General features: G+C 40.3%; 1 protein-coding gene across 1 annotated transcript; it reads left to right on the top strand.

The window, feature by feature from the left end:
- Window positions 1-48,495: 48,495 nt before the first annotated feature.
- Window positions 48,496-54,482, top strand: LOC131899266 (homeobox protein Rhox13-like). Its single transcript, XM_059250687.1, has 3 exons — window positions 48,496-49,099; window positions 49,783-49,828; window positions 54,249-54,482. Exons 1-3 carry the CDS (start codon window positions 48,708-48,710, stop codon window positions 54,366-54,368), a joined length of 558 nt encoding a protein of 185 aa, XP_059106670.1. The 5' UTR covers window positions 48,496-48,707; the 3' UTR covers window positions 54,369-54,482.
- The last annotated feature ends 17,607 nt before the right edge of the window (window positions 54,483-72,089 follow it).

The following is a 72,089-nucleotide window of genomic DNA, read 5'->3' as shown; positions in this document are numbered from 1 at the left end:
AAAGAGTTGGTTCTTTGAGAAAATCAACAAGATAGACAAGCCCTTATCCAAACTAACCAAAAGACAGAGAGAGAGCATCCAAATCAACAAAATCAGAAACGAAAAGGGGGACATAACAACAGACATTGAGGAAATCCAGAGAATCATCAGGTCATACTTCAAAAACCTCTATTCCACAAAACTGGAAAACCTAAAAGAAATGGATAATTTTCTGGATAGGTAACACATACCTAAATTAAATCAAGACCAGATAAACTATTTAAATAGTCCAATAACCCCTAACGAAATAGAAACAGTCATTAAAAGTCTCCCAACCAAAAAAAGCCCAGGACCAGATGGTTTCAGTGCAGAATTCTACCAGATCTTCAAAAAAGAGTTAATACCAATACTCTCTAAATTGTTCCACACAATAGAAACAGAAGGAACATTACCAAACTCCTTCTATGAGGCTACAATTACCCTGATTCCTAAACCAAACAAGGATACAACAAAGAAAGAGAACTACAGACCGATCTCCCTCATGAACATTGATGCAAAAATACTCAATAAAATACTGGCAAATAGACTCCAAGAACACATCAAAACAATTATCCACCATGATCAAGTAGGCTTCATCCCAGGGATGCAAGGGTGGTTCAACATACAAAAGTCTGTCAATGTAATACACCATATAAACAAACTCAAAGAAAAAAACCACATGATCATCTCACTAGATGCAGAAAAGTCATTTGACAAAATCCAACACCCCTTTATGGTAAAGGTCTTGGAGTGATCAGGAATACAGGGAACATACCTAAACATAATAAAGGCAATTTTCAGCAAGCCAACAGCCAACATCAAATTAAATGGAGAGAAACTCAAAGCAATTCCACTAAAATCAGGAACGAGGCAAGGCTGTCCGCTCTCCCCATACTTATTCAATATAGTACTTGAAGTTCTAGCCAGAGCAATAGGACAACATAAGGAGATTAAGGGGATACAAATTGGAAAGGAAGAAATCAAGCTTTCCCTATTTGCAGATGACATGAGAGTATACATGAGTGATCCCAAAAATTCAACCAAGGAACTGATACAGCTTATAAACACCTTCAGCAACATAGCAGGATACAAGATCAATTCAAAAAAATCAGTAGACCTCCTATATACAGTTGACAAACAGGCTGAGAAGGAAATCAGAGATACATCACCCTTTACAATAGCCACAAATGATATAAAATGCCTTGGGATGACTCTAACTAAGCAAGTGAAGGACCTATATGACAAGAACTTTAAGTCCCTGAAAAAAGAAATTGAAGAAGATGTTAGAAAATGGAAAGATCTCCCATGCTCATGGATAGGCAGGATTGACATAGTAAAAATGGCAATCTGACCGAAAGCAACCTACAGATTCAATGCAATCCCCATCAACATACCAACACAATTCTTCACAGACCTGGAAAGAATAATACTCAACTTCATATGGAAAAACAAAAAACCCAGGACAGCCAAAAGAATCCTGTACAATAAAACAGCCTCTGGAGGCATCACTATCCCTGACCTCAAGCTCTACTATAGAGCTACAGTAATAAAAACAGCTTGGTACTGGCATAAAAACCAACATGTGGACCAATGGAATTGAATTGAAGACCCTGACATTAATCCGCACACCTATGAATATATAATTTTTGACAAAGGAGCCAAAACTGTACAATGCAAAAAGAAAGCATCTTCAAAAATTGGTGCTAACACAACTGGATGCCAACGTGTAGAAGATTGCAAATAGATCCATATCTGTCACTATGCATAAAACTTAAGTCCAAGTGAATCAAAGACCTCAACATAAATCCAGTTACTCTGAATCTGACAGAAGAGAAAGTAGGAAGTAGTATTGAACGCATCAGCATAGGAGATCACTTCCTAAATATAACACCAGTAACACAGACACTGAGAGAAACAATCAATCAATGGGACCACTTGAAACTGAGAAGCTTTTGTAGAGCCAAGGATACAGTCAACAAGACAAAGTGACAGCCTACAGAATGGGAAAAGTTCTTCACCAACCCCTCATCTGCCAGAGGGCTGATATCCAGAATATATAAAGAACTCAAGAAATTAGACATCAAAATGCCCAACAGTCCAATTAAGAAATGAGCTATATGGGGGAGTGGGAGATCCCAGCTGGATCAACAACAGAGAGGGAGAACAAGGAATAGGAGACCATGGTAAATGAAGACCACATGAGAATAGGAAGAAGCAAAGTGCTAGAGAGGCCCACAGAAATCCACATAGATACCCCCACAACAGACTGCTGGCAATGGTCGAGAGACAGCCTGAACTGACCTACTCTGGTGATGGGATGGCCAAACACCCTAATTGTTGTGCTAGAAACCTCATCCAACTACTGAAGGATCTGGATGCAGAGATCCATGACTAGGCCCCGGGTGGATCTCTGGGAGTCCAATTAGTGAGAATGAGGAGGGTTTATATGAGCGAGAATTGTTGAGACCAAGGTTGGATAAAGCACAGAGACAAATAGCCAAAAGAACAGAAACACATGAAATATGAACTAATGGCTGAGGGGTCACCAGTTGGATCAGGCCCTCTGAGTGGGTGAGACAGTTGATTGGCCTGATCTGTTTGGGAGGCATCCAGGCAGTGGGACCAGGTCCTGTGCTCATTGCATGAGTCAGCTGTTTGAAACCTGGGGCCTCTGCAGGGTCGCTTGGCTCGGCCTGGGAGGAGGGGACTGGACCTACCTGGACTGAGTCTACCAGGTTGATCTCAGTCTGCGGGGAAGGCTTTGCCCTGGAGGAGATGGGAATTGGGGGCGGGCTGGGGGGAAGGTGAGGGGGGCAGGAGGGGGGAGAACAAGGGAATCCGTGGCTGATATGTAGAACTGAATTGTATTGCAAAATAAAAATTTAAAAAAAAAGAAGTGAGCTATAGAGCTAAGCAGAGAATTCTCAACAGAGGAAGCTCAAATGGCCAAAAGACATTTAAGGAATTTCTCAACATCCCTAATCATCAGGGAAATGCAAATCAAAATGACTCTGAGATACCACCTTACACCTGTCAGAATGGCTAAGATCAAAAACCCTGAAGACAGCTTATGCTGGAGAGGATGTGGAGCAAGGGGAACTCTCCTCCACTGCTGGTGGGAATGCAAGCTTGTACAGCCACTTTAGAAATCAATATGGCATTTTCTTAAAAAATTGGGAATCAATCTCCCCCAAGACCCAGCTATACCACTCTTGGGCATATACCTAAGGAATGCTCAATCATACCACAAGGGCACTTGCTCAGCTATGTTCATATCAGCATTGCTTGTAATAGCCAGAACTTGGAAACAACCTAGATACCCTTCAACTGAAGAATGGATAAATAAAATGTGGTACATATACACAATGGAATACTACTCAGCAGAGAAAAACAGTGACATCATGAGGTTTGTAGGTAAATAGATAGACCTAGAAAAAAATCATCCTGAGTGAGGTAACCCAGACTCAGAAAGACAAACATGGTATGTACTCACTCATAAGAGGATACTAGATGTAAAACAAAGATGGCTAGACTGCCACTCACATCCCTGAGGAGGCTACCTAGAAAACAGGACCCTAAGAAAGACACAGGGATCGCTCAATGACAGAGAAATGGATGAGATCTACATGAACAACCTGGACATGAGTGGGGGTATTGAAGGACAAAGTTTGAGGGAAAGAGAGCTTAGGGGAGTAGGAGATCCCAGAGAGGGAGAACAAGGAAAAAGAGACCGTGATAAATGAAGACCCCATGGGAGTAGGAAAAAGCAAAGTGCTAGAGAGGTCCACAGAAATCCACAAAGATACCTCCACAATAGACTACTGGCAATGGTCAAGAGAAAGCCCGAACTGACCTACTCTGGTGATAGGATGGCCAAACACCCTAAATGTTGTGCTAGAAATCTCATCCAATGACTGAGGGAAGCAGATGCAAAGATCCACCACCAGGCCCCAGGTGGAGCTCTGGGAGTTCAATTGGCGAGAAAGAGGAGGGATTGTATGAATGAGAATTGTTGAGACCAAGGTTGGAAAAAGCACAGGGACAAATAGCCAAACTAATGGAAACACATGAACTATGAATCAATAGCTGAGGAGCCCCCAACTGGATCAGGCCCTCTGGATAAGTGAGACAGTTGATTTGCTTGAACTGTTTGGGAGGCACCCAGGCAGTGGGACTGGGACCTGTCCTTCGTGCATGAGCTGGCTGTTTGGAACCTGGGGCTTATGCAGGGATACTTTGCTCAGCCTGGGAGGAGGGGACTGGACCTGCCTGGACTGCATCTACCAGGTTGAACTGAATGCCTAGGGGAGTCTTTGCCTTGGAGGAGATGGGAATGGGGGTTGGGCTGGGGGGGAGGCGGGGACGGGGGGGGGAAAGGAGGGGAAATGACATGGGAATCCATAGCTGATATGTAAAATTAAATTAAATTATAAAATAAAAAAACACTAACAAATAAGAAATAAAAGAGTATCAACCACCATAATAAGGGCAATACATGATAAACCAAGAGTATTCAGAAGTGAAAGGCTAAAATAGGGTTTGTTTGTTTGTTTGTTTCTAAAATAAAGTCTAAGCTATTTACTTCTGGTTTTACCCCTCTTATTCAATATGATATTGGTATTCTATACAAAGCAATCAATCATGAAAAAGAAACAAGACATGTAAATTGGAAAGAAAAAGGAAACAATTCTATTTCTGTCTTACAAATGATAACACAATTGACATGCCAGTGCACATGGGGGGGATTCTTGTAGGGCTTCACCCCTAGAGGAGGAGGTGTAGGAGTTACATTTCATACAGAATCTCTAGACATCTTGATTAGGGAAGACTATCTTTGGGAAATAAGGACAAAATCCAAGACTGAAACTTTGGATTCCAAAACTTAGTGAAAGATGCGATAATCAGAATAGAATGGTACTGGCATACAGACAGAAATACAGTACAATGGAATAAAATAGAGAAATCAACTTTCACATATCTGATTGAATTATTTTTGTAAAGGTAACTCTAATTATCTAATGAAGAAATGATAGTCTTTTCAGCAAACAGTAATGAATAAAATTCACACCTAACAAGCAAAGAATGTGGTTGGGCTTCTACCTATTGATCCCTGCAAAAATAATTCAAAACATAAAGGCCAAAGTTTTCAAATTCTTGAACGGAAACTTTAAGGCACTTAGAGAACATTTAATGATACTGAATTTGGCAATGGCATCTTGAGTTGGGGAAAAAACTAAACAAATAAAAATAGATAGGCTGTTTTCTCCTACTGCATTTTCAAATTAGATATCTATGATATCTTTATTATTTATTCAATATAAACTTCATGAAGGCAGAAACTATGCCTGTTTTTCGCTGCTATCTACGGGGTACTTTTACAGCCTTGTCACTAAGTAAGCTTTTGATACATACATTTGAACAAATAAAAGGGTAAGTGTATTGCCCTGTTCTTCTAATGGTCTTGGTTTGATATAAGCTAGATGTTTATCTCCTTTTCTTTTCTTGAGGATAGATACTCTAGGTCATCACCTCTATTAGACTGGTCTTATTAGTCCAGTCTCAAATTTTCCTGGAAGTGGAAAAACAAAAAGTATAAATTCAACAAAAATGAAGTTCTGTGTCAAACATCATACTACACTAATAATGCTAAAAAACAATCTGCTTAAAAAACACAAGGACTGCCCATTGCTGAAGACATCAGGCTTTTCAGATACAGGGCCCAGAAGGTGCTGATCTGGAACTGACCTGAAAGCCCCTCCCTGGGGACTAGCTTACATGGTACCAGAAGGCATCATACAAGTTTCCAAAGGAGGAAATCAACCAATAGTCCTACAGAGCTATGATGCCTATGAACCGCAACAATGACCATCATGGCACAATAACCCTACAGGTGCAGTAGTACCATGCATGCCTTGGCAGTAACCAACAGCTCTCTAATTGAACTTAAGAGCTACTCAACAAAAGAGAAACCATACTTGGTACTGGGAACCCAGCCAACCACTCAGGGCTAGTGAAGGTATGGATCTTGGAGAACCTACAACCACCATTTTATTAAACCAGCATAATTCCTAACAACAATCTATAAACTTTTGTCCTTATACCCACAGATAAGTGTAGTCTTCACTACTTATCAAGGAAAGTCCTTTTTGTTACATACCAAAGCCATAACAGAAAACCACAGCCACTTAAAATGCAGACTTGTGGAGCTCAGTCCCAGTGGATACATCTACAAAATAACTACTGCATCTAAGGCCGAGGGAACATTGTCAAAGAGGTATTAGATGGATTGTAAGAACCAGAGGATTAGGAAGTTTGCTGTAGGATTGTGTCTCCTCGTAATGTCAGAAGCTACACACATAAAGACTCACCAACATGACTATCTAAACGTTCGATGACCAAGGATAGATAACACCAATAGACATGCCAAAGTGGATGGGGGAGAGATCTCGAGGCCTCAACCCTACACAAAGAACTATAGGCAGCAAAGCAAACCTGGGAGTGATAGATGTGCTCCTCCCCAGGGAAGAGCAAACCAATTGGTTATCTAGTGCCAAACAGTCAGCCCTGTAAGGATACATATGAGTAACACTATCCAGACCAAGCAGGATATCTTTAGGAATTTATTCATGTAACAACAATCAATAAAGTAAGAGGCCATATATTTGACAAGAAGCAAAGAGGGGTATATGGAGGACTTTGGAGGGAGGAAGGAAAAAGGAGAAATGATCTAATTATATTATAAACTCGAAAAGAAAAGAACAAAAGCCTTTTTCTAGTAGTTTAGCTATGAGGCCTTTTTCAGGGATGGTTTCCATTGCACTATTTATTTTGCACAGGTACAGTGCATTCTTTCCTGCTTCTTATTATGACTGTGGTTTTGTTGTTGTTGATTAATGACAACTGGATGACAGTGATGTCTAATAAATATGATAATTGGAAAAAATATAGAGAATGCACACACCTTTAATCCCAGCATGCAGGAGGCAGAGACAGGAGGAGCTCAGTGAGTTCAAGGCCAGCCTGGCCTACATAGAAAGTTCCAGGACATCCAGGTTTACACAATGAGGTCCTGTTTCCAAAAACAAACAATCTAAATATATGTGTGAAAAGACATCTATTGAAAAACATAGTGAAGTCATATGGGGAAGGACAATCATACATAAACTTATTGACAGAAAGGAATAGAAAAATCAGTCACCTTTATTGAAAAAAGAGCCTATGAATTCGAAAAAGAGCAAGGAGGGGATATGGAAGGGTTTGAAAGGAGGAAATGGAAGGGAAGGGAAAAAAGAATGTAATTGTATTAAAATTTCAAAAAGAAAAAGAAAAAAATGATAGATCAATTAAAACATTTTAAAGCTAATTATAATAATAAAACCCAGTCCTCCCTAGGACTCACTAACGTAGTAGATATGTATCCCAAATTAACAAAGTATAATAAAAAGTACAGATTCAAAGAAGTCAGCAAATCAAGATAAACTTTAAAGTAGAAAGGGTTAATAAATATCAAACTACTTTGTAGCCCATAGATAAATATATACATAAATATAACTTTCAAAAAAAGAGTAAAGCTAGTCAGAAAGACTATAAAAAGATGACAAGAGTGAAGGCAAATGCAAACAATCTACAAATAATTGATATGGACTAAAATGTCTTGTAAAGCTACTTTTTTGACATTTTTTAAAAGATATCTATGTACTGTTATAAAACACACATCTGACATGTGAGTGCAGAGAAATGCTAAAAGTAAATATATGGAAATATCCTAGACACATGGAAACTCAAAGAACATACCATATTTCTAGTAGTAGCCAAAAATAGAGAATAAAGCATTCTTGAGGAAAAGCAGGATGTTCCATTATAATAAAATATTCCATTTACCAGAAGAATAAAGCTTTCAATATTTTCATTCAGTAGACTATGTATAAATAACTAATGAAACAATCAGTAAATCTGTAACTAGAATCTGAAATATATGTAAACATATTGTGACATTCTGACATCCTTCTCTCAGGGTTTCCTAGATCAAGAATATAAAAAATAATAAAGTGAATAATATAAGATTTACTTAAATAATTAACAAACTAGACTTAATGGATGCAAATAAAATGTTGCACTTAATACCCAAAAAGCAAAGCGAGTCCACATTCCTCACAAGCACATAAAAAATATGAAATTTGATCAAACTTTGGGCCATAAAGTAATTAAAAATATTTATTTTGAATATAAAACAGATCAACTTTCCTAAGTTACAGAAAAACTGAAAACATGAAAATGTAAAATTAACAAAGGTTAGGTCTACAAATTGTAATTTAAAAAGTTTAAAAATATCTTGGTAATTAAATAATTAAAACGAAGCATTTGTAACATTAGATATGAGAAATTCTAGTCATGACTGACTGGCATTTTTCTCTGACCAAATTTTTCCTGGAAAACCAGAAATTCAGACTAAACTAAGAAGAGGTATGTTTGAATTGCCACAGAATTTAGGACCTGTGGGTCCAAGATTTCAAAGTGAGAATCAAACAGTTCAAGGCAATCCAACAAGTTATGCTACTTGTTCCCTTTCTGTGTTGGTCAACTCGTAAACAATGGGAGCAGAGTTGCTGGTGAAGTGTAAAAAGTGTTCTTAAGACCAATGAAATAGTCCTGATTTTTTGTCTTTTAGCTACATAGCTTTGAAACCTGGTTTAGGGGCTGGAGAGGTAGCTCAGGAGTTAAAAGCACCTACATGGTTGTTCACAACCATTTGGAACTCCTGTCCGAGGAGATCCATCACCCTCTTCTGGCGTCTGTGAGCACTGCACACACATCGTGCAGAGACAGACATGCAGGCAAATCACCCATACACATAAAATAATAATTTAAATTGTGTTTATTTATGGCATTGTCACACATCATGCTCTACTTTTCTTTCTCCCTCTCCCATGGACCCCTTTCTCCTTCCCAAATGGCTTACATTCTACTTTCAGGATGTGTATTTGTGCATATACATATTTAAATCTAGATTCTACATATGAGACCACTTGCTGCTTTTCTTTGAGTCAAAAATATTTCCCATAAAATAACAATCTTTATTTCCATCTATTTTCCTACAAATAACTTCAGTTTGTTCTCCTCTATTGTTGCATAATAGCCTCAGGTGATGAGGAATTGAGTCAGGCTGTAGCTTCTAGCCATAAATTATTATTTGGCCCCAGCCTGACCAGTCAGCTACACCTGCAGAAACAATATGCCCAGGTATGAAAATTACCTACCCTGCTTCCAGTAAAATCCCAAAAAAAGGCTGTACATTTCTGGCAGTGTCCTATGTATACATACATGTCCCCCAACCCCTCTAAATGCATTTGACCTTCATCCCCCGGAAAGGTTGGGGCTCATCACTTTTCCAATGAAACAGTCTCAGTCTTTGAGGTCAAGTCTGTATGCTTCCCTGCCTCTTTTTTTCTTACATCTATGGCTGACTCCAACTTCACTGTGATTACATACCCCACATGCAATATTGTTCTTAAGAATAGAAAGAAGAAGCCGGGCGGTGGTGGCACAGGCCTTTAATGCCAGCACTCGGGAGGCAGAGCCAGGCGGATCTTTGTGAGTTCAAGGCCAGCCTGGTCTACAGAGCGAGATCCAGGAAAGGCGCAAAGCTACACAGAGAAACCCTGTCTTGAAAACAAACAAACAAACAAACAAAAGGATAGAAAGAGGACAGATGTAAGTAGTTCAGCAGAGCTAAGAAGCTAAAAGTTAGGGCTTCAATCAACTGAACTAGGCTTTGCCAGATCAAAATCAGCAAGAGAAATAAAGCAAAAGATAGTGAGCCAGTTCATGTGAGCTCCTTTATGCCCCTTGAGCATTAAACAATTTATAAATCGCATAGATCAAGGTTGAAAGAAAAGCTGTCTGCACCTGTTCTACAGAATTTTGCTCTGGACCTTACTCAAAACTAACAGCTGTTGGGGTTATATGGTAAATGAATGAAAGCAACACATTCAAATGAGGACTATTTTGTCATCACTATCTAAATAGGCTCTAAATGTATTGTATGCATTTGTTGACTGTAAGAAGAAGCCAGAAACACCTAACTACCTGTCGTCTTAGAAGGGATATCTTGACATGATCCATATCACTGGGCCTCTAAAACTTTATTCAAGGTACTAAATTTAGTTATATTAATTTTGCAACATCTGAGAAGCTGGTGTCTCACCAACCGTACTAGATTAGTTGCTATGTCACTCTCACTACCCAATAGCAAATACCATTATTATAATGGACTAGTTTGATAGCTAGTAGAAAATGAAGGTGCTCAGTATCCATCAGTGAAAGTATTGCTGGCCTTGCCAGCATAAAGAAAATTGCTTCTAAAGGCCCTTATGGACACATACGGAGAAAAAAAATGTGTTTGTAAGATAAGGCAGGTATCAAAAGGTATGTTGATTTGCTTGAACAGTGAAATTCCATCTAGTACAGTAGCTATGATTGGAGATACCTGTAGGTTGAGTTCTCCAATTGAGTGGTTATATTTGCTACCTTAAGGTCTACACTACAGAGAAATGTGTGCCTTCTGGTGTAGCAGAATATTTTAAGGTGTGTTAATGTGTTAATGTTACTTTTGTTTATGTTGCATTTGTTTAACTTTGTGAAACTGTGTTACTGTGCCTATGTAGAACACCTGATGGTCTAATAAAGAACTGGCCAATAGCAAGGCAGGAGAAATGATAGGTGGGGCTCGCAGGCAGAGAGGAGAAGTAAAGGGAGAAATCTGGGAGAAAGGGATCTAGAAGGAGCCAGAGAAGGGGAAGACATCAGCGGCCAGCCATCCAGCTACACAACCAGCAAGCCAGCCCAGAGGCAAAAGGTAGACAGGATAAGTTAAGATAAGAAAAGCTGGCTAGAAACTAAGCCAAGCTAAAGCTGGGCATTCATAAGTAATAATAAGACTCTGTATGTGAGTTTATCTGGGAGCTTGGTGGCGGGCCCCCCAGAAAAGAGTAAAAACCCCCAACAACATTCTGCTCTGTCCTAGGATGCATGTAAAGTTTTTCTATCATTCTTGTAGGGCCATTTTTTCAACCTAGGGTTCAGACAAAACCAAGCAAACTGATAGAATCTTCTCTAACCCTCTGAGCTGCAAAACTAAATATACAATCTTTGCTTAATGGGCTCATGTGACTAAATTAAGCCTGATTTAATCCACTGTTCTATCCACCATTATTCCACACCTATTAAATAGCCCAAGCTGACTCAAAAGCCATGGTGCTCCTCTTGCCTCTGCCTTCTGCAAGCTTGGATTACAGACTGCACTTCTACCGCATAATATCATCTTAATCCACATCCCCTCACGTGTTGCCCCAGGAAATATTATTATTGTATGTACTCAACATGCTTATTATCTTGTTCCAACCATTTCCTTAACTAATTAACGTGTGTAAAATAGTATAAGAACATACTGCATCATGAGGAATGTCAGTTTATAAATTCTAGAAAAAAAATGTCTGTGTATATCTCAGATAATACATTCTTAGCAGTACGGCTTTTAATAAGTCCCCAGAAACAATTGCCAAAATTATCAATGAGGGTGGGTGAATACATTTTGGTATATATAAATAGTGTTAGACTCCAAGGAAAAAAAGAAATGACAGCTCTATGTGTACTGGCTTAAGAAAGGTCTCATTACCCTGACCCCACACCTCCTCCCCTCTGGAGCCACATCCTGCTTGTCAACAGATGGTTACCCTAAGACTACATCTCCTCCCCAAAGTCAACAGAAATGTAAACAAACAGTATCTCCTATCTTCCAAAGAAAGGATTCCTCCTCCCGTGCTGGGAGAGGATCTCCACATACACAAATGGTTCCTCCTGAGAAAAGACCTGATACGGTGTTTACAAATCAAAAGACTCCTCCCTCCCTGCTAAGAAAGGGTCCCTTGTAGGAAAAAGAACTCTCAGCCTGCACCTTATGTGATGTTACTGCAGCCTTCTGACTTTAAAATCTCTGTTTAAAAAAAAAAAAGCCTGTTGAGCTATCAAGAGCCTTTCTGAGGCACTAGCCCACTCTTAGTTAGCCAGCTGAGGAAAAGGTGTCTATACTCTTAGTTGACATGTAAGCATGGTGATCAGCAACTTTCTCACATGCGTTATTTTTGTGAGTTATATTATTGTACTATTTTCAAAATGATGTTAAAATTGAAAATATTGCAGAATAGTTTATATAAATTTGAACAGGAAAATTGCATTATTATTTGGAATACATTTATGTGTGCTTATTTATGAATCTAATATTTTAACAAATCAGTATAATAATTCATTGCAAATGTGTAATTTACAAAAGAAAAAAAGAGTAGTGGAATTTATGAATAGATGCAGACTAGAAATTAAAATTAAGGCTAAATTTTTTAGAGAAAGGACATTCACAACAGTGGATGAGCCTTTCAAGACAAACACAGCTTGTGAAACTGTGCTTTTGTTAGAAGGGACAAGATGAGATTCATCATCAAGGCACCTGGGCTTTTAAAATTGCAATAAGTAGCCACATAACATGTTTTTTTATCCAACGTTATTAACAGCTAGTACATAACATTGATGAAACTAATGCACTGGTGGATAGGAATGAGGATCTGAGAGAATTAAGATAGTAAGGAGTGGGATTGGGAGTGAGTGATACAGATGTTGAGAGCAGAAAGGGGTCAATGTAAAAGAACACCAACAACCACAAGGAGACAAGAGTAGTAGGAATTGTCACGAAGCACCATGGTTGGCATTTCTAACAGTTCTGTAATTGCCTCTAGAAAATTTCATCTTGAAAAAGACTTATTCTCAAAACTGTTTCATATATCATTTTACTCAATTGATGGGAAAATGAAAGGTTTTATTGTGTGTGTGTTTGGCTCACAAAGAATGCAGGATGTTTTTCCTAAAACAAACAACTGTCATGGAAGAAGCATCTTTTGCAGAGAATGACAGTGCAACAAACTGTCCAGCAAACCCAAGACTTGGTTGCAAAATGCAAAGAGAATTTGCTCCTTCGGCTTGTTGGAGAGGTCGTTTGTATGCTTTCAGAATGGAAGGCCCTGCGTGCTGGTACAGCAAACACTGCAACAAAGAATCCATACCTAAGGAGACTCAAACTAGAAGACCTGAAGACTCATAGCAGAAGAGAAGGCCAAACTCTGATTTCTTTCCTTTTCCTGTTTTCATTTCTACTTTTTTTGCTCTTTGCTCCACTCCCAAGAGGAATCTCTTCTCAGACAAACCATCTGTAAAATGTAATTTAAATAAATGGATCTGTCCTAAAGTTACATGAATTCCAAAGAAAATAAACCATCTGAAATTCTTATTCCTATAACTCAACATCTGTTGTTTTTCTTTTTACTTTTTCTAAAATACAGGAAAAAATTCACTCCTGGGCTGAATGAAACATTTCATACCAAAATTTTATAGGAGGATTATTAAATACTTGGATGACTGGGTTATAAAATGAGAATTTCTAAAATCAGACTAAAATGTGTCACTTCATTTCTCAGAATTACCTTTTTCTTTTCTTTCTTTCTTTCTTTTTCTTTCTTTTTTTTTTGGTAAATAGCTTTGATCATCTTTGCCTTTACTACTCCATGATCCTCATTCTGGGGTATTCCAAAAAATGTTTAGCTTGGCTCCCAAAACAAATGGCTGCATTTATAAGCATTGCTTGATTACTAATCTTCATTTGAAATGCAAATTTAAGTCTGGGTATGGCAGCTGGGGCCAGAGGGTTGGGTGTTACAGAAAAGGAGAGTGGAATATATGCTGAGTAAAATATATGACATTTATGAACATATAAATGGAAGTAGCAATTGTCTTGAGACTTCCTGTTACGTGTGTAAACCAAAACTGAAAAGAAGCTGTGTCTGCAGAGATGATGGACTGATTAGAACTGTAGTGCTGTGGAGAGGTTGGAATATTGCCGGTCCAAAGGCTAGGTAACTCATCTTGGGCTAGTTCTAGCCCTCCTGAACAGCCATTCCTTGCCCTCCTCTGTGTCAGAACTAACATCCTATGACTAAAAGATAAAAAAATAAAATAAAATAAAAAACTTTTGGAATCAATTAACTTAGCAGACCCACCAACCCAAAAGCTAAAAATGTCATCAGATAGCATCTGAGGCCTTCCCCATCTTATGTACCTGCCTCTCTGATGTGCTCCAAAATGTATTTTAAAATTACTTTGAGTTATGACTTCTCTTTTTTCTGTAAATCTATAAAATTTCATGAAACTGCTTCCACACTGGAACATGAAATTTGTGGTAACCTAAATCCATGTAACCGGGACATAGTCATTCAAAGTGGCTCCAGAATAAACTATCTCTTATTCCCTTTAAGATGAGAGCTCTGGTTTTTTTGTTTTTTTGTTTTTTTGGGTTTTTTTTTGCATAGGCTCATGCATTTAGTGTCACACACACACACACACACACACACACACACACACACACACACACACACACTTTCATGGTCATTAATTGTGAGCTTAGCTAATTTCCCTTACTGGGAATATAAAGTCCAAGAAAGAATACACTTACCCATTGTACATGCCATAATATATGGTACTCATATAATACAACTCTCAGAAAACATTTGTTTAAGGAAGACAGCAAGAAACAAGCAAAGAAGGAGAAAAAGGCAGGCCTTAGGTAGAAAGGAGCCTAAGAGAATATACAAGGAATTGGAAAGTAGAGCATGAAGTGAGATTGCTATACTAGTATTAATGTTCTCCAAATAAATCTAAATTATGATGTGAAAATGCAGTTCTTTCTCTCTTCTAGACTTCTGTGGCTCCTTCTTCAGTATCAATCACTGATCAACAAGCACTCAAACAAGTCACTAAATAACAACCAATTAATGCATAATGGTGAACTACAAATGCTTTTAAAACTATCAGTAACTTTTGGTCATTAATTAGCTTCCAACATAACAATTCTTGTGTTGTCATATCCCCTGTTTTACATCAGCTCATACTGAACCATTTCTACTTTAACAGTTTTAACACTTTATGCATTGATGCAACTGTATCTGGCTAGCCAAATATGTTGTAATCTTCTAGAGGAATTACAAATGACGGTATTGTTTAAATCCCATCAACACCTAGCATTTAGTCACTTAGCAAACACTCTAAAAACAAAAATAATATAGAATAGAATCTCTAATTCTGCAAAAATGGACTCATTCCACATTTTGTCTGCCTTCCACTTATATTTTTAAAAATTCCTAGAAATAGCACCATAAGAAAACAGGAGAACTTTGAAAGGTGGGAAAATATGGGCTTCCTGGGAACATCAGGACTTAAGGAATGTGTGGTTGTATGCACTCTACATTTCCTTATTACTTTTCACAGATAAAAGATGAAATGCTATATAATCCTGCAATCTGGCAATGTCAATGGGTAGCTATAAAAGAAATGCCTGTTCTTTCTAGTGCCTATAACTTGAAGTGTACTCCCTGCTTTTTTCTTCTAGCAATTTGATGGGATGGGGTCTTGTGTTGAGTTCCTTGATCCATTTGGAGTTGAGTTTTGTAAAGGGTGAGAGTAAAGCATCTAATTACTGTCTTCTACACAAAGCCATCCAAGTTGACGGGCACCATTTTTTGACATTGGTCTTTTCTCCAGTATGTATTTTCATCATTTTTTTTTAAAAAATGGTAGATTTGAGCACAGGTCTATGTCACCTAGGTTGTTTTAATATTTACTCTTGAATGGGAAAGAGACAAATTTATTGAGAAATTACTAAGCACTTGATACTTCATATATTATCACATTTAATACTCACAATGGCCTTGCAGGTATTATTATCTCTAATTCCTAGTCAAGAGATTTGGTATTGATAATATTTTGCTTCAAATGGGGCCTACATGGTAGATGTGGCTAAGTCTCAGACTTGATGAAAACGGTCATTTCCAAAGTTCTCTCCACTAACACAGCACATATTTATTTGGTTATGTATCTTAAGTTTTGGAAATTACCAGAACCAATCACTGGGCTAAAGAAGTGGCCTGGCAGGCTGAAGAGATGGCTCAGTGGTTAAGAACACTGGCTGCTCTTCCATAGGACCTGGGTTCAATTCCCAGCACTCAAATGGCAGCTCACAGCTGTCCATAACTCTTCTTCTAGGGGATCTGATTCAAACATATTTGCAGGCAAAACAACAATGCATTTAAAATGAAATAAATAAATTATATACAAAAAAAAATGGCCATGGGAGCACAGGCTTATATGTGAGTCCTCAATTCTATTCCATTGATCAATGTGTGTTTTCCTGCCAATGCAATGCTCTTTTTGTTACTATAGCTCTGTAGCATAATTTAAAATCTGGGATGTTGATACCTCCAGTAGTGTTACTACATTTATAGAGTTTTTTTCAGTTTCTGTGAAAAATTGCATTGGAATTTTGATAGGGATTGCATTGAATACATAGATTGCTTTTAGTAGGATGGCCATTTTCACCTTATTACTCTTATTAGACGATGAGCATGAGAGGTCTTTCTGTCTTCTGGTATTGTCTTTCATTTCTTTCTTCAGTGTTAAAGTTTTCATTGTACAAGTCTTTAACTTCCTTGATTAGATTTATTCCAAGGTATTTTTTGATCCTATTGTGAATGGATTGTTTTTATGGTTTCTTGATATGTTTTTCATCTATATATAGGAAAACTAGAGATGTTGTTTTTTAATTTTGTATCCTACAACATTGCTGAATGTATTTTTCAGCTCTAGTTTTCCTGTGGAGTCTTTAGGATCTTTTATGTGTAGAATCCTATCTTCAAATGGGTGTATTAGACTTCTATCTTTCCTACATGTATCGCCTTTATTGCCTTGTTTCATTGCTCCACCAAGGACTTTAAGGACTTTATTGAAGAAGAATAGAAAGAGTGGCCATTCTTGTCTTGTTCTTGATTTTAGAAGAAATGATTTCAGTTTTTCTCCATTTATCATGATGTTTGTTGTGGGCTTGTTTTTTTTTTTTTTTTGTGTGTGTGTGTGTATGCCACATATGTGAGTGTATTCTTACAAAGTATATTAAGAAATAACTTTCCCTTAACCCAGTTGCAACATCTGCAGGATTATCACCCTGCCTATAATGCCAATGTAATTCTGTAGCTATCAAATAGGAAAGGCAGAAGTTCTGTAGAAAAACCTCAACTTTACAAATATAAACTTAACATTCACATAATCTTTGTTTTAATTACAATTGTGACCTCAGACCAGTTGACAGGAGACTTATATATTGTCATTATTAGGTTGAGATATCAACCCCCTATCCCTAGATTCTCCAGGACTTCTATCATGAAGAGATGTTGGATTTTCTTAAAGGAATTTTCGGCATCTAATGAGCTGCTCATGAGGTTTCTCTCCTTGAGTCTCTGTGGTGGATTAAATCTACTGATTTATATGTATCAAACCATCCCTGCTTCTCTGGGATGAAGTCAAATTATCTTTTGGATGTGGTCTTGAATTTGGCTTGCAAATATTTTAATGGAAATTTTTGTGTTTATGTTCATCAGAGAGATTGGCCTATGTACTTCCCTTTTTTGTTGGGTTTTTGACTGGTTTTGGTATCAGGGAAATGCTGGCTTAGTAAAACAAATTTGGAAGTGTTCCTTCCTTTTCTATTTTATAGAACAACTTGAGGAGTATTAGTGTTAATTCTTCTTTGAAAGTCTGATGGAATTCTGTGCTGAATCTATCTGGCCTGGGTGTTTTTAGTTGGGAGAGTCTTTATAATTTTGTTTTTTACATTTTATGATATGATGTTGTAGAAATTCTTTTAAAAATCTTTAAGTACCATATGAGATCACAGCTGAAAACAACAGTATGACGTGATTACTGACCTGAAGACATTCTATTGCCACTGCTTGTTGTTTGCCCTGGAGTTTCCCAGTATAGGGATTTTTCTGATGAGGTCCTGGAGCATAGAACATGTTTCTTTGGGCTCTTTTTTTCTTTCTTTAATTTTTTCATTCATTTTTATTTTCTTTCAGATTTAGTCTGTAATGTTAATATTTCCTGATTTTTATTATTTCTTTGGAAATTGCATGCAATGATTTCTAATTTTTAATTTATTTAATTTAAAGATTTTTTTCCATTTTCCGTACCAACCACAGTTCCTCCTCCCTCCCCTCCTCCCCTTCACCCCCCAACTTCTCCCCACTCCATCCTTTATCCATTCCTCAGAGAGGGTAAGGCTTCCCATGGGGAGTCAACAAAGTTTGGCATGTCAAGTTGAGGCAGGACCAAACACACACACACACACACACACACACACACACACACACACACACATCCCGTATCAAGGCTGAGCAATGTATCCCAAGGCATAGGGAATGGGCTCCAAAAAGCCAGTTTATGCACCATGGATAAATTCTTGTTCTATTGCCAGTAGTCCCACAAACTCCCCAAGCCACACAACTGTAACCCACATTAAGAGAGCCTAGTTCAGCAACCCCAGAGAAGCTAGGTAACAAGGAGGACCCTAATGGAGACATGCATGGATCATTGTAGGAAGGGGACATAGATAAGATCTCCTGAGTAAATTGGGAGCATGGGGAGAGGTAAGGGAAGGTGGCAAGAGAACATAAGGGAACCAGGTGGTTGAGCTGAGGGGGGAACAGAGAGGGAGAGCAAGGAAAGAGATACCTTTTTCTATTTATTTAAATTTTTATTAATTTTACCTACCAACCACAGATGCCCCTCTCATAACTCTTCCTGCTCCCCTCAGCATTTCTCTCCCCACTTCCCATCTCCTCCTCCAAAATTGTAAGGCCTCCCATGAGGAATCAGCAAAGCCTGGTACATTCAGTTGAGGCAGATCCAAGCCCCTCCCCACTGCATCAAGGGTAAGCAAGATAGATAATGGGCTCAAGAAAGTCAGCTAATGCACCAGGGATAGATCCTGATGCCACTACCAGGGGCCCCTCAAACAGACCAAACTACACAATTGCCCCCCCTCCATGCAGAGGGCCTAGTCCAGTCCCATGCAGGTTCCACAGCTGCTGGTCCATAGTTTGTGAGTTCCTACTACCTTGATTCACTTGTCTCTGTAGATTTTTCCCATCATGATCTTGACCCCCCTTGCTCATATAATCCTTCTTCCTTCTCTTCAACAGGACTCCCAGAGTTCGACCTGGTGCTTGGTTGTGGATCTCTGCATCTGTTTCCATAAGTTACTGGATGAAGGCTCTATGATGACAATTAGGGTATTCACCAATCTGATTACCAGGGTAGGCCAATTCAGGCACCCTCTCCACTACTGCTAGTAGTCTAAGCTGGGGTCGTCCTTGTGGATTCCTGGGAATTTCCTTAGCACCAGGTTTCTCCCTGACCCCATAATGGCTCCCTCTATCAAGATGAACCCAGCTAAGACTCTAAAAGTCCAGTCAAGGAGAGGGAGGGGGATTATATGAGCAAAGGGGTCAAGATCATGGTGGGGAAACCTACAGAGTTAGCTGACCCAGGCTAGGTGGAGCTCACTGACTCTAGATTGATAGCTGGGGAACCTGCACGGGACCAAACTAGGCAATGCTGTTTTAATATCTCTTTTCAACTCTCATTATATAGGTTAGGAGATTTCAGTTATTTTGATTAGTTTAGCTTATCATTTGTCTGGTTATCTTTTCAAGGAACCAACTCTTCATTTCATTGATTCTTTACATATTTTGTTTCTAGTTCATTGATTTCAGCCCTGATTGATAGAGGCCTTTAAAGAGGAAATGAAATTTTCCCTTAAAGAAATGAAAGAAAAGACAAACAAAAAATTGGAAGAAATCAATAAATCCCTTAAAGAAAGCCAAGAAACAGCAATTAAACAGGTGAATGAAACAGTCCAAGATTTGAAAACTGAAATAGAGGCAATAAAGAAGACACAAAATGAGGGAATGCTGGAAATGGAAAATCTGAGTAAATGAACAGGAACTACAGATGCAGGCATAAGCATCAGAATGCAAGAGATGGAAGAACGAATCTCTGGCGTTGAAGATACAATAGAGGAAATAGATTCTTCAGTCAAAGAAAACACTAAAGCCAAAAGAGTCAAAACACAAAATGTTCAGGAAATTTGGGACACCACAAAAAGACCAAACTTAAGAATAACAGGGATAGAAGGAGAAGAATGCCAACTCAAAGGCGTAGAAAATATACTCAACAAAATCATAGAAGAAAACTTTCCCAACTTAAAGAAGGAAATGCCTATGAAGGTACAGGAAGCTTACAGAACACCAAATAGACTTGATCCAAAAAAAAGTCCCCTTGCCACATAATAATCAAACAACTAAACATGCAGAATAAAGAAAAATTATTAAGAGCTGCAAAGGAAAAAGGCCAAGTAACAAAAAAAGGCAGACCCATCAGAATAACACCTGACTTCTCAATGGAGACTCTGAAGGTCCTGGACAGACTTATGCAGACACTAAGAGACCATGGATGCCAACCCAGACTATTATATCCAGCAAAAATCTCACTCACCATAGACAGAGTAAACAAAATATTCCATGATAAAACCAGATTTAAACAATACCTATCCACAAATCCAGCCTTATAGAAAGCACTAGAAGGAAAAATACAACTGAAGGAAGTTAGATATATCCATGAAAATACAGGCAATAGAGAGTTCCACACCAACAAACACAAAAGAAGAGAAACACAACATTACCAACAAAAAAAATACCAGGAATTAACAGTCACTGGTCATTAACATCCATTAATATCAATGGACTTAATTCACCTATAAAAAGACACAGGCTGACATAATGGATAAAAAAAAAAAAGATCCATCCTTCTGCTGCATACAAGAAACATACCTCAATTTTAAAGACAGACACTACCTCAGAGAAAAAAAGGCTGGGAAAAGTCTTTCCAATCAAATGGTTTTAAGAAGCAAGCTGGTGTAGCTATCCTGATACCTAATAAAATAGACTTCAAATGAAAATCAATTGAAAGAGATCAGGAAGGACATTACATATATTTACCACAGGGAAAACAATCAAGATGAAGTATCAATTCTGAACATTTGTGCCCCAAATACAAGGACACCCACATTTGTAAAAGAAATATTACTAAAGCTTAAATCACACATCAAACCCCACACTAGTAGTGGGAGATTTCAACACCCCACTCTCACCACTGGATAGATCTACCAGACTGAAACTTAAAAGAGAAATAAAGGATCTAGCAAAAGTTATGACTCAAATGGACTTAATAGATATTTATATAACATTGCACCCTAACAGAAAAGAACATATCTTTGTCTCAGCACCCCATGGAACCTTCTCTATAATTGACCACAGGCTTGGTCACAAAGCAAATCTCAACAGATACAAAAAATTGGAATAACCTCCTGTATTTTATTGGACCACCATGGCTTACTGTTAGATTTCAACAACAACATAAATTACAGAAAGCCTACAATCTCATGGAAACTGAATAATGCCCAAATGAATCAACAATGGGTCAAGCAAGAAATAAAGAAAGAAATTAAAGATTACCTAGAATTCAATGAAAATAAATGTACTACATACCCAAACTTATGGGACACTATGAAAGCAGTGCTAAGAGGAAAATTCATAGCACTAAATGCCCACATAAAGAAGCTGGAGAAATCTCACACTAGTGACTTAACAGCACAACTGAAAGCTCTAGAAGAAAAAGAAGCAAAGTCACCCATGAGGAAGCAACACCAGGAAATAATCAAATCGATAGCTGAAATCAATGAAATAGAAACAAAGGGAACAATACAAAGAGTCAATGAAAAAAAGAGTTGGTTCTTTGAAAAAAATGAACAAGATAGACAAGTTCTTATCTACATTAACCAAAAGGCAGAGAGAGAACATCCAAATCAATAAAATCAGAAATGAAAATGGAGACATAACAACAGACAATGAGGATATCCAGAGAATCATCAGATCATACTTCAAAAATTTGTACTCCACAAAATTGGAAAATCTGAAAGAAGTAAACAATTTTCTGGATAGGTACCACATACCAAAGTTAAGACCAGTTATCAAGACCAGATAAACTATTTAAATAGACCAATAACCCCTAAGGAAATAGAAACAGTCATTAAAAGTCTCCCAACCAAAAAAGGCCCAGGACCAGATGGTTTCTGTGCAGAATTCTACCAGAATTTCAAAGAAGAGCTAATTCCAATATGCTTTAAATTGTTCTACACAATAGAAACAGAAGGAACAATACCAAACTCTCTTGGTGAGGCTAAGGTTACCCTGATACCCAAACCACACAAAGATGCAACAAAGAAAGAGAATTACAGACCAATCTCCCTCATGAACATTGATGCAAAAATACTCAATAAAATATTGGCAATCTGAATCCAAGAACACATCAAAAAATTATCCACCATGATCAAGTAGTAGGCTTCATCCCAGGGATGCAAGGATGGCTCAACATACGAAAATCTGTCAATGTAATACATCATATAAAAAAAAATTGAAAGAGAAATCCACATGATCATCTCATTAGATGCTGAAAAAGCCTTTGACAAAATCCAACATAACTTCATGAAAAAAAGTCCTAGAGAGATCAGGAATACAAGGAACATACCTAAACATAATAAAGGCAATGTACAGCAAGCTGACAGCCACCATCAAATTAAATGGAGAGAAACTCAAAGTGATACCACTAACATCAGGAACAAGACAAGGCTGTCCAATCTCCCCACATTTATTCACTATAGTACTTGAAGTTCTGGCTAGAGCATTAAGACAGCATAAGGAGATCAAAGAGATAGAAATTGGAAAGGAAGAAGTCAAACTTTCACTATTTGCAGACGATATGATATTGTATATAAATGACCCAAAAAATTCTACCAGGGAACTCCAAACAGCTGATAAACTCCTTCAGGAATGTGGCAGGATACAAGATTAACTCAAAAAAATTAACTCAGTTGCCCTCCTATATACAAATGATAAAAGGGCTGAGAAAGAAATCAGAGAAACATCACCCTTTACAATAGCCACAAATACTATAAAATGCCTCAGGGTAACTCTAACTAAGCAATTGAAGAACCTGTATAATAAGAACTTTAAGTCTCTGAAGAAAGAAATTGAAGAAGATATCAGAAAATGGAAAGATCTGCCATGCTCATGGATAGGCAGGATTAACATAGTAAAAATGGCAATCTGACCAAAAGCAATCTACAGATTCAATGCAATCCCCATCAAAATCCCAACACAATTCTTCACAGACTTGGAAAGAACAACACTCAACTTCATATGGAAAAACAAAAAACCCTGGATAGCCAAAATATTCCTGTACAATAAAGCAACCTCTGTAGGCATCATGATTCCTGATGTCAAGCTCTACTATAGAGCTACAGTAATAAAAACAGCTTGGTACTGACATAAAAACCTACATGTGGACCAATGCAATTGAATTGAAGACCCTGATGTTAATCTGCACATGTATGAGCACCTGATTTTTGACAAAGAAACCAAAACTTTACAATGGAAAATGGAAAGCATCTTCAACAAATAGTGCTGGCATAACTGGATGTCAACATGTAAAAGATTGCAAATAGATCCATATCTGTCACCATGCACAAAACTCAAGTCCAAGTGGATCAAAGACCTCAACATAAATCCAGTTACACTGAACCTGATAGAAGGAAAAGTAGGAAGTATTCTTGAATGCATTGGCACTGGAGATCACTTCCTAAATATAATACCAGTAGCACAGACACAGAGAGCAACAATTAATAAATGGAACCTTGAAACTGAGAAGCTTTTGTAGGGCAAAGGACACGGTCAATAAGACAAAACAACAGCCTACAGAATAGGAAAAGGTCTTCATCAACCCCACATCTGACAGAGGGCTGATATCCAGAATATATAAAGAACTCAAGAAACTAGACATCAAAATACCTAAGAGTCTCATTTAAAAAAATGGGATATAGAGCTAAACAGAGAATTCTCAACAGAAGAATCTCAAATGGCCAAAAGACATTTAAGGAATTGCTCAAAATCCTTAGTCATCAGAGAAACGCAAATCAAAACTACTCTGAGATACCATCTTACACCTGTCAGAATGGCTAAGGTCAAAAACACTGAAGACAGTCTATGTAGGAGAGGATGTGGAGCAAGGGGAACACTCCTCCACTATTGGTGGGAATGCAAACTTGTACAGCCACTTTGGAAATCAGTATGGCAGTTTCTCAGAAAATTGGGAATCAATCTTCCTCAAGTCCAAGCTATACCACTCTTGGGTATATACCCAAGGAATGCTCAATCATACCACAAGTACACATGCTCAACTCTGTTCGTAGTAGCATTATTAGTAATAGCCAGAACCTGGAAACAACCTAGATGCCCCTCAACTGAAGACTGGATTAAGAAAATGTGGTACATATACACAATGGAGTTCTACTCCGCATAGAAAAACAATACATCATGAAATTTGCCGGCAAATGGATGGAACTAGAAAAATATCATCCTGAGTGAGGTAACCCAGACTCAGAAGGACAAACATGGTATGTACTCACTCATCAGTGGATACTAGATGAAAAGCAAAGGATAACCAGAATGCAACCCACAGCTCCAGGGAGGCTAGCTAGTAAGGAGGACCCTAGGAAGGACACATGGATTGCCCAGTGAATGAGAAATAGATGAGATCTACATGAGCAAACTGGTGGTGAGGGGGGTAATGGAGGGCAAGTGATGGGGTATGAGAACATAGGGGAACAGGAGGTTCAAGCTAGAACAGGGACAGAGTGGGAGAGCAAGGAAAGAGAGCCCCATGATAAATGACGGTATCATGGGAATAGGGAGAAACAGAGTGCTAGGGAAGTTTCTAGGAATCCACAAGATGACTCCATCATAGACTATTGGCAACAGTGGAGAGGGTTCTTGAATTGGCCTACTCTGGTGATCAGATGGCTTGAATACCCTGTCATCATAGAGCCCTCATCCAGTGACTGATGGAAGCAGACACAGAGGTCCATGGTAGGGTGCCAGGCCAAACTCCAGGAGTCCAATCGATGAGAGAGAGGAGGGATTCTATGAGCAAGGGACATCAAGACCATGATGGGAAAAAGTACAGAGACAATTAGCCAAACTACTGGAAATGAATGACCTGTGTGTGTGGACCAATAGCTGAGAGCCCCCATGGTATTGAACTAGGTCTCTGGATAAGCAAGACAATTGTTTAGCTTAAACTGTTTAGGGGGCCCCCAGCCAGTGGGATCGGGACCCATCCCTAGTGCATGAGCTGGCTTTTTGGCTCCTAGTGCCTATGGTGAGACACTTTGAGAAGCCTTGGTGCAGGGAGGAGGGGCTTGGATCTGCCTCAACTAAATGTACCAGGTTTTGCTTATGCCCCATGGGAGACCTTGCCTTGGAGGAGGTGGGAATGGGAGGTGGGGTGCGGGAGGAGGGAAGACAGGAGATTCTGTGGTTGGAATGTAAAATGAATAGAAAATCTCTTAATAAAAATGTATAAACTAATACTAGGCAAATAATTGTTTGAATTTAAATAAAAACCTGATCCATAATATGAAGTACTGATGAAATTAACCTGACAATTAAAAAATGTTTCACAAAAGACCTTGTTGTAAGTGTGAGACAAATTATCATGGGGATAAAATACTTGCAAATTATATTTCTGAAAAATAATTTGAATTTAAAATATAGAAGCACTGTGCAGGTGAGAGAACTCATTAGGTAAAGGCGCTTGCCACTAAGTCTGACAATATGAGTTCAAATCCCAGATTTAACATGGTGCTCCATGTATATGCTATGGTACACATGTACACACACACACACACACACACACACACACACACACACACACAAACATACACGCACAAGAAAGAAATGTTAAAACATTTTCAGTGTGTGTGTGTATCTGTGAGTCTATGTGCCCCAATAGGCTTTTGATATGGCCAAATGTGGGAAAATTCCTACTGCCACAGCTCTAAGGAACTCTTGCTATTGAGTCCTCCCGAGTATGATAGACTCTGTCCCTGACACTGTGGCTTTATTTGAGATACTAGGAGAAGGAAAATAAGTTTATTTTTGTTGTGGATCCCAAAGCCAAATGCATGTTTGATGGGAGGTTGTTAAGCCCAGACAAAAGAGGAACCCAGGGCTGGGATGATAACTCAGTCAGTAAAATAATTATAATGCAATTATGTGGACCTGAGATAGATTCTGTTTCATCATTACATATGATATTGAATGTCACTTGGGGTTAATATGGCAGTTGCTACGTATTACTGCCCATTGAATTATAAAATGTTTTAACCTAGAAGGAATGCATTGGATATTGGGGAAAATGGCTAGCTGAAAGCAAACAGTGATAGTAATAGGTAACATAAGACAGAGGAATGGAAACTACTTAGACAGAAGGAATTAGCAAGCACAGAAAGCTGAATATACCACCCAAGTTTGTGGTGAGCATCACTGAAGAAAAATGTTCATGCCCTAGTCAGTGAGCAAACCTCAGAAGAGTGAAGTTGAGTCATCAACTTGGTGACAGATTTACAGAATTAACACTATAACTCAATTTGGTAGATAAGATCTCTAGGTCTCACCATCACTCTGGACTCTTCATAGTTTTCAAAGGATCATGCAAGGTTTGCCCAATCCACCATGTCTCCAAGAAGTTTTCTTTCATGGTCTACCAGCAGAATTACATAATAAATGTCATTAGAGGAAGACAGAAACAAATTTTATATGGTTACTAATATCTGATAGATGTGAAGTTTATGAACCTCTTTAGCAAATGGATTTGTAAACAGCAGCTGGAAGAGAAGAATTTCACCAAGGAGTTATTTTTTTAATAAGGAGATAAGTGTGTCCATGAGCATCTGATGGGAGAGTATAATTTAAATACTGTGTTGTTTTAGAAAACATGTTCTTCAAGGGGAGGCAAGAAGCAGGGGGTTGTATCACTTAAACCAACCTCAAACTGTCAACATATCCCAAATTAAAATTGAAGTCTTAGCCTTCCTGCTTCCATCTCCCAACACTTTTCGTTACTATACCCTTAGCTACTGATTCTTGAAAACAGTTAGCACTTGCTTGGAAAGGATGTAAATGGCCCTTCCAGGAGCCTGCCCAACCATTATAAAAAAGTTTCATTACACCAGTGATACAGTTCAAGACTCTGAATGTTTTCCAGATTTGGAAAAACCATCTAAAACCATTAAAAAATCAGTTAAGGAATTTGTAAAAAAGGCATACTGCATGGTTATGAAAAGCTACTACCAGAAACCACGTGGTTGTTAATTAAAAATCTTAGTACCAGGGGCGAGCAACCTGCCTATGAGTTGTATGTAGGCCAGGAGGCCCCTGAAGCTTCACTATGGAGATCAGGCTGTGAGATACCCTATATTACATAAATCACTGCCTTTCATACTGTCCCTTAACCAGAGAGACTACATTTTATGAACAACATTGGGCTTCATTTTGATTGTATATACCGTAGCAAGATGACTCTGCATGTTGTTCTGCATATAGACATCAGAAAACCCATGAAGCACTTCCTAATGATAACAAAAATCTTAGGCCAGAGAAATTATCCTTGAATAACCAGACCAACAAAGGGTGCAACACCTTCTCCTGAACCCCCACGTAGATGAGAATACCTAATATTGTGATGGCAAAATCTCCACAAACCTGTCATCTGATAAATTTATATGTGAATCAAGGCATCAAAAGACAGAAAATTCCCAAGTATTTCACAGGGCTCAGCTCAGTTCTTACTGTTGACAGAGCCTACTCTAATTGCTATCCATCTGTCTGTCTGTGCATTTGACTATCCATCCATTTGTCCATGATTCCACACCTCATGGCTATACTTTCCATGCCTCTATAATTTACCTTTGTAGACTGAGTCAACTCTGAGAGTTTTATTCGGTCTTGGAACCTGCAACCTTAACACGCACACCTCCAGCAACTCTCCAACTGAGTTCCTTAATGTCTTACTGAGCAGCTGCATTGTCTCTTTGCCTTTGTGTCTGCACTCTGCTTCTGCCTCCAGGAAGGCCTCTTGGAACTTCTTGAACTCTGCTGTAGCCTCTTTAATCATATTGCAGCTATTCTGTAACCTACATATTTACAGATATTTTACTGTGTGATAAGCACTGTTACCTGAAAATTATTATTAGCAATTAGAATTGATATAGAAGAATTTGTGGTTGCCAAAAGCAAGCTATCAAGAAAAGGACTACTTGACAAATTACAGCCAAGAAAATTGATGTAGCTTGTGAATTTATTGCTATTCAATAAAGTATTTCATTATGAACAGGCAAAAACATATTCAGAGAATTCTCTGAATTCAATTTAAAAGTAATCAATCAAAAAACACCCACATGTAATGACTTTGGAAGTATTAGCTTCCATTGTTATAAGAAAGCATGAAAAATCGAATAACTATGATTGTTCTTGAAGATGCTAGAGATTCAAAGTAGAAATGGAAAATATCACCTTAGAATTGAGTTAGATAGATCAGCAGAGAATCAGATGGGATCAGCTAACCAACACTTTCATAATCCTTCCGAGATGTTAAGGAAGAAGGAACAGTTACTACTCACCCCATGATGAGCATTATCCTATAAAAAAGTAAGATAAAGGCATCACAAGAGAAGAATATCATAACCCAATGCACAAAACACTAAGCAAAATATTGCCAGATCCAACTCACATTTAAAGGTTATTTTTTTAAAATAATGGGCAAGTACAACTTATTCAGGAAAGTATAGGTACTATATCACTCAAAATAATGTACCATAATAATGGAATGAATGAAATAACTTATAAGAAACAAGAATCACACTGTGAAGGGGAAATAGAATAGACGTCAGAGGTGGATGTGCGGGGCTGGATGTGGTTGGCATAGGAACAAGAGGGATCAGGTTGGGGGAGGATGGATAGAGCAAGTACTAGGAAGACAACTGGAATAGGGGGGCATCTCTGGGATGAGCTAGAAACCTAGAACAATGGAAACTCCCAGAAATCTATAGGGCTGTCCCTATATAAGACTCCTAGCAATAGGAGATACAAGCCTGAACCAGTCATTTCCTTTAACCACATAAGAATTCCTGGTCATCTCCTTTAACCAGGTAAGACTTCCACAACCCAGCCACATAACCTTTGACTTACAATTTGCCCTGCCTACAAAGTATGCTGGGGTAAAGGTGCAGAAATGATGAGAACGGCCAACCAATGACTGGTCCATTTTGAGACCCATATTATTTGAGAGGGAACCCACATCTAACATTGTCTGGAGGGCAAGGACCCGGAAGCTAGATACCCCAGAGACCTAGGATAGAACCAAACATGACTGGCAAAAAAAGTCAATGAAATGATTCCTAATGACATTCTGCTGTACTCATAGGTTGATGCCTAGCCCAGTTGTCATCAGAGAGGTTTCATCCAGAAACTGATGGAAAATGATGCAGAGACCCACAGCCAAACATTAGACAGAACCAGGGGAATCCTGCAGAAGAAGACAAGGAAGGATTGTGAGAGCCAAAGGGGCCAAGGAAACCACAAGAAACTCACAGAATCAACTAAGCAGGGCTCATAAGGGCTTTCAGAAATTGAACCAACAACCAGGGAGCCCGCATGGGACTGACCTTGGTCATCTGCATATGTACAGTGATTGTGCAGCTTGGTGTTGTTATGGTTCTCCTAACAGTGGGAGCAGGGGTTTTCTCTAACTGTTACCTGCTCTGGGGACCCTTTCCTCCTACTGGGTTGCCTCTTCCATCCTCAATAGGAGAGGAGGTGTCTAGTCTTACTGCAAATTGATATGGTTGGCTGATACACAAGGGAGGACTGTCCTTTTCTGAAAAGAAAGGAGAAGTAGATGGAGGGGGTGGTGAAGAGAGGAAGGGGCCGAGGGTCTGGGAGGAGAGGAAGGAAAAATGTAATCAGGCTGGAAAAAAATAATTAATTAAAAAAAGAGAATAATTCTTTTTCCCCCCTTTATTCTTTCTTTCTTCTTTTTTCTTCTGGCTTTTTAGACAGGGTTTCTTTTTTTATCCCTGGCTGTTCTGAGACTCACCCTGTCAATCATGTTGTCCTCAAACTCACAGAAACCCACCTACCTTTGCCTCCTGAGTGCTGGGATTAAAGGCATGCACCACCACCGCCTGCTCAGGAAAAATTCTTTGACACAGTAATTTGTTATTTTAGTGGTGAAAATTAAAACTAAAATTAAGACAAATGTGGGAGCTGTAGAAATGGCTCATTGGTTCAGGGCACCCAATTCTTTTCCAGCCGGTGAAGGGTTGGTTCCTAGCACCCACATGTAGTGGATCACATCATCCTTATGTTCTGGGATACCCTGGTACTTCAGTTTGTCTGGACAGTTCAGAGAACCTTCAAAGTTGCCATTTCTGCTGCTGCAGCAGCCTCTTGTTCAGCATCAAGGCTCACCTTGACCTCATTTTCCTCCAGCTTATAGAAATTGGGGTCTACATGTTGGAATTGAAGAGCCATGGGTGAACCTAAAAGAGAATAAGTAGTGTCACCTCTACAAATGTTTTGTGGATTGAATGGTATTGCAGTGCCTGGGCTTTTTGCAAGTTTCACACCTTCTCTTTCCATCCCATGATCCCTATAGGAGATATGTGGTCAATGGAAGTGGCTCTAGGGAGCATGAGCAGAATGTACCCATCTTGGAATCCAACCAAGCCCATCAAAACCTCGAGAAGAAGGGCCTTTAGGATCAAGCAAGCTGTTTCAAGTGCACAAGCAAGGACGAGGACAAGAATTTACACTGAGCACATGGCCCCTGAGTGAACCTCTGGAGATTAGTTCTTTGGTTGTTAGCAGGTTTGGGTAGTATAGAATAAGAATCAGAGCCTCTGAGACAGCAACTTGCTAATGCTAGAAGCTGAGGTCTTCATGGTCATACTGAACATAAAAAAAAACCCTAATATTTGGGTCATGTGAGCATCAGCAGGACAGGACACAGTCACCTTCCCTTTCCACTCACTTTCTTTTCCAAAGAAAGACCTTTGATTCTAACCTCTGAGGAGGAAGAGAGGAGGAAAAGAAGTAAGAATGAGCAGAAAAGGAATGGAAAAGGCATGCTGCTGTGAAGCAAGGTGGTGATCAGCAGTGTAAGGTGGCACGTGGGTGCCCAGGTCCAAATCCTGAGTTTTGTGTCTTAGGACCCTCGATGACTGTGTCTAATTCTCAGTTATATTAACCTCCTGTATTGCTGCTTCACCTATTCCTTTTGCCTCCTGGGAACATTTTACACTCAGCTGCTGTTGCAAAACACACATTTTCTAGGGAAACAACACACGTTTACTCACTACAGAAAGGGATCCCCCCACAGACAGAAGTAACAATTGTACCAGTGTCCAACTAGGTGAACCAATGGATTTTACCAGAGTTACAGGAATACGGGCAAGGGGTTGCTTACAGGAGCAGAAATGACTCAAAGTCAGCTTTGTCACCAAAGCCTGCCTCAGCACAAGTGATGTCTCACCAAATCTGGAAACCCAAAGCACACTATACAGCCTGTGGGCAGAAAAATAGATTGCACTCTTTCCAGGTGGCTCAGTTAGTCTGAGTCCCTTCAGGGCAGCTCAACCGGTCTTTACTCCTTCTAAGCAGTTCTGCTGATCTCTTCCCAGCTGCTCCACTGGTCTGAGAAAGACTCTCAGCAGTCTTTACTATTTATACAGCCTTGGGGAGGGTGAAGCCCATTGAATTCAGTCAGTTTCAGAAACTTCCTGAACTATTTTGAGTTGTTTACTCCTTGTTAATGAGCTTTTCTGTGGAATTGAATGTTTCAATCCAGGAGGAAACTGCTCTACAACAGCAGTAAAAAGAATCAATGATAAAAATGTGCACTTGAGCCTGTCATGCTCCTTGTTATACCCTCCCAGAGAAGGCACATAATACTTGGAAATTAATATGGCATCATAACTTTCAGCTACCTACTAATACAGTATAGTAGGCCACAAAAGAAACCCTACTACCTTCATTAAACATACACGTTTCTGATACATTTTAGATATAATACAGCTTGTTGTTATTCCTGGGCAATAGATCAGTTTATATTTACAAAACAAGACTGTTGAGGGAGCAGAAGAATGACACAGGGGTAGGCCTACACCCAGCCAGGTACACAGCAGGATCCCAGGCCACAGAACACTCAAGCTTGTGGAGAGGACATGCAACAGAGAGCATCAGGCTACACCACAGCTCAGAACACATGTGTCACCTGATACTTGAGAGTGCATGCACTGGGTACTTTGTTGAATACAGTAACTACTGGCCAAGGATTCAAAATTTTCCAAAAGGCCATGTTTTAGGAATTTTGCTATCAGAACTGTGGTATAGGGTGACTGCAATGCCGCTGAGTCCATCTGACTTGGCTCAGAGGGAGCAGCCTTCTATAAGATTCTAAACCAGTAGTTTTCAACCTTCCTAATGCTTCAAACCTTTAACACAGTTCCTCATGTTAAGGTGACCCCACACACCATAAAATTATTTCATTGCTACTTCGTAACTGTAATTTTGCTATTTTATGAGTAGTAACAGAAATATCTGACATGCAGGATATCCAATAAGCAACCCCAAGTGGGTCACAACCCACAGGTTGAGAACCACTGTTCTAAACAAAGGTGACTGTAGACAGCACAGGGTCTGATGTGGAAAAGAAGTAGTATGGCATGGTAGGACAGATGGAGAAGGGAAGGGTTTATGAGGCACACATTAAGTGGTTCAAGGCCAGAGAAAAAAGGGTTGAAGATGACTAGAGAGAGGAGGAGGACAGAAACAGAGAACAGAACCTGGTATATCCAATGAGGTGACTTCTGTATACCAAATACTGCAATGAATGTTCAAGTAACCTTCATCAAAATTCTGCCAGAAAGTAGGGGTTCAAGAATAGGGTTCCGACGCCCTGCCCCCACGCCCATCCGCCTGAGCCCCAAGCCTCTTCCTGAGACTTAGAGGCCAGGCCCCCCAGCTCCCATCTTGCCCAGGACTTCCCTTCTGAAGCACAGGTGAGTGCCCTAGCTTGCCCCAGACCCCATCCCTGGGCACCAGCCACTCCGGGGAAGACCTGCCCAACTTGGGCCCAGGTTCTGGTCCCCGGGCAGGTGCCCTTCTACCCCAACCGGGAAAGATCCCCTTCTCCAAGACCCCTGGCAGACCCTGCAGTCTCCACGCCCTGCCCCCACGCCCATCTGCCTGAGCCCCAAGTCTCTTCCTGAGACTTAGAGGCCGGCCCCCAGCTCCCATCTTCCCCCGGACTTCCCTTCTGAAGCACAGGTGAGTGCCCTAGCTTGCCCCCGACCCCATCCCTGGGCACCAGCCACTCCGGGGAAGACCTGCCCAACTTGGCCCCAGGTTCTGGTCCCCGGGCAGGTGCCCTTCTACCACAACCGGGAAGGATCCCCTTCTCCAAGACCCTTGGCAGACCCTGCAGTCTCCACGCCCTGCCCCCACGCCCATCTGCCTGAGCCCCAAGCCTCTTCCTGAGACTTAGAGGCCGGCCCCCAGCTCCCATCTTGCCCAGGACTTCCCTTCTGAAGCACAGATGAGTGCCCTAGCTTGCCCCCAACCCCATCCCTGGGCACCAGCCACTCCGGGGAAGACCTGCCCAACTTGGGCCCAGGTTCTGGTCCCCGGGCAGGTGCCCTTCTACCCCAACCGGGAAAGATCCCCTTCTCCAAGACCCCTGGCAGACCCTGCAGTCTCCACGCCCTGCCCCCACGCCCATCTGCCTGAGCCCCAAGCCTCTTCCTGAGACTTAGAGGCCGGCCCCCAGCTCCCATCTTGCCCAGGACTTCCCTTCTGAAGCACAGGTGAGTGCCCTAGCTTGCCCCCGACCCCATCCCTGGGCACCAGCCACTCCGGGGAAGACCTGCCCAACTTGGCCCCAGGTTCTGGTCCCCGGGCAGGTGCCCTTCTACCACAACCGGGAAGGATCCCCTTCTCCAAGACCATTGGCAGACCCTGCAGTCTCCACGCCCTGCCCCCACGCCCATCTGCCTGAGCCCCAAGCCTCTTCCTGAGACTTAGAGGCCGGCCCCCAGCTCCCATCTTGCCCAGGACTTCCCTTCTGAAGCACAGGTGAGTGCCCTAGCTTGCCCCCGACCCCATCCCTGGGCACCAGCCACTCTGGGGAAGACCTGCCCAACTTGGGCCCAGGTTCTGCTCCCCGGGCAGGTGCCCTTCTAGCCCCTCTGGGAAGGATCCCCTTCTCCAAGACCCCTGGCAGACCCTGCAGTCTCCACGCCCTGCCCCCACGCCCATCCGCCTGAGCCCCAAGCCTCTTCCTGAGACTTAGAGGCCAGGCCCCCCAGCTCCCATCTTGCCCAGGACTTCCCTTCTGAAGCACAGGTGAGTGCCCTAGCTTGCCCCGGACCCCATCCCTGGGCACCAGCAACTCCAGGGAAGACCTGCCCAACTTGGCCCCAGGTTCTGGTCCCTGGGCAGGTGCCCTTCTAGCCCCACCGGGAAGGATCTCCTTCTCCAAGACCCCTGGCAGACCCTGCAGTCTCCACGCCCTGCCCCCACGCCCATCTGCCTGAGCCCCAAGCCTCTTCTTGAGACTTAGAGGCTGGCCCCCAGCTCCCATCTTGCCGTGGATTTCCCATCTGGAGGAGAGAGAGAGAGAGAGAGAGAGAGAGAGAGAGAGAGAGAGAGAGAGGAGAGCACCCATCCTCCCCCGGACTTCCCTTCTGAACAAGAGCTTCCATCCTGTCCCGGACTTCCAATTTGGACAAGAGAGCTCCCATCTGGACGAGAGAGAGAGACTTCCTGAATCTGTCAGCTCTGAACCAAGTGTGCGAATAAGGCCAGGAACGAACCACAAGGAGATGGGCAGACGTCAAGGCAGAAACACATACAACAAAATGAATAGTAATACACCATCACCAGGCCCTAGCCCTCCTCCAACACCTAGACCTGAACATCAGAAATTGGAAGAAGCAGAAGAAAATAGCCTTATGAATGTCATCATGAAGAAGCTAGAGGCTCGTGTAGAGGAAAAGAATAGGGTTCCATTCAGATGAGATCTTCATATGATATCATATAGCAGAAAGACCCCTTTGTCGCCAAGAAAAACCTTCCAAGTCCACGGAATCTGGGAATAATGCCCACACAAGGTAAAGCTAAAAAAAAAGTCTTTCCACCTCAGAGGAGTCTTTAGAAAGAAGCTCAGGGCTCTAACCCATCATTAGAGTCAGCCTCAGAGTAGACTTAAACCTCAGGAGTTAAGTCCATCCTAACCAGTTTTCATAGAAGCTGCCTGAAGCAATGCTTCTGCAATGTGATTCATAAATAGATGTCAAGTATATAGGTCAGGAGTGAAGGCTCAACATTGAAGTATGAATACCTGGGGTCCCAGATGAGAGGTCCAGGAGCTCAGGGATGTCAATGTTATAGCATCACAATGACGAAAGGAAAACATTTACTGAACTCTTCAACAGTACAAAGGGAGGCTGTTCCAGGGGAGCTTCTAGACAGGTATAGGAAAGGAGCTACGCTAAGATTCATGTGTGGGTCCAAGTCAAGATAGCTTGTAGCCCAGTCTCCTCTTTGACCTAAACACTGAGCTAACAGGTCTGTGGCCCCGACTGTGGAGGAGAAAGATAAGTTTAGCTACTTCTTCAGTGATGTCATGCATTTAATAAGACGGTTGGTTACATCTACATTTGGCGCCCAACATGACAAGAATCCGTTAAAAACCGTTTAACGGCAGGTCCGGTTTCCCGCCAGGGCGGCCAGCTCCCTAGCCCGGGCCCAGGTCGGCTTGGCCTCAGGCCGGACCAACCTTGAGCTACTTGCTTAAAGCCAGTGCTACAAACAACTCAGGCCTGCCCTGCCGAACAGGGCCCCTGCCTGTAAAGCCAACGCATGTGGTTGGAGCTTAAGGTAGTCAGTGCCAAGGCTTGACTAAGCTCAAGCGGGAACACGTGGCTGGATTCAAGCTCTTAGGCAGAACTTGCGGCTACGGTTCTTGTGTGCGCTCTCTCTCTCTCTCTCTCTCTCTCTCTCTCTCTCTCTCTCTCTCTCTCTGGACTCACACCTCGGACACTAGGTGGCTGTTTTGAAATTCCCTCGGATTGGTACTGTTCTACGAGGACTTGGTAAGTCACTTAACATATCAGATATTTTAAAGGAAACTAAAAGAAAAAAAATTTTTCCACATTTAAAAAAAAATGGGTTTTCTGTGTACATTGGAAGAAAATTGGGCTTTGTTTGCTATTTTAGACAGTCTGACAATGGAACAGCTATATGAGAAGATTAATGTTGATCGAATTATGCATTTTATTACTATGCTTATCCTCATTTTACTATTTAAAAAGATAGTCAATTTAAGTGCCAGGGTGACAGCTTTAGAAAAACTCAGACAGAAGAAACTAACAGTGAAGTTGCTTCAAGATTGGATCATAGGGTTACAGAAAGAAAGCCTGTTTTCACACAGTCACCCTTAGTTTGTCCAGTAACCATACAGCAGTTGCCTGATCAAATGACTACACAAAATATTTGGGCTCCAATTGAAATGTTAGATTTACGAAGGTTTAAGGAGGCAATAGTATCTTATGGCATGCATTCCCCATATGTAAAGAAAATGTTAAATTCTTGGTCAACATATAATAGGATTGTACCACAGGACTGGCGGGAGCTGGCACAAGCTGTTCTTGAACCCAGTCAAAGGCTTCAGTGGCTAACTTGGTTCAAGGATGAAGCTAAAAACATAGAAAAACAGTGGAGGGATAAAGGAATACAAGTCTGCCAGGATCAGCTTATGGGAGAAGGTCAATATGCTTCAGCACAAACACAATGTTTATATGATGTCCAAACCCTAATATTATGTCAAACAGCAGCCTTGAATGCATGGGACAGAGTTGAGGAACCAGGAAAAAAAACTGAGTCATTTACAAAGGTTGTACAAGGCCCAAAATAATCTTTCACAGATTTTTTACAAAGACTGGCTTCAGCAGTAAAGAGAATGGTCCCAGATTCAGAAGCTAGTAAGATAATAATTGAATCTTTGGCCTTTGGGAATGCGAATGCAGCATGCAAAACAATAATCAGGCCGTTAAAGGCAAGATCTGCACCTTTGGAAGATTGGATTAGAGACACGGTTAATGTTGAAGCTCATGAGCATGATGATACGTGGGTAGGAGAAGCGATTTCAAAAGGTTTGAGGAATGTTAGATGTTTTGGATGTGGAAAGCAAGGACATTTGAAAAGGGACTGTAAACAGGTCATTCCTAGAAACAATGTTTCTTCAAGGAACAATGGCAACAGAATGCCCCTTCCTTCTGGAGCATGCAGAAGGTGTGGTAAGGGAAAACACTGGACCAACGAATGTAGATCAACAAGGGACAGACAGGGTAATCCTTTGCCTCAGTCTTCGGGAAACTCCCAGAGGGGCCTCATGCAGGCCCCAATAGCAAATCCAGTTCAAACTTTTCCTGCAGTCGTAGAGGAAACCCCTACCCAGAGCAATTAAATAACCAAATGCCTATTGGAATAAGTCATGTTGGTCAGGATGATGAAACAGAGAGAATAGAAAATTCAGGAGCAAATATAAAGAAAATTTTTTGGCAAACTTCTATTAATGAACAAAGACCAAAATTATCGATAAAAATAAATGGTGTTTTGTTGTCTGGTCTGGTAGACACAGGTGCGGACATTACCATAATTGCACCAGAATTTTGGCATCCAACTTGGCCTCTTCAGGAGGTAAACGTTCAACTGTTAGGAATTGGGACATTATCTCAGGTGAAACAGAGTGCAAGATGGCTCGAGTGTATAGGTCCAGAAGGACAGAGAGGAAAATTGAAACCATATGTAGCTAACATAGCTATGAACTTGTGGGGTCGAGACTTGTTACAACAATGGAATACTCAGATTAATATCCCTCCAATCTCAGAAACAAATCATAAACTAGCACATGTTTCTGAGAGAAATATTAGAAGGCGTTATTCTGAGTGGTCACCAGCCATCCATATTATACAAGAACAGAACACAACAACTGATGATCTTCCAAAGACATCAACAGCTCTACCTTTAAAATGGTTAACAGACAAGCCTGTATGGGTCCAGCAATGGCCTTTAACAACAGAGAAACTCCAGGCTTTAGAAGAGCTGGTAGAAGAACAGTTAAATGCTCAGCATATTGAGGAATCAACCAGCCCTTGGATTTCTCCTGTATTTGTTATTAAAAAGAAATCTGGTAAATGGAGAATGGTAACAGACCTTAGAGCAATTAACAAAGTAATTCAGCCAATGAGCTCTTTACAATCTGGAATTCCTTTGCCTACTCTGTTACCAAAAGGATGGCCTCTCATAGTTATTGATTTAAAAGACTGTTTCTTTTCAATACCATTACAAGAAAAAGACAGAGAAAGATTTGCTTTCACAGTGCCTACTTATAATAATTCTCAACCGGTTAAAAGATTTCAATGGGCCGGGCGGTGGTGGCGCACGCCTTTAATCCCAGCACTCGGGAGGCAGAGCCAGGCGGATCTCTGTGAGTTCGAGGCCAGCCTGGGCTACCAAGTGAGTTCCAGGAAAGGCGCAAAGCTACACAGAGAAACCTTGTCTCGAAAAACCAAAAAAAAAAAAAAAAAAAAAAAAAAAAAAAGATTTCAATGGAGGGTCCTCCCACAGGGAATGTTGAATAGCCCAACTCTGTGCCAATATTTTGTACAACAGCCATTGGAAGTGATATGTAAAAAATTTCCTAAATCTATAATTTATCATTATATGGATGATATTTTACTAGCTGACTCAAATGCAGATACTTTAGAAAGAATGTTTGAAGAGGTAAAGAAAATTTTGCCTTGCTGGGGATTACAAATTGCTCCTGAAAAGATGCAAAGAGGAGATTCTATTAATTATTTAGGATATAAAATAGAGCTACAAAAAATTAGACCCCAAAAGGTGCAAATTAGGAAAGATAGACTACAGACTCTTAATGACTTTCAAAGATTATTTGGAGATATTTCTCATCTACAAACTATTGTTGGGGTAAAAAATGATGAACTGCATAATTTGTTCAAAACCTTAGAAGGTGACAAGGACTTAAATAGTCCAAGAGAATTATCACCTGAAGCTGAGAAAGAATTGGCCTTGGTAGAAAAGGAAGTACATGAAGGGCACATGGATCGTATTGATCCAAAGCTGGATTGCATTTTGGTTATTTTACCTTCTAGGCATTCTCCTACAGGAATATTAATGCGGAGTGAAGATATTATATTAGAATGGATATTTTTACCAAATAAACCAAACAAAAAGTTAAAAACTTATGTGGAAAATATCTCTGACTTGATTTGGAAAGGAAAATTGAGACTTCGTCCCAGCAGAAATTGTTGTACCTTTAACTAAGGAGGACATTGAAAAATTATGGACAGAAAGTGAACCTTGGGAAAGAGCTTGTAGTAATTTTTTTTTGGAGAAATTAACAGCAAATATCCCAAAAGCGATAGAATTGATCTTATAAAGAGAGCTGATTGGATCTTGCCTCGAATTTTACGGGAAAAGCCCATATCTGGAGTTCGTACATTTTATACAGATGCCAACAAACAAGGAAAGGCAGGTTACAAATCAGAAAATTTAAGTAAAGTGGTTCAAAGTCCTTATAATTCAGTTCAAAAATCAGAATTGTATGCTATTCTATTGTTATTAATGGATTTTTCATAACCTCTCAACATAGTAACTGACTCTCAGTATGCTGAAAGAGTAGTATTATATATTGAGACTGCAGAATTTATCCCTGATGCTTCAGAATTAACTTCACTATTTATTCAATTACAAGATACAATCAGGAAAAGGAGTCATCCTTTATATATAACTCATATCCAATCCCATACTGGTCTGCCAGGCCCTCTAGCACAAGGCAATGACGAGATTGATAAATTATTGATAGGAAATGTGCTGGAGGCCTCAGAATTTCATAAAAAAATATCATGGCAATAGTAAAGGTTTAAAAAATGATTTTTCCATAACCTGGCAACAAGCCAAAGAAATAGTAAAGAAATGTCCTACATGAACATCCAATTTAAACTAACTTATACCAGTAACACATGTCTTTTCATTTAATCAGATAATAACTTGCCAAAAAGGAACATCCCCAAAATTAGTCTTGGGGAAAGGTTTTTGTTTTTGTTTTGTAGGAGAATTAAGGTTAAGGAATCTGAAGAACACTGGACAAATAAGACAACTGAAGAAAAGGCACAAATCATCTATCCCAGGAAGCAGAGTGAAATGGCGTATGGGTTTATATTATCTAAAAAATTTTATGTCTTCCTAAATGTTTGTTTCTGCTTTTCTCTAAAGATTTAACACTATTGGTCTTCTAATAGTCCCAGTCCAATTAAAATTTAAAGCTGACTTTGGAGTTGGAGAATGGCTCTCTCCTTCTTTAAACTCAAGCATGTTGTTAAAAGGAAAATGCAAACTCCCTGTATCATGCCAGAATAAAAGAACCATCTTCTGCTATGAGACAAGAGAAAAGCCAAATTAATTAAGGGACTATTCTATTACTAATCTCAACTCTTTGATTCTATTCTGATTCTTTAAACTTTTCTTAAAGTATAAATTTTATATCAAAACTTACAAGATAAATATATATATATACATATACATTTTAAACTTTGTTAAGATATGAATGGTTATATAGAGTACTAATTAATTCTAGAAAAAAAGGCTTCAATTAGCTGCATATATATGTCTTTGTGTTCGAGTCTCTTATCAGTTTTCTGCAGGAATTCACGGCCAGGCCTAACATCAACTGAAGTCTCCAGGAAGAAGTTGGGGCCCCACAACAACAACAATTCCACGTGGACAATAATAACATCACTAAGCTGACAAACATCATCTACAGATCAGCTTTGAACTGCAAGGTGCTCAGAGCAATTTTGAGATGACTAGCTGAGATGATCCAGTCTCAAAGACTACTTGAATAAGGACTTGAGATAAACCCTGAACTTTGGCATTATACACAGACTGGATAATGAAGGATATAGTTACCTTTCCTAGAACTTGACAATTAACCTAAAATTTTTCTTTCAGGATAAAGATAACTTCGCCCATACCCAGCAGGAAGCAATTTTAAGGATATGATGCCCACATTCCCAAAGAGGTGGTGTGGGGCGGGTGATTTTTTGGTCTTTTTATGGGTTTTGGGTCTGGGATAATTTTCATTGTTTAGGGGGGTTGGTTACAAGTTGTTGTCAAGGGTTAAGAAAAAGGCTAAGCAGATTAGATTTAAGGTTCTTGTTTAAAAAAAAAAGAGAGAAAGAAAGAAGAAGAAAAAGACAATTACTAGTTTTAAATACTTTACATTGGATTGGATAGTTTTATATTGTATACAAATTATATATATATTGAAATTGATATTGTTAGAAAATGTTATATGTATATTTCTAATTGTACTTATACCATTCATTTAACAATGCAATTTTCTGATCCTTGAATGTTATTATTACCAACTATTAGGATATAAAGAAATGATAGTTAGTAGTTAGACATTACAATAGAACTTGTAGTCATATTAGATATGTTTTAAAAATTGAGCAGATATATTTTCGATAGGTCATCTTCAAACCCTTCAGAGAACTACAGAATATGGCATTTAAAATGTTTTAATAACTTAGAAAAATTTTCTTTTTTGTTATGACTATGAGACATGTCGGCTCCTGGCAGTACCAATCTACTTCAGAGAAAATATGGGCATTGAAGAAACTGCATATGAGTTAGCTTTCATTGTGGCAAAAGTTAGCCACTGGACAACAAAGTATCCTCGAATCAACTGCTGACAAAATGGACAGACAGGACATGAAACAAAGGACTACTGATTCTTGCCTAAACAAGCGTGGTTATGGCTTTATCAAAAGGCATCTTCTGAGGCCAGGACAATATGGCACCATCCCTGATGTGGCCTTCGCAACTCGGAAAAGGTACAGTGCCCTTTTCTTTGAAGGCAGCTGAACAAGCAGTGGGCCAATGGCTTCTGATGTGCAATGGAACAGCAGCTGAAACAGTTATTCTTGAAGAGTAACTAAGCTCACGCCTCTCAATAGTAAACTGGCATTTCATAGAGGGATGTGGAGAAGAACGGGATGCTGAGATGAAGCCATATGTACACAGCCAAGAAGAATGGACAGCTGAATTAAAAAACCATCAATAATTTCCAGAATTTAAAATCCTGAATCATGACATGACACTAGTGGAATTCAGCTGTTTCTGGTGCATGGACTGCTCTCACCCAATGTGAGGTTGAACTGTTGACCTTGTGTATATCCTACTTCACAAATGAGTCTGTCAGATATGCTAAGCCTATAGACTGAAGATGATGTCCCAGCATTGCAGAGAAACCTCAGGTGACTGTCCAGGCAGCTGGCTGTTTCTGTCAACTCACAAATTTTTTGGAAGTTGCTTGCATGCACTTTCTGTTTTTATTTTTGTTAGCTAATATTATTTCCTTCTTAGGTCTCTGAGGGAGTTGAAGATTAGTTAGTTATAGTTGAAGGTTAGTTAGTTATAGTTGAAGATTAATTGGGATAGAAAGTGAATTAGATACATTTTGGACTTAGCAAAATAGGATAATGAAATTATTATCTCTGAATTTGTCAAATACAAATGAACTAGACATTGTTTAGACATTTATTATTTGTATATAATGTATATAGTTATTGTACTTTTGTATATAGTTTTTCTTTTGTTAGTTATAACCTTTTTCTTTTTTTTTCCTTTTTATTAAAATAGAAAAGGGGAAATGTGGTGGTATTTTACTTGTACTGAAATGTGACTTTAATTGTATGTTAATAAATAAAGTTGCCTGGGGGTCAGAGCTATTAGAGCCATAGCAAGTGCGTGGCGGTGGTGGCGCACGCCTTTAAGGACCTGGAGGGCAGTACATACAGGCAGTGACAAGGCAGTCACGTGTTTAGGTTTACAACCAATGAGAAGGCAGAACAGCTAGACTATTTAAAGACATACACACAGGAAGTAGGCCCCTTTTTTCGGAGAGCTCTCTTGGCTGAAGCAGGATAGCTGAAGCAGGAAGGGTAAGGCTCTTAGTCCTGACCTCTTAGCTTTCTTCTCTGAATCGGCTCTGTGTTTCTTATTTAATAAGACGGTTGGTTACATCTACATGAGGTCACTGTTACTAAAATGAATCCTGGTTGGGGTCAGAGATAGCTCAGTAGTTAAGACACTTGGAGCTCTTGCAGAGGAACTGTGTTCAGATATTATTATCTACATGGTGGCTCACAACTGTCCATAACCCCATTTCCAGGGTATCTGATACCCTCTTTTGACCTCCACAGACATCAGAAAGGTACATAATGTACATACATACATGCAGGCAAAAGAGTCATACACATAAACTAAAATAAATAAATCTAAAAAAAAAAATAAATGGCAGCCTGGGAATGTGGGAATTCCCAGCTTCAAAGCAAGGGGTAAAGTAGTGGACAGAAACCTACTCACATAAATCCTTTGTAGGAAGGCGTAATTCTGGCTGAATAAAGATAATAAGACTTTGTGTAAGTCAGGCCAGGGTACCCAGACTTCTGTTGGGTGTGTGCAAGGATGAGGATGCAGAGCAGACATCAGGAGTGCTAGGCTATGCAGGACAGCTCAACTGACTGAGCAGGAGCTTTGCTAAACTCAGACCAGGCAGACACAAAGTCCTAAGTTCAGAGTCTGGGCTCAGAGCTCAGGAGAGACTGGATGGCAGACTCCACCCCTCCATGACCTCAGGGTAGATAGCAGGGGAACAAAAGCATACTACACGGTGAAAATAGAGGAAAATTCCATGAGTCTGAAGTACCAGCCTTGTCTACTTGAGACAGGAGATATATGGGAAAGCCACGGGACCACGACCCTTTGTGAATGGAGAGGAGAAGCTGAGAATGTAAAGGAGTAGGTTGAAGAAAGTGCTGCACCCCGGAAGGTGTGAAGGAAGGCACAGAAAGGGGCACAAGGCAGGCAGGGAGGCAAATGACAAGACTCAGAAACATGTTTTCAGAAGCATGAAATGAGCCTAGGAGTGGGGAATGAGGCCTGAGCACAGCCCTTGCTCAGGCCATTGAGCATGGCGCTTAACCCACAATCACATAGGGACTAGGAACACTTAGGGAAATATTCTCTCAGCTCTGGAATCACAAGGTGAAAGCATGGAAATCCCAGGGCTTCTGGACTGACCTCAAGAATCAGAGATCCTTTGTCAACACACTCAGGAGTCCCATAAACACTAAACTGAATTCAGAGGATTGGTGTAGACCCATGCAGGTCCTGTGCTTGTTTCTACAGTCTCTGACAGTTCAGATGAGCTTTGCTCAGTTGATTTGGAGGGACTTGTTCTCCTGGTGTCCTCCATCCCCTCTGGCTCTTACACTCTTTCTGCCTCCTCTTCTTTGGGGGTCCCTGAGCCCTGAGGGGAGGGATTTGATGGAGACAACCTGTTTAGAGCTGAGTGTGAGATGCACTGGATTGTTATAGGCAGCTTGATTGGGCTATTTACAGTAAATAAGAAGTCAGAGGCTTCCATGCTGACAAAGGCTCTGGAAGTACTGTCCTATTGCTGAGATTATGCTTTTCAGGGGAAGTAAACTGTAGTTACTGGTACACTGGTTTTGTGTGAAGTTGAAGTAAAAGGGTGTCAAACTGTGCAAGTAACTCAATGAACCCTGATGGTATCCCTTTCCTGTGCCAGTAGTGTTATCCCCATTTCATGGTTAAGGAAGCTGTGAACAAGGCATTTCATTCAGAGTCCCAAGATATACGGAACTCAGGCTTCGGGATTTAGCTAAATAGAGCTGACACCGCCCATCCCATTTTCTTTTTTCTCAGCTGCTTCTTTTTTTGCCTTCTGCTCTCTTCCTCCTCTGAAGTTATTATGCAGAGGTCTCCTAGAAATTGTGTGGCAGTCAGGGAGAGGGAAAACTGTCCTCTGAGGCCCAAGTATAAATGTCAAGTGCCTTTCCATGGCTCCACATCACCATAAAGACCCCAGCTTCCTGCATTAGCATGCTGCAGACTTGGGGTCTCTGTCTCTTTATCTACACTGACAAACCCATGGACAGCCAAGTAGTCAACTTTTAGAAACACACAAAATACACTGTAAGGTATATGAGAATCTGTCAGGAAGAGTGGTACTGACCCTTCCCCAGTTTCGACGGTGGTTAACTCAGGCACCTATCATTTTTTCTGAAAATGTGTCATATGCCTTATAATGTGTCTACACCCACACACATGTACAAATACAAACACGTGAACACACACATACACATAAAGAAAAGAAAAAATAAATCTAAAAAAAAAAACTGAACTGGAATTTTAATCCTGACACTCCCCAAACTTCCAAGAGCAGGGAAAACCCTAGGGTTGTGCTAAGTGTCTGGAGAGAAGAGCAGAAACAGACATTTAGGAAGACTTATGAAATTTTATATGTGATATACCAGTAGGCCAATTTACGCTTTTTCTTGGAACATTATTTTCTGGATGATTTGTCCCTTTTCTTCAGATGTCTTATTTGTCCAGTGTTCTTCAGATTCTAAAGCCTTCATTCTCCTGAAAGACAAAAACAAAAACTTTTCCCCAAGCCTAACTTTGGGGAGATTCCCTTTTGGCAAGTTACATCTGATTACATGAAAAGCATTTGTTAGTGGTATAAGTTAATTTTAATTGGATGATTATGCTGGTCGATGAAATATCACCTCTTCTAATTAAGAGGTCTCTCTTTTTCAATTGAACCTTTTTCAATTTTGATGGTATCTATAGCTTTTCTTCTCCTGTAGAAACAAAACAAAACCTTGTCCCCAATGTAACACATATCCTGGTTTCCATTCTGAGGTCAGCACATCCTTAAAGTATATAGGCTGATTTAATTCTGTAGTTTTTTCTATTATCCAATGTCTCTCTGCAGCTGTTGTTCCTTTCTCCTTAGTATTGAGAAAATTCAAAGTTAATAGAGCATTACGCAGTCTATTTCTAGTGGGTTTTGTTACTCCTTTCTGTTTATTTAGTATATCCTTTAGAGTTCAGTTTAAACTTTCTATGACTGCTTGGCCTGTAGGATTATGTGGTATACCTGTAAAATGCTTTATAATTGTAATAAGCAAAAAACTGTTTCATTTTACCAGAGGTACATGCTGGAGCACTGTCAGTTTTAATTTGTGCAGGTATACCCATGATGGCCATAAATTCTAACAAATTCGTGATTACTAAAGTAGCTTTTTCAGAACTCAGAGTACTTGTCCATTAAGATCCCAAATAAGTATCACTAGTGTGGTGTACATATTTCAATTTAACAAATTCTGCAATGTGAACACATCCATCTGCCAGATTTCATTCCTCTCAGTACCCTTTGAGTTACATCCTGCTGGTAGCAGAGTCTGATTGTAAAAAGAACAAGTAGGACATTTCCTTATAATTTCCTTGGCTTGTTGCCAGGTTATGGAAAAATCCTATTTTAAACCTTTACTATTGACATGATTTTTTTTTATGAAATTCTGAGGCCTTCAGCACATTTCCTATCAATAGTTTATCAATCTTGTCATTTCCTTGTGCTAGAGGGCCTGGTAGACCCATATGTGATCAGATGTGAGTTACAAATAAAGGATGCTTCCTATTCTTGACTACATCTTGTAACTGAATAAATAGTGAAGTTAATTCTGACGCATCAGGGATAAATTCTGCATTCTCAATATGTAATACTATTCTTTCAGCATACTGAGAATCAGTTACTATGTTGAGAGGTTCTGAAAAATCCATTAATACCAACAGAATAGCATACAATTCCGATTTTTGAACTGAATTATAAGGACTTTGAACCACTTAAATTTTCTGATTTGTAACCTGCCTTTCCTTGTTTGTTTGCATCTGTATAAAATGTACAGGCTCCAGGTATGGATATTTCCCTTACAATATAAGGCAGAATCCAATCAGCTCTCTTCATAAATTTGATTTCTATCACTTTTTTGATATTTGCTGTTAGTATCGCCCCAAAAATTACTGCAAGCTCTTTGCCAAGATTCACTTTTTGCCCATAATTTGTCAATGTCTTCCTTAGTTAAAGGTATGACAATTTCTGCTGGGTCTATTCCTGCTAATTGACAAAGCCTCAATTTTCCTTTTAAAATCAAGTCAGAGATCTTTTCCACATAAGTTTTTAATTTTTTACTCTGTTTATTTGATAGAAATATCCATTCCAATATAATATCTTCCCTCTACATTAAAATTCCTGTAGGAGAATTCTTAGAGAGTAAAAAAAAAAATTCAATCATGCTTTGGATCCACACAATCCACATGTCCTTCCTGTACTTTCTTTTCCACCAAGGCCAATTCTCTCTCAGCCTGAGGTGATAATTCTCTTGGACTGTTTAAATCCTTGTAACCTTCTAAGGTTTTGAACAAATTACTCATTTCATCATGTTTTACCCCAGCAATAGTTCATAGATAGGAAATGTCTCCAAATAATCTTTGAAAGTCATTAAGAGTCCATAATCGATCTCTCCTAATTTGCACCTTTTGGGGTCTATTTTTTGTAGACCTATTTTATATCTTAAATAATTAATAGACTCTCCTCTTTGTATCTTTTCGGGAGCAATCTGTAATCCTGAACAAGGCAAAATTTTCATTACTTTTGGGAATCTGTCAGGAAGAGTGGTACTGACCCTCCCCACTTCTGACAATGGCTAACTCAGGCACCTATTATTTTTCTGAAAAGCTGTCATATGCCATATGTCACATGTCAAATATTGTTTTAAACACTGCCTGAATATTTATGTATTTACCTTCCATGCAACAGAATAAGGGACTGCATCAACATCCTCAGTGATAAGAACTGAGGCAAATATTACATGTGGAATTTAACAGAGATTATAAATTTATTATAATCTGAGGTAATTATTTCTTAAGCAGATCATTTTTTCTTTTGAGGGGAGGGAGTGTGTTTTGTTTGGTTTTCGACAGTGCCATTAACTAGAATTATATTCAACCTCATTCCCAAGATCTTGATGTTGAGCTTGAAGAAGAATGGATAGCTAGCATTCAATGTACTAACAGGCACTCTTGAACTATCAGCCACTAATCTGATCATGTCTACTTAGTTCTAAGCCCATTCTCTGAGCAGCAGTGGTAGGTGGAGGGTGAGGTTCACAGAAATTTTCTACACGTTCACTCAAGGGTCCTGTGGTCTGTGTGTGTTCCCACCTTTCTCTCATACTCTATTCCCGAATTATCTTGCAATGCTACACAATTCACCCTTCAGTGTCATCTCTACAACCTAGGAGAAACAGGCAGCCTGCGCATGCGCACAGACACATGCTAAAACTCATTCTTGCACGCATGCCCTAGAAGCAAGGTTTAACTTCCCAGGACCTTTCACAATGGCTCCCTCGTTCCTCATCTTTTGGACCACACCCACCATTTGTGCAACAAAGCAAATACCACCTACCTCAGCAAGAGATCAAAAAGCCCAAAGCAGTCAGTCAGTGAGGGTAAAGCCTATAGTGCTCATCTGGAGAGGAGTGTGTTGACGTCAACCGTGAGGAACATGGAGAAGCGTGGAGCATGCGCAGAAGGACACGTTGACGTCACCCTTTCCTCAGGCCTTCTCTTGACGCCTCATTGGTAGTAGAGACTGACCAAACAATAGGCCTTGAGGGTGGTCATTCCTGGAGCCCCACTTCTCTCTGTGGCTTCGGCCCACTACTAGTCATGGCCCGCAAGGTCCAATGGCAATATATATACATTGTGAGGAATGAGAATGGTGAGGAGATAGCTGAGGTCTCCACCTTAGAGGCTGCCTTGGCAATGGTGGGTGACAACCCTAGTGGAGGTGACGCGGGCTGCCTAATGGAACTAAATAACGGGGTCCGCCATGTCCGTGAGAGCCAAAACGGCTCTGAGGAGAGCAGTAGGGACGCGAACTCCTCTTCCTCGGGGCCTCACCAGGAGGAGCCAAGACCCTCAGCTGAGCCTGTGATTAGGATTCCGAGGCGCCGTTCATCACGAAGGCAGCGGCGAACCACATTGAAGTTCACACTGGGGCAGGTCGAGGAAATGGAAAAATTGTTCAAAGAAACCCAGTACCCAGATGCACTTGCCAGGTATGTGTCTTGCACCAGGAGCTATCCCCAACCTCCCTGTTGTCTCAGGTTGAGATGTCCTTTGGTTCATCCAGGCCCTGGTTTCCTGTCATCCCTCCCTAAGCCATTGCTGTCTTCTCCCTAGGTGGTGGGTACAGGAGGGTGCCTTGTGTAGGGGTAAAAGTCAGTATTAGCGTGTAGTGTTGGCCCAAAACAAGTGTACATAGTCAACGCCATTCATTTCGAGTCATATTCTAATTACTGTAAAATATAGAAACATGACTATAGTGTGGCAAAATACTCACTAGTGTAAAGTTCACCAGTGTTAAGGATTTACACTTTGTTGGGTAACCTCCTCACCAGTAGTCTCGTCATCTTTTCAGAGACTGTGTACCTATCCATCAACTCCTTTCGGTTTCCCTTTCCCTTCCACGGTGCTGTTTTTTAAATTAGTATAATTTGCTCAGCGTACACTTCGGCATTTATTTTTAATTTTTAATAGTGTGTTAAAATTATTCATCTGTATTGTTTAAAAACTTTCGTAAGAGGCAAAACCATTTCAAAAGCAAGACTAGTTCTGAGAATGAAATTTAAATGGGGAGTGTGAGGGAGGATAGCAATATTAAAAAAGCGTAGAAATCATATATGACTTTGCATTTCATGTAAAACACTGCACGCTAAACTTTGTGGTTTTCTTTCCACAGGAAAGAACTTGCAAAAACTTTGAATGTGACTGAAGTCAAAGTGAAGGTCAGTAAATCCAAGCAAAGACATTGAACAGTCAATCTACAGCCTTCCTCAGGTCTTGGGAAGCCTTGTCCTAGGCAATTTTTTTGTTTAAGATTTTTTTCATTTTACATACCAACCACTGTTTCCTCTCCCTCCCCATCTCCTGCTCTCACCCCTCATCTGCCCCCCCTCCCACATCCACTCCTCATAGAGGGTAAGGCCTCCATTGAGTCAACAAAGCCTGGTACATTCAGTTGGGGCAGGACCAAGCCCCTCCCCCCCTGCATCAAGGCTGACCAAGGCATCCCACCATAGGGAATCGGCTCTAAAAAGCCAGTTCATGTACCCAGGATTGGTCCCACTGTCAGGGACCCCACAAACAGACCAAGCCACACAGCAGTCACCCACATTCAGAGGGCTTACTTAGTTTGGTCCCATGCAAGCTCCCCAGCTGTCAGTCCAGAGTCTGTGATCTCCCACTAACTTGGGTCAGCTCTCTCTGTGGTTTTTCCCATCATGGTCTTGATGCCCCTTGCTCATATAATCCCTCCTCCCTTTCTTCAACTGAACTCCAAAAGTTCGGCCAAGTGCTTGGCTGTGGATCTCTGCATCTGCTTCCATTAGTCACTGGATATAGGTTCTATGATGACAATTAAGGTAGTCACCCATCTGACTACAGGAGAAGGCCAATTAAGGCACCCTCTCCACCATTGCTAGGAGTCTTAGCTGGGGTCATCCTTGTGGGTTCTTGGAGATTTTCCTAGCACCAGGTTTCTCCCTAACCCCATAATGGCTCCCTCTGTCAAGATATCTCTTTCATTGCTGTCCCCTTCCATCCCTACTCCAGCTTGGCCCTCCAGATCTCTCATGTTTCCATCCCCCATCTCCTTCCTTCTACCCGCTTCCCAGTTTGCCCAGGAGATCGTATCCATTTTCCCTTCCTGGGGTGATCCATGCATATCCGTCTTAGGGACCTCCTCTTTACCTAACTTCTCTTGGGTTGTGGGTTGTAGCCTGGTTATCCTTTGCTGAGAGGCTGATGCACTGTATCTCTAAAGAGGCTGATAAACTGCAGCTCTACAGATTGATACACTGCAGCTGTAGAGATGCTGATACACTGCAGCTCTAGAGAGGCTGATGCACTGCAGTTCCAGAGAGGCTGATACACTGCAGCTCTAGAGAGGCTGATGCACTACAGCTGTAGAGAGACTGGTGCACTGAAGCTCTAGAGACTGCTGCACTGTAGCTCTAGAGATGCTGATGCATTGCAGCTCTACAGGCTGATGCAGCTCTAGAGAGGCTGATGCACTGCAGCTCTAGAGAGGCTGGTGCACTGCAGCTCTAGAGAAGCTGATGCACTGCAGCTCTAGAGAGGCTGATGCACTGCAGTTCTAGAGGCTGATGCACTGCAGCTCTGAAGCTCTAGAAAAGCTGATGCACTGCAGCTCTAGAGAGGCTGATGCACTGTAGCTGTAGAGAGGCTAATGCACTGCAGCTCCAGAGACTGCTGCACTGTAGCTCTAGAGATGCTGATGCATTGCAGCTCTACAGGCTGATGCAGCTCTAGAGAGGCTGATGCACTGCAGCTCTAGAGAGGCTGGTGCACTGCAGCTCTAGAGAAGCTGATGTACTGCAGCTCTACAGGCTGATGCACTGAAGCTCTAGAGATGATGATGCACTATGCCTCTAGAAAGGATGATGCACTGCAGCTCTAGAGAGGCTAATGCACTGCAGCTCTAGAGAGGCTGATGCACTGTAGCTCTAGAGAGGATGTTGCACTGCAGCTCTAGAGACGTTGATGCACTGCAGCTCTAGAGAGGCTGATGCATTGCAACTCTAGAGAGGCTGACACACAGCATCTCTGAAGCTCTAGAGAGGCTGATGCACTGCAGCTCTAGAGAGGCTGATGCATTGCAGCTCTACAGGCTGATGCACTGCAGCTCTAGAGAGGCTGATGCACTGTAGCTCTAGAGAGGCTGATGCATTGCAGCTCTACAGGCTGATGCACTGCAGCTCTAGAGAGGCTGATGCACTGCAGCTCTAGAGAGGATGTTGCACTGCAGCTCTAGAGACGTTGATACACTGCAGCTCTAGAGAGGCTGACGCACTGCAACTCTAGGGAGGCTGATGCACTGCATCTCTGAAGCTCTAGAGAGGCTGATGCACTGCAGCTCTAGAGAGGATGTTCCACTGCAGCTCTAGAGAGGCTGATGCACTGCAGCTCTAGAGAGGCTGATGTACTGCAGATCTGAAGCTCTAGAGAGGCTGATGCACTGCAGCTCTAGAGAGCCTAATGCACTGCAGCTCTAGAGGCTGATGCACTGCAGCTCTAGAGAGGCTAATGCACTGCAGCTCTAGAGAGGCTGATGCACTGTAGCTCTAGAGAGGATGTTGCACTGCAGCTCTAGAGACGTTGATGCACTGCAGCTCTAGAGAGGCTGATGCACTGCAGCTCTAGAGAGGCTGATGCATTGCAGCTCTACAGGCTGATGCACTGCAGCTCTAGAGAGGCTGATGCACTGTAGCTCTAGAGAGGCTGATGCATTGCAGCTCTACAGGCTGATGCACTGCAGCTCTAGAGAGGCTGATGCACTGCAGCTCTAGAGAGGATGTTGCACTGCAGCTCTAGAGACGTTGATACACTGCAGCTCTAGAGAGGCTGACGCACTGCAACTCTAGGGAGGCTGATGCACTGCATCTCTGAAGCTCTAGAGAGGCTGATGCACTGCAGCTCTAGAGAGGATGTTCCACTGCAGCTCTAGAGAGGCTGATGCACTGCAGCTCTAGAGAGGCTGATGTACTGCAGATCTGAAGCTCTAGAGAGGCTGATGCACTGCAGCTCTAGAGAGCCTAATGCACTGCAGCTCTAGAGGCTGATGCACTGCAGCTCTAGAGAGGCTAATGCACTGCAGCTCCAGAGACTGATGCACTGTAGCTCTAGAGAGGCTGATGCACTGCAGCTCTAGAGATGATGATGCACTACAGCTCTAGAGAGGATGTTGCACTGCAGCTCTAGAGACTGATCCACTGCAGCTCTATAGAATGATGTAGTGCATCTCAAGAGAGGCTGATGCACTGCAGATCAAGAGACTGATGCACTGCAGCTACAGAGAGAAAGTGGACACAGGACACAATAGACAACACCCATGGTATCCTGTTTGCACACTCTTGAGTGTGACTTTCCAAAAGCCTCATTTCTGATTTCCCCTTTCCTCTTACAAATGTAATAGATAGGCTTTAGGAATCAAACAGGGGGAATTCTGACATAATGTGAGCCCACATGAGTCAGCCACTAGGGCTTTATTTGAGTTCATGGAGGCATCATGATGGTAGTAGGGCTTCTGGTCCTTTGGTTGGTATTCTTTAGACTATACATCCATATAATAGGCAGGGAAAGAAAGTACATGGAGGCACTAATGTACAGTTTGAGAACTTCCCAATACAATGGACCCTCATTCACTAGGAGCCTGAGAGGATGGTGACATCTAACCGGTAACTGTGACTGTATTTCCATAGCTAGACCATATTAGGAAGAGCTGATTTATGACTACTTTCCCCACACTGTTGTGGACCATCTTACTCTTTGTCTTTTGAAGAAAGATGGGCTTTAGATGTCCTGGTGATGCAGCAGGGCCTAGTGTGCCCTCTGTGCTGGACAGGATTGTGGAAATGTAGCTTAAGCAGAGATAGTATTCTTCATCCTGATACTGAAGAACTTTGTATAACATGAAAGAATATACTGTTCAGATTTACCATGGGTAGAAGTTACCCTTTCTGCTGAACTCCTGGAGATGGCAAAGGTTTCAGTGTCCTGTATGTCATTTAGGTTAAGTTAGTCAACTTTCACAAACCCTGGAGGCTTCGATGTCAAACCATTGTCCAGGCCTTCTCTGCCTACCACCTGTTCGCTCTCCAGAAATTTCAAGCACCAACAATCCCATTGGCACCCGTGAAGGCTATTTTGTTTCTAAAAATCTCCCATGCTTGTTTCTATCGATTAATTACTTCATACTGAAGATTGCTTTTACAAACAGAAAGCTGTTCCCTCCATAGGCCTTTAAAATGTGCTAACATTTGGTGATCTACAATCTCCGCCCAAACAAGAGGAATGTATCACTAGTGAGGAGGGTATTCTACAGCTGATGGTCAAATGTCAGAATGAAGACTTTCCTTTACCCAGTTACCAATATTGAATTAACATCAAGGACCTGGAACAAGTCGTAAGCTAAGCTTTCCATCCAATAAAAAAGAAACCACTAAAGTGTTTATACTGCTGGAAAAAGACAGAATCATGGCCTATTGCAGAAGTTGACACACAGCTGGTGTTTGCTTTTGTGAGCCGAATAGAAAGTCAGTGTTATGTGTCTTAAAGTGGTTTTTATCTTTTGGCTCTGGGGTGGAAGCCAATGCTAAAACCATTCCTGTCCTCCTCTGATTTTAGACATGGTTCGTCCATCGGAGAGCTGAAGAGAGGAAGAGTGAGAGGCGTGTTGTATTACAGAGCATACCTCCTCGTATTGAAAAGGTCCTTCTCATTATAGATAGGGATGACTATCCCTAGAGTGCAATCTTAGTTCAGGAGACAGAGGGCAAATTGGTGATCCATGCACTCAATGTCCAGCTTCACTAAAATTCAGCGCTAATGTTAACAATAAAAACATGAATTTCCAAGTTATTTAATTTCATGTGCTTTCTGGGGTTTTGTAGTATATAGATGTACACTCCAGGAAATGCCATTTAAACAAAATGACAAGTTCTGTGTTTCGGGAGTGGCATTTCAAAGTCATGAGTATTGCTTGCATAGATGACGATTCCCTGTACATGGTAATTGTGAAACAGTGGATCACTTAAGCCTTCTTGATTCAGGCTCACTTGATCCTTTGAGCAAGGGATTCAGTAGTAACCCTGCAAATGGGAAATCTAAGGAGAAGGTGGGTACAGAAAGTATTGATAGTGATTACTTTTTATTTAGGGAGGGGTCACAACAATTCTTTCTTTTTTCTTTCAATGAAAATAGATTTTTCTGTCACATAATAGTCCTGATTATGGTTTCCCTTCCCCCTACTCCTCCCAGTTCTTCCCCACTTACCCTCCCATCTGGATATATCCCCTTTTCTGTCTCTCACTAGAAAACAGCTCAGGTGGGTGGAAGCCACCCCCAGGCCAACCTGGGTCCTCAAAGCCTGGGCTGGCTAAAGACATTGACATGGGGAGGGTGCCATTACGATGAGCAAATGTGTGGTGGAGAAATGGGAGAAAATGAGAGACAGAATGGTTCATGTGCTGTGGAAAGAGGTGGAACCGAAGAAGCAAAGGTGGTGATGAGCCGGCTGAGGTGGGTGGCCTGCTTGTCACCCAGGGAAATGATGACACCTGGGCCCAGGCTGCTGCAAAGGGCCATGTTTGGGTCCATGGTCCTACTGCAGCTGGGTCTGTGTTAACATCCATGGGCCATGTTGCGACCAAAGGCCACAGGATGCCCAGTGTCTGGGCTGCCACCTGTTGACAGGTAGGTGTTGAAAGACCATGCCACCTCAGGGGCTATACTGATATGAGTGGCCTATGCTTCCACCCTGTGCCATGGTGACATCAGGGACTGAGCTGCAGCTGAGGGCCATGTCTGGGTCCATGCCCTTACTACAGCCAGGGTCTATGTGTTGATATCCATGGCTCCTGCTACCATTGAAAGCCATGCATATGTCTGGGGTCTGGGCTGTCACCTGGGACCGTGTTTGTGTCCCTGGATCATGCTGCCTCTGGGGCCATGACAATCTGAGTGCCTGTGCTGCTACCTGGGGCCTTGGTGACATCTAGGCCATGTTGCTGCCTAGGACAATGTCTGGGTCCATGTCCTACTGCAGCCAGTGCCTGTGTTAAAGTCTGTGTCCTGTGTTGCCACCTAGGCCACATGGATACTCAGGGTCTCTGACACAACCTGTGTAACTGTTGGTGTCCATGCCTCCAAAGCCATGCTGATCTGAGTAGCCTATGCTACCACCTGGGGCCTAGGTGTCATTCGGGCCCAAGTAGCTGCTGAGGGCCATGTCTGGGTCCATGTCCCTACGGCAGCCATGGTCTGAGTTGATGTCTATGGCTCCTGTTACCACTAAGGGGCATGAAGATGCCTGAGGTCTGGTCTGCCACCTGAGACCATGTTGGTGTCCCATGGCCAAGCTGCTCTGGTTGGCCTGTGCTACCACATGAGGCCATGGTACCTCAGAGCCCATGCTGCAGTCTAGGGCCATCTCTGGGTCTATGGCCCTACAGCAGCCAAGGTCTGAGTTGATGTCCATGGCATCTGTTGTCACCATGGACTATGCAGATGCCCAGGGTCTGGTTAGTCACCTCAGACCATGTTGGTGTCTGAAAGCCATGCTGCTTGCTGCTGTGGCCGAACTGCTCTGACTGACCTGAGCTGCCACACGGGACATGGTGACATCTGGGCCTGAGATGCTCTGGAAGGCCACATCTGGATCTGTGGTTTTGCTGTAACTGAAATCTGTGTTGACATCTGTGGCCCATGTTACAATAGGGGTCCATGTATGATAAAATCCAAGGGCAGTGTTGAGCCAGCCCTGCCCTGTGTTGGCCCTAGGAAAGCTGGCCCTGCTCCTCACCAGACACTGCAGCAAGAGTCCTGACCTTGACCCTCACAGGAGAGCTGGCCCCAATAACTCTGGCATGGAGAGCTGGCCCCCTGCACTCAGGAGAGATGCCCCCCCCTCTCAACACAGGCATGAGAGAGCTGGCCCTGATGCCATGGGCATAGGAGAGCTGGTTCCACCCCTCACCTGAGGGGCGTAGCTCCAGTATTCAGGACTGACCAGCTCAACTACCACCCAGGTCCATATCCAGGGCCTTGGATTGGCCCACCCTAACATCTACCCCATCTAGGACCTGCTGGAGCATGTGAAAGGACTGGTTCTGCAGATCTCCATGACTAGGGGCAGCCATGGGATATCAGAGAGGAGTTTCAGTGAGGGTCAAGTGATGATGGTGTACCAGAAACCAGAGGCTTTGAACCAGACCAATGACTCATTGCAATTTTCATTTCCGGGTGGGGCTGATTGAACAAAAGAGTATACTGCAGGACACACCGAGGATCCCAGTGCCACAATGAATGAAGAGATGTTGAAGAGGCGGGAGAGACAGAGGAGAGATGTGTTTTTTTGTTTGGTTGTAGGTTTGGTTTAGTTTGGTATTTTTTTTTTTATTTTCTTTTGGGGGAGGGACACTGCAAGGGTGGAGGGAGGATATGGAGGGACTGGGAAATGAGCAGAATTGGGGTGCATGATGTAAAATTCCCAAAGAATCAATAAAGATTTGTGTGTGTGTGTGTGTGTGTGTGTGTGTGTGTGTGTGTGTGTGTGTGTATGAAAACATACAGGCTTCTAAGGGGCAATAATAAAACAAACTATAGCCGAGCTGTTGTGGTACACACCTTTAATTCCAGCACCTGAGAGGCAGAGGCAGGCCGATCGATCTCTGTGAGTTCAAGGACAGCCTGGTCTACAGAGTGAGTTCCAAGACTGCCCAGGATACACAGAGAAACCCTGTCTTGAAAAACCCAAAATAATTAAATAAACAAATAAACAAACAAATAAATAATAACATAATAAGTAAAACAAAAACTAACATGTTAGAATTGAACAAAATGTCATGGGTCTGGGGTCACTCAGAGATTCACTGTGACATGCATAAATTTAAATTAGCAGAGGCTTTATTAAATAAATACTGGTGCCAGATGCTCATGACACCAAGACTGCAACTGAGATTGCTCCCAAGTTGCAGCCCCTGGTCATATTAATCCAAGGCTTATAAAGTCAAAACCACAAGATTACATGTATTCTGTCTACATGTAAGCATGGTCTAATTTTAACATCCATGTCTTGCAGTTGTCCCGGTCATTGAGCAGAGTAAGCATGTTTGATTACAAAAACAGAAATAGTAGTTAGTCCTATGAACTATTGTCTTGCTAGAACAGCAGATTTTATAGGATCAGTCAGTTTAAGAAAAGTCTTCAATGTCTTGGACAATCGGGGGGAGGGTGAGCTGCTAGGGCACAGCTTGTACAAGCTAGGGGCTTGCATGTTTGAAGCATTTTTTTTATTTATGGTCTTTCAAGCATAGTAAGTCTAAACTTTAAATATAATAAGTCTAAACTTTAAATATAATGTTAACTTTAACAAAAATGAACAGGAGGAAAAGAGCCCAAGAGAAGACACAAGAATCAGAGACCCATTTGTTCACACACTCAGGAATCCCATAAAAACACTAACCTGGAAGCAATAATATATATGATGTGGACTGGTGCAGACCCATGCAGGCCCTGTGCTCGCTGCCTCAGTCTCTGAGAGTTCAGATGAGCTTTGCTCAGTTGATTTGGAGGGACTTGTTCTCCTGGTGTCCTCCATCCCCTCTGGCTCTTACACTCTTTCTGCCTCCTCTTCTTTGGGGGTCCCTGAGCCCTGAGGGGAGGGATTTGATGGAGACAACCTGTTTAGAGCTGAGTGTGAGATGCACTGGATTGTTATAGGCAGCTTGATTGGGCTATTTACAGTAAATCAGAAGTCAGAGGCTTCCATGCTGACAAAGGCTCTGGAAGCCCTGTCCTATTGCTGAGATTATGCTTTTCAGGGGAAGTAAACTGTAGTTACTGGTACACTGGTTTTGTGAAGTTGAAGTAAAAGGATGTCAAACTGTGCAAGTAACTCAATGAACCCTGATGGTATCCCTTTCCTGTGCCAGTAGTGTTATCCCCATTTCATGGTTAAGGAAGCTGTGAACAAGGCATTTCATTCAGAGTCCCAAGATATATGGAACTCAGGCTTCGGGATTTAGCTAAATAGAGCTGACACCGCCCATCCCATTTTCTTTTTTCTCAGCTGCTTCTTTCTTTGCCTTCTGCTCTCTTCCTCCTCTGAAGTTATGATGCAGAGGTCTCCTAGAAATTGTGTGGCAGTCAGTGAGAGGGAAAACTGTCCTCTGAGGCCCAAGTATAAATGCCAAGTGCCTTTCCATGGCTCCACATCACCATAAAGACCCCAGCTTCCTGCATTAGCATGCTGCAGACTTGGGGTCTCTGTCTCTTTATCTACACTGACAAACACATGGACAGCCAAGTAGTCAACTTTTAGAAACACACAAAATACATTATAAGGCATATGAGACCTTTTCTGAAAAAATAATAGGTGCCTGAGTTAACCACCGTCAAAAGTGGAGAAGGGTCAGTACCCCTCTTCCTGACAGATTCCCTAGGGTTTTCTCTGCTCTTGGAAGTTTGGGGCAGGATTAATAATTCATCTATTTTTTTTACATTTCTTTTTCTTTTTCTTTATGTGTATATGTGTGTTCATGTGTTTGTATTTCTAAAGGGTCTTATTAATAGAAAACATGGAGCCAGATATAGGGGTGAAAACCTGAGAGAGATCAGAGGAATAGGAGTAGCCACACACTAACCTCACCTCACCAACTCCAAAGCTTCCAAAATGAGACTTCCTGTCTACCCATGACTCTATGCCTTGCTGTTCTGCCATCTGATTTGCTCTCTCTGTCCAGCTACATCACTTCCTCTTCCTGCCCATCTCTGTCACTTTCTGTCTTTATAGACCTCAAGACTTCTGTGGTTACCTAGTGTTGGAATTTAAGGCATGTGCCACCACACCTGGCTCTGTTCCCAGTATGGCCTTGAAATCACAGAGATCCAGACAGATCCCTGCTTCCCAAGAGATAGGATTAAAGGCATGTGCTAATATTGCTGACTTTTGTGTTTACTTATAATGGCTGGCTTTTTCCTATGATCTCTATGCAAGCTTTATTTATTAGAGCACAAATAAAATTTCACATTTCCCCTTTTTTGTCTAATAAAAATAAAGTTATAACTAATATAAGAAAAGCTATATACAATAAGTACAATAACTATATACAATATATAAGCAAAAAATACATCAACAATGTCTAGTCCATTTGCATTTGACAAATTCAGAGAAAATATTCCATTATCTATCCTATTTTGGTGAGTCCAAAATGTTGTACCTAATTCACTTTCTCTCCTAACTTATATTACCAACAGAAAACTATCTTATGATGCCTTTCAATCTTACACACTTAACACCTCTTAGTGAGTTGCTTTTCTGAATTTCTTAATAAGAAAACTGTAACTACAACTATCTAATCTTCAACTCTCTCAGAGACCAGAGAAGGAAATAATATTACCTAGTAAAACAGGAAGTGCAAACAAGTGACTTCCAAAGAATGTGAGTTGACAGAAGCAGCCAGCTTCCTGGACAGTCATCAGAGTTCTCTGCAATGTTGGGGCATCATCTTTGGCCTATAGGCTTAGCAGATCTGACAGACTCATCTGTGAAGCAGGATGTATGCAAGGCCTAGAGCTAGACCACACATTCAGTGTGAGTATTCCATGTACCAGATAAACTTGGATGCTGCCAGTGTCATGTCATGATTCAGGATTTTAAATTCTGGAAATTGCTGGTATTTTTGGAATTCGGCTTCCCATTCTTCTTGGTTTAAGGGTGGCTTCACCTCCTTTATTAAATGCCAGTCTACCATTGAGAGGTCAGACTCTGTCAGCCTAGTACTCCTCCAAGAATAACTGTTTCAGCTACTGTTCCACTGCACACCAGGAGCTATCAGCCCACTGCCTGTTCAGCTGCCTTTGAAGGAAGGGGCACTGTACCACTTCAGCAATGCAAAGATTGCAAAGCCACTTCAGCGATGGTGCCATATTTCCCTGGCCTCAGAGGATGGCTGTTGCCACAGCTGCAACCACACTTTTCTTGGCAAGGATTGGCAGTCCTTTGTTTTGTGTCCTGCTTGTCCATTTTGGACAACATACTGCCAGCAGTCAATTCAAGGACATTGTCTTGCCCAGTGGCTAACTTTCACCACAGTGAAAGTAAACTCCATGTGGAGATTCTTCAATGCCTGTATCTTCTCTAAAGTACATTGTTGTTGCCAGGAGTAGACATGTCTCATAGTCAGAAAAAAAAAGAAAAAAAAACTATGTTATTAAAACATCTTAAATGCCATATACTGTAGATCTCTAAAAGGTTTGAAAATGACCTGTCTATCTACAATATATCTCTGCTTGACCTTGAAAACATACCTAATATGACTACAAGTTCAATTGTAATGACTAACTACTAACTTTCATTTCTTTATATCCTAATAGTTGGTAATAATAACTTTCAAGGATTAGCAAATTGCATTACATTTTAAAATGAACTGTATAGGTACAATATCTTGAACAAGATTAGAAATATATGTATGATATATCAATCTCAAATTGGTATCAATATGCATACTTTGTATATGATATACAAAAATCCAATCCAATGTAAAATATTTAAAACTAGTAGTTGACTTCTAAAAGTAGATTCAATAATCTACCTTTTTATCTTATCATATCTATATAAATCAATCTCAACTCTGTAGCAATATACATAATTTGTATATAATATATAAAAATCCAATCCAATATAAAATATTTAAAACTAGTAGTTGCATTTTAAAAGTAGATTCAATAATCTACCTTTTATCTCTATCATATCTATATCCTCTCTTTTTCTTTTCAGAGTAGATTCAATAATCTACCTCTTATCTATATCATCTTTATCTTTTCCTTTTTCTTTCAAACAAGAACCCTAAATCTAATTTCCTTTGTTTAACTTTTTTCCTGACCATTAACAATTAACAACTTGTAACCAACCATCCTAAACAATGACAATTATCCAAAACCCATTGAAAGACCAAACACCACCCACCCTGCCTCTTGGGAATGTGGGTGTTGTGTTCTTAACTTTACTCCCTGCTGTTTGGGGACAAAGGCATCTTTATGGGATCCTGAAAAGAAAAACGTTGAGTTAATTGTCAAATCCTGGGAGAGGTAGCTGTATGATTTGTTGTCCAGTCTCTGCATAATGCAAAAGTGTAGGGCTTATCTCAAGTCCTTGCTCAAATAGTCTGTGAGGCTGGATCATCTCAGCTAGCCATCTTGAAATTGTCCTAAGCAGTTTGTAGGCCAAAGCTGATCTTTAGGTGATGTTTGTCAGCTTACTGGTATTATTATTGACTATATGGAATCCTCATTGTGGGGCCTCATCATCTTTTTGGAATCTTCAAAGTCACTGTTAGACATGGTCATGATTCCCTGCAGAAAACTGATAGAGACTCAAACATGAAAACATGTACAGACAGCTAGATGAAGCCTTTTTTTCTAGAATTAGTACTCTATATGACATTAATATCATAACAAAAGTTTAAAATATATATATAAATCTTATAAATTTTGACATAAAATTCATATCTTAAGAAAAGTTTTTAAAAATCAAAATAGAACCAAAGAATTGAGATTAGTGGCAATAGAATTGTCCCTTAATTTTAGTTTTCTTCTGTCCCATATCAGATGGCTCTTCTGACATGATACAGAGATATTGCATTTTCTTTTAACAAGCATGCTTGGGTTTAGAGAAGGAGAGAGATATTCTCCAACTCTAAAGCCAGATTTAATTGTTGATTGAACTGGGACTACGTAAAAACCATTTGTATTAAGTGTCTGTAGAAAACAGCAGAAATAAACATTTAGGAAGACTTATGAAATTTTATATGTGATATACCAATAGGTCAGTTTACTCTATTTCTTGGGACATTTATTCTGGATGATTTGTCCTTTTTCTTTAGATGTCTCATTTGTCCAGCGTTCTTCAGATTCCTTAGCCTTCATTCTCCTGAATGACAAAATCAAAAACCTTTCCCTAAGCCTAACTTTGGGGAGGATTCCTTTTGGCAAGTTATATCTGATTAAATGAAAATCATTTGTTAGTGGTATAAGTTAATTTTAATTGGATGGTCATGCTTCCAATTAAGAGATCTCTCTTGTTCAAATCGAACCTTTATCAATTTTGATGGTATGCATAGCTTTTCTTCTCCTGTAGAAACAAAAGCAAAACCAGAACTTCTATAATATCAAGCAGTTCCCCTTCTTTCCATGTGCATGTGTAAAGAGTTGAAACAAGGATTTTTGTATTATTGCTGGAACTTGAGCTCTAATCTACAGCGCTGACTCCTCCTAGGAGAACACATTAGGGTAGATATTGAAGAAATATTTGATGATATTCTGCCAGTTGTGAGGAGCAAGTACATATTTCCATAAGAAAATGTCTGTAAGGAGGACTTTAAAATCCTAATTGTCAACATTTCTAGGACATTTAGAAAAAATCCAAGTTCAGATTTTAAAAAAATCCCAGGCATATGGATAGTACTTATTCATTTATTACCACACAACTATTCAAATGCAATTATCTTTTAAATATATTAATGCAATATTTCTCATCTGTGGAAACACCACAGAAATGGCTACAATAGAAAATGTAATTGTCATAGAAATAAATTAAATATAATTTTAATTAAAGTGCTACTTGATACTTTGTGAACTGCAATGAAAAATTAATTATGTTATCACATATTTCAATTAACCATCTTCCTAAATTTTATTTAATTATACAAATCTTAATTCAGAACAGTACCATCAGGCTAAAAATATACTTATATCTTAAATTTAGATGAAACACAGAATATTAAGACAATTTTTTTTGCCATGCAGCTACTTTAGTTTTTATATATAAATTATCACATTCCAATAACTCACTTTTGCTTCTAGAGGGTCATATAAGATTTTGAGTTATGTAACCAGGCATAGTGGTGTGTGCCTTTAATCCCAGCACTCCAGAGGCAGAGGCAGGTGGATCTCTGAATTCAAATCCAGCTTTGTCTACATAACGAGTTCCAGGACAGCCAGTGTTGCACAGAGAAACCCTATCTCAAACAAATAAACAAACAAACAACAAAACAAAACAAAAAATAAAATAGATTTGGGGTTAAAACAGTATCTGAAGATGCTATGCAAGCTGCCAAAGTAGAATAGTGATCAATAGCCCTACCCAGCTACAAGTCTACACACCACAACAATGACATAATGACTAGTCTACAAAATAGTTCCCATGGTGCAATAGTGGCACTTCTCTCTTTGGCTGAACCAACAGCTTTAATTTTCTAATTGCACTTATGGCCTGCTCAACAGGAGGGAATTCATGCCTGATACTGGAATCCTAGCCAACTACTGGTGAGGTCATAGTCCCTAGAGGAGAAAGAATACTTCACAAGGTCCTACCCATAGATGAAGAATTAGTCAATCAATGGCTGTGGGGAGAGGGGTAGCCAGTTTTTCCCAAGAATGAGCCCCTTAATTGGTTGTTCATTACCAAGTGGTCAACCTTAAACATATAAATATATAAGCAATACTAAATGAACTCAGGATGATGTGTGTGTGTGTGTGTGTGTGTGTTTGTGTATGTATGTATATATGTACGTATAGCAGTAATAGTCTATAAAAGTTATATTAAACAATTTTGATCAATAATTTGAGAAGGAATGGGGGACATGGTGGGAGTTGGAGGGAGGAGAATGAGGGCTAAATTTCTCAAAAAAATACATTTAAATTTAAAAAAGAGTATTTTGGGTTTAGTAGAAATTCAAGTTATATTACCTAAAAATTATTGTAATTGAAATTTTGATGTAAACTTTAACTTTGAAAGCCATTTTTTTTTTAAATTTTAGCATATAACATACATGTAGTACTTGGTTCAGTTAAAAAACTTTAATTGATGTTTTCATTTCAAGATTAATTAATGTTGCAATGGAGAAAATAAAGGGGTAATTCTACCGTTGGATCTCCTAACTCTATTTCAATACTCTGTTTAAAGTGGAGACAAAACAAATATGCAGGATCCAACAAAAGCAAAGGGTGAAGGAGATATGGTATCCTTAAGGGAGACACTTCCAAGCAAAGAGAAAGAATGAACAGTATGCTCTGAGGTTGAGGGTTCCAGACATTTCACTAACTATTAGAAGACATAATTGAGACTCTGCTGTTTTAAGACATGGTCTTTCTATATAGCCCTGGCTATGTAGACCAGGCTGGTCTTGAACTCACAGAGATCCTTCTGCTTCTGCTTCTTGAGTGCTGTGAAACTCTTGGGTAAGAGGAAAACATCAAAGGTGGAGTAGGATGATTGGAAATCACAAGCAATACTCAAGTGAAACAACATTTTAAACTTTGCTAGATATTTGAGTTCAGAGAGGCAGAAATATCAGCATTCTTGGTCATCCATGGTTATGAACATTGTAGCCATATTTTCCAAACCTCTATTGTCAACATGTAATCTGAAAGATGTGAATGTACTTACAGAGCAATTAGGACAGGGTGTTTAAGATTCATGACGTTTTTGAAAACCCAAATTGCCATAGCTATGGAGGCTATCAGAGCAAGATACATATTTGTTTCCCATGGGAAGTGGAGGAACTTATATAACTGAAGGTGGCAGTGAATGAGGCAAGAGAGTGCTTCATTTTCCACTTTGCCTGCTTTAAAGAAAAAAAAAATCACACTTCTCTGAACTTGAAAGAATGTGTGGGATTTGAATTATGAAGGGAAAGAAGCAACAATATATCTTAAGGAGTTAGTTTAGGACTAGTTTGTTTGCTTGTTGTACATGTGCATGCATTGCTGGTGTTGTAGGGGAGTGGCTCAGTGGTACAGTTCTTGCATAGTGCACACACAAGGTCTGGATAAGATAGCCCCCGCAGCATAAACATAGAAGTGTTTCAAGTAAGGATAGGTTTAGTCCATTCAGATATTATCTTTAGGATGTGGAAAATAAGTAGGAGTCAGAGAATATTTTCAAGGTGTGTGTGTTGAGATTGTAGAATAAGAACCTGAACAATATAACACAACTAAGAAGTTTCTTGATGATTGACAATATATTTGTTTGCAGCTACCCTACAACTGTCCAGATGGTATTAATAGGTCGCTGCCATTTGATATAGATTTGTATAATTGCATGTGACTTGTGATGTATATTGCCACAGTCTATATTATAATTTTATTTTGAGATAGTCTTCAAATAGAACTACAAACAAAAATCACAAAACAGACAAAATTATTCATGCCCCCATAATTTCTTTTCTCTCTGTTTTTCATATGTATGTATATATTTGCAGTGTGTGAGGATGTGCAAGCATGGCCTTAAGTGTTTTGGCGAACTTGTATGTGCATGTACAAGAGGGTGTGGAGGGTCCAAATTGATCCTGGAGTCTTCTTCTATTACATTAGATGGCCCGGCTCCTCTAGGGTTCCCTGCCACCAACATTGGAGGCTGGAATTACAGGTGGGCATCCATGCTCATCCAGAATTTACATGGGTTCTGGTGATACAAACCTAGGTCTTCTTGTTTGAATGGCAAGTACTCTAACAACTAAGCTGTATCCCTTGATCCCAGTCTTTGTTTTCTTTCATCCATTTTGGCCATCCTTCCACTTCATTGTAACCTATCATAGGCTATATTCACAGTCTCATGTTACACGATCCATGGGTCATGTCAGAAGAAATATATCTTATGAGATCATTCTCAATTGGAAATATTTTTCAAACCTTTCTCACTTTCAAAATGATTTTAAAATGTATATATAATAAATGAAAAGAAATATTTATTATTGAACCAGTTGTGGGTTTTTTTCCTGAGCTGTTGAGATGGAGACTGCTGTAGTACGTTTGTGGAATCATATGAGGTAGGTAATGTGAAATGAAGTTCCCAAGAAAATTGCTACGTCTGTGTTGAAGAAGACACCAGAAGGGATTGACTGATTACAACTTTGTGACTAGAGTTCAAATGTCCCAAAACAAATCAAATAATCTGAGTTATCTTGAGTCCTCTTAGCCATTTATTGCTTTTCCCTGTATCTAACCTAATATTCTTGTAATTATCAAGTAAAACTTTTGGAATATATTCTTAGAAGGTCATCACCTTCCACAAACCTACAAGTTAAAAATGTCATTAGATAGCATGTGAAGTCTCTAGGAAAGATTTCTCTGCTTTCCTAAAAGCCTCCTACCTGATGTCCTTGTCAATGTACTTGATAAATACCCTGATAAATGACTTTTGTTTTGTGACTATAAAAAGTTTATGCAACTACTTCCTTATTGAAGTAGGTAATTTGGGTCAACCTGAGTCTGTGTCTGCTTCCTCTTTTGCTCAGAGTAAATTCTCTTATTCTCTTTGTGATGCGAGCTGTGTTTTGTACCAAAAGTAAACAACAACAACAACATTGGCTGTATCTACCTTTGAGGTTAGCCCTAGTCAGTGCAAATTCACAGCTGTGACTTGATATGTCCCTAGAGTTGAAAAGGTTTTTCCCTTGTATCGGGGACTATGGGGGACCAGCCCCTCGATAGTCCCCTCCCAGGGTCCGGGAAGAATCTACAACCAGCTGATAATTAATCTTTGATGAGAAGAAATTAATCTATGTACACGAAACTCCTTAGTCCATATACTTTATTATTCTGTGCCAGTTGCAAGCTTATATTCTGCTCTCATATTTAGCTCATTTCTAGCCTGATTTCTCTCTACACTTGTCTGCGGTCCCCTCTAGGTTCTATCTTAATTCCTTCATCTAGTTCTGCCCCTTCTAGGTTCTCATTCATCTTGTTCCTTCCCATATCATCTCCTCTCCCATCTCCTTCTCTCCCCTCATCTCGTTCTTCCTCATCTGGCTCTTCCTCATCTTCCATCTCGTTCCTCTAGTACTCTCTTCTAGCCCTTCAATCTAGTTCTTTCCCATCTCAGTTTGTTCCTCTCAAGTTCTTACCCATCTAGTTCTTCCATTCTCTTTTCTCTTCTCTGTCCTCCATGTACCCTGGAAGTCCTGGTATATATACACTTACAAGCAGTATTCCCTAGCAGTGCAAAGCTAGGCTTCCAGGGTCAAATGGAGAAGTGATAAGAATCACATAGGGAGGCAATAACCGTTAATTATCATTTGCAACCCCAAAGGGAAGTGACCAATGGGGAAATGAATTAACTAAAGGCTAATTTCAGGTAATATCTAAGAAGAGGGCTCTTATGTGCTCAACTATAATCTTAAACATGATTGGTAGAAAATGTTAAAAATCTATAAGTTGCTAGCTCAATGGGAGAGAATAAAACTGTCTTCTTTTTTCCTATGGCTCCTATCTGTCCAAGCTATCTGCCGTTTTTCTGCAGGGTTGGGGAAAGTGTGCTCAGTCGCTAGGCAACCTGTGTACAGCTAGATGCCTCTAGTGATAGTTAAAGGGAAATCTGGAATCAGAGGTAAGATTTGGGAAAGGAGGAAGTAAAGCTTAATTGGCACATCCGCCAGGCCTTCTCAAACAGGTAGTCTGGATGCTTAAGCAAGTTCTTAGAGAGTACAAAGGTATCTCTGATAAAGTACTTTCCTCCGTCTGGGGATGGACCTGGCCGGATGCTGCCAATGATGATAATTACAGGGAGGCTTGAACTGGGGTTCTGGCTGAGCATAGCTATTAGTGCAGAGGGTTATCTAAATATTCCTAGAAGTGGTTAGGTAAGGAGTTAGAGGTCTATAAAGTTAGTAAGGCTGTAAGAAAGGAGGGTCCGAGCTGAATTGTGTAAAGCTATTACTTAACGTCCACCTGACCTAGGTGGTGTCTCCTTGTGGAATTTACCTTAAATCAGGAGACTTGCATGTGGACTGTTATTACTGCTAGTCCTTGAAAGTGGCCAAGGGAGATATCTGATTCCAGAGAAAGCCTTTCCTGAGGCAATTCTCCAAATTCCTGGAATGTGTATGTCCAGAGAGTGATCAGTCCACACTGTTAGCCCTTCTTAGGGAAAAGTCAATTGGGAAAACTATGAAGGCACACATGATTTTCATAACAGAAAACAGCTGATACATAACAAGCCAAGTAACACCAAAAACTCCTTGGGATTTGGCTTCCTCTGGGGGAATTCCCTGATCCCTCCAGGTAGTGACTTTGCCATAACCAGCTGAGTTCTTATGATATATTCCTGCGGCCTGCAGCACCCTTGTCTGTGCCTCTTGTGTTAATACCAGAATAGAAAATTAGTTTATCTGTAATGAAAATTCATATTTCCATATAGCAACATAAAAATTCAAGTGTGTGTATTCTAACTAATTTCTTCACTGGTACCAAAGAATAAACACTCAGAATTTTCCTGGGATTACCAGCTCTATACTCTGTAAATAAATAGATTGTCGGTGGCTCTAATTTTATGCAAATTGATATTGAAAAGAAAGCCTGTGTTTATATACCCTGGCTTTGTGGTGCTTAAATATGCAAATGGTTCTTTCTATTTACATATGCTTTTAACAGTTCCTTTGCTGGCATTTCCAATTCAATCTCATCAAATTACAATGAGGAACTATCCTAAATGAAATTCTATTGATTACATGGAAAAACAACAAACTAAAGGCTAAGCTAGAAGATAACTGCTGTTCTCTTAAACAAAGAAAGATACAGAGAAATCCGTTTGTTATGTAGAAATGATATGGAGCATGAATATTTATTTAAAAAGATAAAATCACCCTAAGCTGTATTGACCAGAAGATCCTAGTGAATTGTTCTCTCTATGGCAAAAATGTGTGGTTTCTCACAAGGGAAAACCTGTGTGTGTGTGTGTGTGTGTGTGTGTGTGTGTGTGTCTATAATTTGTGGTAGTCATGCCCTGTAGCACAAGCTGGCCTAGAATCATGATCATTCTTCTACTTCAAGGTACTGAGTGTGGTAATTATAAATTTGTGACACTGCATTGAGCTAGAATGGCATAAATTCTAAACTAAACTTCTTGGGTGACATTTTATATTTCAATTAATTATTAAAGTAATTATTAAAAAGTAACAGACTCCTATAAGGTCATTTATGAAATTTGCCACAAAACTTCATTAATATGGCTGTATCGACACTAAGTTATAAAGATATGATTAAATTATATTCACAGCAGAGTCACAGATTGATAATCATGGCCTAGACTTTCTTGTTCAATATTTCACTTTCCAGAAATTGCCTTGTGACTATTTTTGACTTAATTTACAACTAGTACCCTAGAAGCAAAAATGTATTCCCAATACATAAACATCCTTTTAGTAACCTATTAATTTTATATCTTACCTGGAGATACCTTTGCTACTACTCTCTATCGTCCTGTTTCAGACTGGCAGTGTTGACTTGTAAGACTTCATTTCTCTTTGCTCCCATCTTTCTGGATTCTAGTTCTCCTATTTCTTGATGCCTTCCATTCTTGACAAGTTAGATCTACTACTTTCTTAAATGTGATATAATCTTTTGAGAATATGGCAAATCATTTGAGAAACATGTATCTGAAAATTCAATATCTCCAAATATTTGAAGGTTTAAATAATTTAAGGTTTAAAAGAATTTCTTCCCAAAACATCTAGTACTTTGCTTCCACAAAGTATTTTATAAATTTATTTCAGATATTTACTGGCCTCAACATCAGTTTTTAGGCCTTAATAATGGTTGAAACCCAGTTCTATCTTGTCACCTTTGGTTTTCTTAAAACTTTTGTTGTGTGGTTGTTTTCAATACAGCCTACTCCTTTCTCATCTCACTGATGGAGAACCCACCACAATCCCCAACTATTTCATGATAAAGTCAACATCACTGCTCCCTCTCCTTCCCTGCTCATTAAGCTCTCCATGCTCCTCTTCACCATCTTTAACCTCTCCAGACCAGGCCAATACATTTCATGTTTCCTGTGTTTTGGTTTCCTTATGTCTGACACACTACCCTGAACCTGACTTTTGTCCCATCAGATTTCCCATTAGAGATGTTCTATTTGGTTAATAGCAGTTACTAACAGAGATGCTCCTTCTACCAAATAAGAGACTGTAACAAAAATCACAATCAAATATTAATTCCAAGAAATCTCTTTGCTCTGTTTCCTATTCTTGATATGACTTTATTTTTCCCTCACTTTTCTTCCCTCTAATGGTTTTTAGGATCATTATTTTAATCCAATTTTCTAAAATATTGTTTATAATAGCTGGTTTTCTGAGCCTTTTTGATTTGTTGGAACTTCCATTAAATGGTTCTTTTCCTTTCAGAAACTCATGCCTTTTGTGGTATTTTTGAATGAGAATGGCCCCATAGGCTCATATATTTGAATAGTTGGTCCTCAGTTGGTGGAACTGTTAAAGAAGGATTAGAAGGTGTATCTCTGCAGGTGGCAGTTGAGATTTCAAAGCCTATGACATTCCCAGTTAGTTCCCCCTCTCTTTCTGCCTCCAACTTGCAAACCAGGGTCTAAGATTTTAGCCACTGCTCCAGTGCCACGCTGTTGTAAGCTCTCAGCTTCTGCTCCAGTGTCATGCCTGCCTTGATCCTGGCCATGACAGTCATGGATCTGTGAGCCTCCAATTAAATGTTTTATTTATAAGTTGATTTGGTCATGGTGCCTTTTCACAGCAATAGAAATGTAATGAAGACTTTTTGAATTGCAAAATAACTTTCAATCACTTCTTTGATCATTTTTATATTCTATTTTCTCTTTTGGAAAATACCGTCGTTGCAATGTCACACATCCTAAAGTGAGCTAATAATTTCTTAACTTCTTTGATCTTTATTTCTGATTATCCTCAATTTACTCTGTACATTGGCAGTTTGCCTCAATTTTACGTGCCCTCATTTCTACTGACTAAAAAAAATTACTAACATGTTTTAATAGCTTGTTTTGCTCTAGGAAGATTTCATAGTTCTATGTTCTGAGTAAAAATATTAATTGTAGTTTTAATATTATTTTTCTCTGTTCTCAGCATACCATGTTTTCCCAAGAGCTTTTATTTTTTCTGTTGTCTATATCTTTCAAGTTAGAAACATTTCCAAATGTTTTAGATTTTCCTGTGATTTCTAGTGAAGTAATAAAACTAATAGCAAAGTTTGAGTAGAAACAGAGCCTATCACTGGGTGAAATTCAGATAGCTATATATAATGGCCTTTTCACTGGAAACACTTGTTTTATACAATCTATATGTGTTATGTTTCCCAGTATCTTGTTTTGATGTAGCAATATTTCCTGCTACCTTTCCTTCAGGTAAGTAAGGGAAGGAACATCTCAAATTTCACTACCATCTCTAATTACAGGCATTCACAATCCGATTTCAGAATGGTTACTTTTATGAATTGACATACTTTAAACTTCTATATCAATTTTTATATTTATGTGAGTACATAATTTGCAGAACAGTACCATAGAAAGTGCATTGGTTGAAACATGTGTTTACTATAAGATTATTCAAATATTTTTTTATGATTCAGATAGGATATCATTTAGGCTGCTACTCTTCTAATTTTCAAAGATAAAATCATGTCAGTAGGCAACTAAGGCAAAAA

Source organism: Peromyscus eremicus, chromosome X (assembly GCF_949786415.1).
Source record: "Peromyscus eremicus chromosome X, PerEre_H2_v1, whole genome shotgun sequence".
Lineage (NCBI taxonomy): Eukaryota > Metazoa > Chordata > Mammalia > Rodentia > Cricetidae > Peromyscus > Peromyscus eremicus.
This window is presented reverse-complemented; position numbering and strand designations above follow the sequence as displayed.

Coding starts and splice junctions, on each gene's coding strand:
- LOC131899266 (XM_059250687.1), top strand. CDS start 48,708: ATGGCCCGCAAGGTCCAATGGCAATATATATACATTGTGAGGAATGAG. Junction 49,100..49,782: donor TACCCAGATGCACTTGCCAG/GTATGTGTCTTG, acceptor TTCTTTCCACAG/GAAAGAACTTGCAAAAACTT. Junction 49,829..54,248: donor TGACTGAAGTCAAAGTGAAG/GTCAGTAAATCC, acceptor CTCTGATTTTAG/ACATGGTTCGTCCATCGGAG.